The sequence below is a fragment of the Bos javanicus genome, chromosome 10 (assembly GCF_032452875.1).
Source record: "Bos javanicus breed banteng chromosome 10, ARS-OSU_banteng_1.0, whole genome shotgun sequence".
In the NCBI taxonomy this organism is placed as follows: Eukaryota; Metazoa; Chordata; class Mammalia; order Artiodactyla; family Bovidae; genus Bos; species Bos javanicus.
In genome coordinates this window covers 49,929,224-50,001,312 of record NC_083877.1, presented here as the reverse complement: position 1 = coordinate 50,001,312, position 72,089 = coordinate 49,929,224, and positions in this window count along the sequence as shown.

Sequence of the window (72,089 nt, the reverse complement as noted above, 5' to 3'; positions counted from 1 at the left end):
AAGAGAAATAATTATACATGCATTTCAACTCCTAAAATATAATTAAGAAATATGATGAATAATAATCCAATCCCAAAGAAGGGCAATGCAAAGAATGTTCAAACTAATGCACAATTGTGCTTATTTCACATGCTAGCAAGGTAATGCTAAAAATCCTTCAAGCTAGGCTTCGGCAGTACATGAAATGAGAATCTCCAGATGTACAAGCTGGATTTAGAAAAGGCAGAGGAACCAAAGATCAAATTGCCAACATCTGTTGGATCATATAAAAAGCAAGAGAATTCCAGAAGAAATCTACTGCTTCATCGACTACGCTAAAGCTTTTGACTTTGTGGATTACAACAAACTGGAAAATTCAAGAGATGGGCATACCAGATGACCTTACCTGCCTCCCAGGAAACCTGTATGCAGGTCAAGAAGAAATAGTTAGAACTGGAAATGGAACAACAGACGTTCAAAATTGAGAAAGGAGTACGTCAAGGCTGTATATTGTCACCTTGCTTATCTAACTTATATGCAGAGTACATCATGCAAAATGCTGGGCTGGATGAAGCACAAGCTGGAATCAAGATTGCTGGGAAAATTTCAGTAACCTCAGATATACAGATGACACCACCATTATGGCAGAAAGCAAAGAGGAACTAAAGACCCTTTTGATGAAGGTGAAAGACAAGCACAAAAGCTGGCTTAAAATTCAAGATTCAGAATACTAAGATCATAGCATCTGGTCCCATCACTTCATGGCAAATAGAAGGGGGAAAAAATGGAAACAGTGACAGACTTTATCTTTTTGGGCTCCAAAATCACCGCAGATGGGGACTGCAGCCATGAAATAAAAAGATTCTTGCTCCTTGGAAGAAAAGCTATGATAAACCTAGACAGCATATTAAAGAGCAGAGACATTACTTTGCCAACAAATGTCCGTATAGTCAAAGCTATGGTTTTTCCAGTAGTCATGTATGGATGTGAGAGTTGGACCATAAAGAAGGCGAAGCACTGAAGATGCTTTTGAACTGTGGTGCTGGACAAGATTTTTCAGAGTCCCTTGGACAGCAAGGAGATCAAACCAGTGAATCCTATAGGAAATCAGTCCTGAATATTCATTGGAAGGACTGATGCTGAAGCTCCAATACTTCGGCTCCCTGATGTGAAGAGCCAAGTTACTGGAAAAGACCCTAATGCTGGGAAAGACTGAGGGCCAGGGGAGAGGTGGGCAACAGAGGATGAGATGGTTGGATGGGATCACTGACTCAATGGACATGAGTCTGAGCAAACTCTGGGAGGCAGTGAAGGACAGGGAAGCTTGTGTGCTGCAGTCCATGGGGTTGCAAAGAGTTGGACATGACTGAGCAACTGAACAACAACAAATTAATAATTTTATGCCAACTGATTTAAACAATTAGATGTAATGGATAAATTCCTGGAAAAAATAACTTAGCAAAACTGACTCAGTATGAAATAGAAAGCTTGAATTGTTCCATAATTGTAAAAGAAATCAGAATGTTAGTTAATAATGTCCCTATAAAGAAAACACCAATTGAGTTCTACTACTACCACTAAGTCGCTTCAGTCGTGTCCAACTCTGTGTGACCCCATAGACGGCAGCCCACCAGGCTCCCCATCCCCAGGATTTTCCAGGCAAGAACACTGGAGTGAGTTGCCATTTCCTTCTCCAATGCATGAAAGTGAAAAGTGAAAGTGAAGTCACTCAGTCGTGTCCGACCCTCAGCGACCCCATGGACTGCAGCCTACCAGGCTCCTCCACCCATGGGATTTTCCAAGCAAGAGTACTGGAGTGGGGTGCCACTGCCTTCTCCGAGTTCTACTAGACCAACCCAATACTGAACAAACTTCTCTAGAAAATACAGGAAGAGGAAACACTTCTCAACTAATTTTGTAAAGCTTATATAACTTTAAACAAGACAGGACAGATTGAGAATGGAAGATTTCAAAATTTTTACAGAGTTTCCAGTCCAGACGTTTTTTTTCTTTCAAGAGATTTGATATACAGTTGATCTTTGAACAACACAGGTTTGAACTGTACAAGTCCACTTGTACTTGGATTGTTTTCAGCAGTAAATACTACAATTCTAATGGTTTGAAGTTGGTTGAATCTAAGGAAATGAAGGAAACTTGAACATGGAGGGGTGACTAGAAATGATACTCAGGTGTGTGACGTAGAAGGGGGCCAGCACCCCAATCCTAGAACTGTTCAAGCATCAACAGTATATTCAAGAAGATATTTTGGAAACTCTGTGTTCAATTAAAAATGTTTAACTAGATATCTATCCAGAATTTATTTATATATGCGATGTGAGATGAACATACATACACTTTTCAAACAGCTAAAGCACAGTTCTCTCACTATAGAGTAAATAATCTTTTCATTTAGTAAAAGTGAAGATTTTTATACCAAGAAATTTCATAACTCGGAACTTTAATTGATGCTGATTCAGGTTACTTTACTTTAGGTGTACTCCCAGTAAACACTGATTAAAAACAGCTCTTGATGCTGATACTTAAAAAAAAAGAGCGAGGCAGACTATTATTCAAGTTAAATTTACTTTTAAAATTAGCCCACTTTATTTGAAGAGCTTGTGTCAATAACTTATCTCCACCTATCTTTTTAATTACCACAGTGACAGTTTAATTACCATGAACAATTAAAACAGTTAGTATTATTTTGAGTTTTTTATGTTACAGTAGATTATTTCACATTAAATGTTAAATACCTATCACTTTTCATTTCCTGTTAATAAATTCTCACATTCATCAACCTCAAATACTATAATATTTTTTAAGACACACACACAGAGGGGAAGAGAACAGGGGTGGAGGGGGTTCAGGGAGAGAGCCCAAGTAAACTGTTTGAGGCCTTTGCAGAAAAATTATTCAGGCAGCTGCTTCTTACTGGCTTGGGGTTCTGACTGATGACAGACAACATAATAAATAATCTATTTACTAACTCCTAACAGCTAAATAATGCCCTTATTTTTCACCATAACTGAATTGCCAATACTGTATTGACAAAGTGTCATAGGGCTGGAGTTAAACTGACCTCATGTCGCCATTTTTCTTTCTATAGCATCAATGAAGACCCTGGAAAAGACCCCCTATTACTCTGATTAATGGAAGGCACTAAAGGTTACCAGTGAACTTGGTTGCATTTATTTATTTACATGTAATTCACTGGTAAGGGGTGGATGGATGGGACTCATTGGGTAATGGAAAACATAGTAATTTTTTTTCTTCTCTCCCACACTGTCTACATACATGACTGCTTTGCATAATGCAGGTTGCTTCTGGGTGCAAGCAGATTCCACTCCCCATTCCACAGAGCTGGAGCAGGGTGTGTATGGCACAGAAATGGAATCTTCTCAGGGTTGAGAACAGCCACAGTCCAGAAATATTTGTCCATTTGGCTTGGAGATCCCAGAACCCAGAAAGTAGATGGTGGCTGGGAGTAATTGTCCATGATTCTGAAGAAAGTAATCACTAATGTTCTCTCTCTGACTATGCCTCCAAAATTAACTGTTCGATACCAGTTAACAATGTATTTAGGTATTTCGTAATAAACTACAATGGAAAAGAATCTGAAAAACAATACACACACACACACACATATCAGAATCACTTTGCTGGACAGAAGAAACTAACACAACTTTGTAAATCAACTGTATTTCAATTAAAAAAGTGTTTAGCCTATGTCTACACAGTTCTAAGGTGATCTCCTAACCTTCTCCTCCACTGCATCTCCTTTACTTCAGGTCTTGCCAGGTGTGATGGCTTTGAAGTCATCTCCCTATTCGCTAATATAATCCTCATCTGGATTCCTGGAGCAGAAGGGTTTTCCAAAACTAGCTCTGACCATGACCTACTCTCATTTAAAGACTCTTTTGAGGCACCAATAACTTAAAGCCTAAACTTGGCATTTTTAATGCTTTGACTTGTATACCTTTTCCTCTTGACAAACTCTGCCCCCCACCCCCCCACCACACATTTTCTTTATCCCTTCTTTTCTTTGGCTGCAGCACGCAGGGCATGCAGGATCTTAGTTCACCAACCAGGGATTGAACCTGTGCCCCCTGCATTGGGAAAATGGAGTATTAACCACTGGACCACCTGGTAAGTCCCAACAAACTATTTTTTAAGCAGGTATCATATTCCTCATGAGGCTGTCCCATTTCCCAGCATGAGTTAGACACTGCCTGCTTTGTGTCACGATCCCTAGGGACCCAAGGCTACCGCAGCTCTCAGCACACCACGGGGTCACCACTCATGTGTCTGTCTGCTTCCTCTAATCTTCACAGCTCTGATTCTTCCTAGAAAGCCCTGGTATTTTGGTCCCCAATTCAGTTCTGTCTTATTTCTCTGGTTTGTATTTTCAAAGTCTTTTCTCGCAATTAGATCATGAACTCATGGAGTTTCTATTATATTTTTTTGCCTACCAGGTTCTTGGACTCAGAATAGTTGTTTATGAGTCTGAAATGGAGTAAAACTTAGATGAGAAGAAATCTAACTCTAAAATGTGTATGAGTGTGTTTGTGTGTATTAGGGAAATTCTTATTTACCAATGTGCGGTCCTTAGAAATGTACATTATTGTCTGCAGATTGTACTGCAGCAGAAAAACGATTCATAAGAATGACAAGCTCTTTGAAGCACTGGGGAATAATCCCTTATCAAAGTGGCTCAATTACATTTCTTGCTACTGATTAAGATTAATCTAAACCTTTGTATGACCAAAAATTTGTTTGCTGGGATAGGATTTTATAGCTTTATCACTATAAATTTATATCCATATAAAAATTGTCAATGTATATAATTAACTGCCAAAATATTCCCTGGGGTTAACTGTCAACTGAATTAACTAAGCAATACAGTTAGGTTTTAATTAGCCATTTTAGGGCCTGGAGAATTAGGTACAGAGAGCAGGGAGATAATTTCATATAAAAAAGCCTCTTCTCAACTTTTAATTTCACATGAAATTATTAATACATAAACATATACTTTCCAATGAAATCTTCCCTTCCTCCCTCCTTTCCTTCCTTTTTTGTAGTTTTTCAGCTCATATTTTAACAGTAAAAAGTGAACACTTTCTAAGCAAGAATGTTTGTCACAGGGAGATCACCAACTATTCCAAAGTCTGAAATTTATTTAGAAAATCGACCCTTTACAAATTTTCAAAATTATTTTTAAAAATATTCTTAGGAAAAATCTCATGGCTATCTGTGATTAAAAGCAATCTTGGGACTTGCCTAGTGGTCCAGTGGTTAAGACTGTGTTCCAGTGCAGGGGATGTGGGTTCGATCCCTGGTCAGGGGGCTAAGATTCCACATGCCTCGTGGACAAAAAACCAAAACATAAACTATATCATAACAAATTCAATAAAGACTTCTAAAATGGTCCACATTAAAAAAAAAAATCTTATGACTTCCCTGTGGCTCAGTGGTAAAGAATCTGCTTGGCAATGCAGGAGACACGAGTCTGATCCCTGATCCAGGAAGAGCCCACATGCCGAGGGGCAACTAAGCCCATGCACCACAGCTACTGAGCCTGTGCTTAAGCCCCGGAGCTGCAGCTCCTGAAGCCCTCATTCCTGAGAGCCTGTGCCCTCCAACAAGAGAAGCCCACCGCAGTGAGAAGCCCACGCACAGCAACCAGAGGAGCCCCACTCTCCACAACTGCAGAAAAGCCTGCATAGCAACAAAACCCAGCACAGAAATAAGTAAATAAATAAAATTAGTTTTTAAGATAGTAAACTAAAAAAACATGTTTAAAAAAGAAATCTTAAACAACTACTCATTCATAAATTTGTGAAAGAATTGGCAGTGCTTGTTAAATAATGCCTAACTGCCTAACTAAAATGCTATTTATACATCTTTTGAAATCTTTGAGCATGGCTATCTAGTCACAACTGTCTCGTGCTTTACCCTACACACACACACTTGGACTGTACTAATAAATCAATAAGATACTACACACTTGGCTGTGCCTAGGATACATTTATAAGTGATAGAAGTTTCAATTATTTGATTGCACAGCATCTGGCACAGAGCATCAGAATAAATTATGGAAGAGGCAGTTTATTTAAAAAGAATGAAGCTATTCTGACACTTTAAGTGATGGTTATTTGATGTACTCTCAAATACTAATTGACTTGATACCAAGCCACTGGCCATCTGAACACTGAATAAGTTGAAAATAAAATGTGTAAGATGACAAAGAACACTAGACCATTTTCCAGTTCTCATTTCAAAATTCAATTCTGTTACCTGCCTCGAACACATACATTGATAAATAAACTGAAGAATGGATATTTTAAATAGCTCTCTTTTTGTGTGCTATGGAGCCAGTCAAAGAGATTTTGAAAATATTATCTCAAGTATTTGAAAAAACTGACATTTCTGTCTGCTTTCATTCCATTAAAAATATATTCAAGACTTCTGTGTTTTGATTAGGAGAAGTTTTGTAACTAGGCAGTTCTTAAACTAGAGGACTTGCTTTTGTATGAGTCCATATCCCACCAAGGATTATTCTCTAAATTTTAGGCAGTAGCTGAGAACTTCAGGAACCAGGGTTTGACTTTCATCTATGTGGTCTTAAATAAGTCACAATCTCTGTGGGCTTCATGTTCCATGTTTATAAAAAGGATAGAATATGCTCATCAATGGGGGCATTTGGAGGATAAAATATGGTAATATATGAAAGTGCTTCACAAAATATTATACTATCCAATTGCAAAACTAGAAAAATTATATTATTATTGTGTTCCTACCAGATATTATTCCTCAAACCATTTTTATTCTCAGTGACACTGCTAACATAATGTGATATCTATCTAGGCTTATTAGAAGAGGGAGAGATTATTCTCTCTGGGCCAACAGCTTTAGGTATTTACCTTTATAATAGCATTTAATACACATGATTTCCTTAACTTCAGTACTCTCTAAACTTTTTGATCAGTTATAAATGAAAATTTGGGGGGAGCATTCAACCTAATATATTTATAGGTACAGTATGTTGATATAAATTTTATACATATTTTAATATATTGTAGAGATGCTAAAACATATCCAAACAATTGTAATTTTAAAAGGACTGAAGGGACTTTGGGTTTGTATACAGTGCCATAAAACCAGCACTTCTTTCTTCTCTTCCTGGAAACTACTCAAAGGCAAGGAGGAAAATGAGAAAGAAAAGACAAACTCCACTTCTGACAAAACCAAGTAGTAGCCAGAACCTCAAACTATAAGTGAAAGTATTGCCCAAAGTAGTGGAGATTATTTTACAATACATGGGGAGAGAGGACCCGCAACACAGATCCTGGGAAAAGACAGAATACACCTTTCAAAGGTGAAGGTTTACCCTAATGTGGAACACTGAAAACCTTGTATGAAGCAGTAGAAACAGGGTGCATAGGCTGGCAGTAGGAGCACCCTTGGACATAGTTTCAGTTAAAGACAGAAAAGAAGTGAGGCCAGGAGAAAAAAAACCATAGAGAAGTCATATTTGTAGGAAGTAGTCTATCCCTGTCAGAGGGGGAGAAAAGTAACCTTGCCTTAGAAAACCCTCATAGCTGCTAAATCCCATTGACTTAAGAAAAATAAACATACACACAACACTTTGCAACATAAGAAAAGTTCCAGTTTGCCTTAGTGTGAACTTTTTCAAATATCTCATCAGGGAAAAACTCATATTGCAAAGTTGAAAGATTAAAAAAAAAAACAATCAGAAGATCAACAGAAACACAGGAAAAAAATAAGTGGCAGACAAGCACCAAGAAAATATTGCCCCAAGGTAGATGAAATTTATGAGGAAATTTTCTGCCCCAAATTAAAAAACCTTGATGAAGCAATTGACTAGATGACAGAAGAGCACAAATTAGAAATGCAAGAACTCCAGAAAGACATCGTGAGGCAACAGAGGGAGAAGTGATATGTGATCTGGCAGAGCTTAGGAAAAACACGGAAGGAAAAAATAAAACCATTACAGGAATTAAAGTGAAATTGGAAAAAGCACCAGAGAGACTCACTGCTGCTAAAAATACAGCAGGGAACATAGCAGATACAAATGGGAGGTCGGGTTGGAGGATGAAATGGGGGAAGACAAATGAAATCCAACAGAAAAAAGAATTAAAAGGATAAAAAAGAAAGATGAGAGGCAGAGGATAGGCAAAAGAGATCAAACACATGCATACCTGGGGTTGCTAAAGAAGAAAATATTGAATCCTAGTAGCTCAGCTGGTAAAAAATCTGCCCACAATGCAAGAGACCCCAGTTCAATTCCTGGGTCAGGAAGATTCACTGGAGAAGGGATAGGCTACCCACTCCAGTGTTCTTGGGCTTCCCTGGTGGCTCAGCTGGTAAAGAATCCACCTGCAATGAGGGAGACCTGGGTTTGATCCCTGGGTTGGGAAGCCCCTGGAGAAGGGAATAGATACCACTCCAGTATTCTAGCCTGGAGAATTCCATCGACTGTATAGAGTCAGACACAACTGAGTGACTTTCACTTTCACTTTCAACCAAATATTTAAAGATATAATTCAAGAAAACTGCTCTGAAGTCAAAGAAAACTTGTATCTGTGTAAGAACAAACCACATTCCAGGAAAACAGATTCAGAAGAGCTAACACTGAGATATATCCTAGTAAAGTTATTGGACTTCATGACAACAACATTCTTTTGACAACAAGGTGGAGTAATTCACAAAAGGAAAAGGGTGTGCTGGCCTCAGGATTCTCCACAGCAGCAATCCATGGAGAAGTTAGAGGAATGACACCTACAATATCAGCAAGGAGAGAATGTGTAACCTAAAGAGGTTATTGGGTATAAGGGCAACAGGCAAATACTTCTGAAGACACAAGAATGCAGAGAATATTGTTCCCAAAGCCTTTCTTGGGGAACAGCCTAGAGTACTAACTTTCAGTATCTTAATCAAGATAAGACAGTAAGGAGACCAACATGAGCACTTAGTGTATTAGTGTTGTGTGTGTGTGTGTTCTAAGTCACTTCAGTCATGTCCAACCCTTTGCAACCCTATGGACTATAGCTTGCCAGGCTCCTCTGTCCATGGGATTCTCCAGGCTGTCATGCCCTCCTCCAGGGAATCTCACTGACCCAGGGATCAAAACCATGTCTCTTATATCTCCTGTACTGGCAGGAGAATTCTTTACCACTAGCACCACTTGGGAAGCCCATAAGACTAAATAAATATGCAGTTTGGATTATAGAGCAGAAAGTAAATGTTATGTGCCCTAAAAATGCAGACATGATGGGACTGCCTGGTCATTCAGTGGTTAAGAATCCACCTTGCAATGCCAGGGATGTGGGTTTGATCCCTGGTCAGGGAACTAAGATCCCAAGCACTGTGGGGCAACTAAGCCCATGCACCACAACTACCGAGCCCCTGATCCAGAGCTTGCATGCCCAACTGTAAAGCCCTTGCCACAACTACTGAGCCTGTGAGTCACAACGAAAGACTGCATGATTCAACAAAGATCCTGCATGCCGCAACTAGGACCCAAGGCAGACAATAAATACCTGTTTTAAAATGCAGACATGATATAAGAATATAAGTTGGGAAGATAAGAGTGAAAGCAGTGGAAAGTAAAGGCAAAGCAAATTCAAAAGAAAAATTTGCAATGTGGTTTCCTCATCTTTAAACAGCTGCTGATTAAAGAATACCATCTTAATAGTAACAAATAAATTAATACAGGTAAGCATATATATCTAACAGTTGAAAAAAAATGCTAAGAAAGATGAAATAATCCACAAAAATTGCAAGGTGGAAAAGAAAATAAAGAAGAAAAAGGAATACATAGAATTCTTTATGTTCTGAAAAAGTAATGCATATTGCCTGAAGAAACTGAGGATTCACTATCATTAAAAACTTACAATTTCAGGGTAATCACTGTATAAAACCTAAAACTTTCTATTTACATGAAAAAAATGCACAAATAGATAAAGCAATAGAATACATGTTGGAAAATGCTCATAAAACTATAAAATGCAAAACATAATACAAAATAACCTTACAGGAATAAGACAAAATTGATCTGTCAGACTAGTAAATAAAAGTGAACTCACCTCATCTGCTAGAAGAAAATAACTTTTGGAATGGCTCTTAAAGCAAATCTGAGCTACACATCATACATGAGAGCCACTTCTTGAGTAAAGTGGTTCAGAAAGGTTGAAAACAAAAGAATGAGTAAAATAGACCAGACAAATACAAAAACAGAAAGGGAACAAGTTAGTCATCTCGTCTGATGTCAGACAAGGCAGAATACAGGACAAAGATCATTAAATGAGTCAAAAGTGGGTTTCCAATTTTGTTGAAAAGTGCAATTAACAGCGGTGATGGAAATACGGAAAGACATAGCAAGGATGAAGCTTCCTTGAAGTGGATCCCCCAGACCCAATCAAGCTTTCTGATGACTGAGACCTGAGCTAATAGTTTGACTGCAATCTCAGAGATCCTAAGACAGAATCACCCAGCTAAGCTGCACCTGGATTCCTGACCATTAAATATCGTGTGAGATTTTTGAAAAGTTATTGTTATTTAAAGTCACTAAGTTTTGGGGAAGGGAATGGGAACTCACTCCAGTATTCTTGCCTGGAGAATACCATGGACAGAGAGGCTTGTCAGGCTACAGTCCATGGTGTTGCAAAGAGTCAGACATGACTGAGTGACTATCACTCACAAGTTTTGGAGTGATTTCTTACACAATAACCAATAACTAATAAAAAAGACATTAATGAATGAACATAAAAGTGAAAGAAATTATCACAGAGAAGTTAACTAGAAAATAGAAAGCAGTACACCTAAATAAATTCAAAAGTTAATTTATTTTAAGGAAAAACTTAAACTAGATAAACTATTACCTACACTAATTCAGACAAAAGAGAAAGAGCAGAAATTCACAAGAAATGATAAAGCTGAAATAACTACAGATGCCATGGAAATGAAAAGAATAATATGAGCCTACATTGCTCAATTCTATGTAAATAAATCTGAAAAATCAAATGAAATGAATAATTTAGGAAAATATAATTTACCAAAATAAATTCAAAAAAGAACATCTAAACAGCCAATTATCAATGAGAACATAGAGAAAGTGGTCAAAATATTATCCCTCCCGTGAAACATCAGGTTCAGGTGGTGTCACAAACGAGTTTCGCAAAATCTCCTAGAAACACATACTTTCATTGCTATTTAAATTCCAGGTTTAAAATTTGAGGTATCAGAAAAGAAGCAAAGTGTCCAAATTATTTAATGAAGAAAAAACTAACAAAGATTAGTCACAGAAAGAAAACTACAAATGAATCTCACAAATATGAACATCAATGTAAAAATTCTAATATTAGCAAACATAATCCAATACTACATTTAAAGGAAATTACAGGGCTTCCCTGGTGGTCCAATAGTTAAGAATTTGCCTGCCAATGCAAGAGATACAGGAATATCCCACATGCTGCGGGGCAACTAAGCCTGTGTGCCACAACTACTGAAGAGCCCTAGAGCCCATGGTCCGCAACGAGAAGCCCCTGCAGTAAGAAGCCCATGTGCTGCAACTAGAGTAGCCCCTGCTTGCTGCAACCAGAGAAAACCTGTGTGCAGCAATGAAGACCCACTGTAACCAAAAAAAATTGTTTTTAATTAAAGAAAATTATGGTATGACGAACCGTCATTACTGTAGAAATGTAAGGCTGATTCAGTATTAATAAATCTAGTTATATGAAAGTGGTGGTTGCTCAGTTGTGTCTGACTCCGTGACTTCATGGACTGTAGCCCGTCAGGCTCCTCTTTCCTTAGAATTCTTCAGGCAAGAATACTGGAGTGGGTAGCCATTCCCTTCTCCAGGGGATCTTTCTCACCCAGGGATCAAACCCAAGGCAGATTCTTTACCACTAACACCACCTAGGAAGCCAGCAGTCATATGAAGTGTGAGTCGTTCAGTTATGTCCAACTCTTTGTGGCCCCACGGCTCCTCGGTCCATGGGACTCTCCAGGCAAGAACATTGGAGTGGGTTCCCTGGATCAGAAAGTGGGGATGTTCCTGACTCAGAGATTTAACCCAGGTCTCCCACACTGCAGGCAGATTCTTTACCATTTGAGCCATCAGGGAAGTCCAGTCAATCATTTTAATATCTCCAAAGAGAACAACCATATGATCATATTTAAAGATGCTGAAAAAGTATTTGATAAAGCTCAACATTTATGCTAGATTTAAAAAAACCTTCAATAAAAAAGAAATTGGTGTATAGTTCCTTAACATGATAAGATGCTTCTACTTCAACCCAAAAGCTGACATTTTACTTAGTAGGCAAACCACTTCAGCCTTCTTGCTTTGAGAACTCCATGAATAGTATGAAAAGGCAAAAGGATTTGACACTGAAAGATGAACTCCCCAGGTTGGTAGGTGCCCAATATGCTACTACAGAAGAGAGAAGAAATACCTCCAGAAGCAATGAAGAGGCTGAGTCAAAGCAGACACAACCAACGCCCAGTTGTGGATGTGTCTGGTGGTGAAAATCAAGTCTGATGCTGTAAAGAACAATATTGCATAGAACCTGGAAGTTTAGGTCCACGAGTCAAGGTAAATTGGAAGTGGTCAAACAGGAGATGGCAAGAATGAACATCAACATTTTAGGAATCAGTGAACTAAAATGGACTGGAATGGGGGAATTTAATTCAGATGACAATTATATCTGCTACTGTGGGCAAGACTGCCTTAGAAATGGAGTAGCCCTCATAATCAACAAAAGAGGCTGAAATGTAGTGCTTGGATGCAATCTCAAAAACAAGAGAACAATTTCTGTTCTTTTCCAAGGCAAATCATACAGTATCACAGTAATCCAAGTCTATGCCCCAACTGCTAATACCAAAGAAGCTGAAGTTGAAAGGTTCTAAGAAGACCTACAAGACCTTCGAGAACTAACACCAAAAAAAGATGTCCTTTTCATCCTAGGGAACTGGAATACCCAAGTAGGAAGTCAAAAGATACAGGAAGTTTGGCTTTGGAGTACGAAATGAAGCAGGGTAAAGGCTAATCGAGTTTTGCCAAGAACAGCAGTGGTCATAGCAAACATCCTCTTCCAAAAACACAAGAGAAGACTCTACACATGGACATCATCAGATGGTCAATACTGAAATCAGATTAATTATATTCTTTGCAGCCAACAATGGAGAAGCTCTAAACAGTCAGCGAAAACAAGACCAGGAGCTGACTGTGGCTCAGATGATGAACTTCTTATTGTAAAATTCAGACGTAAATTGAAGAAAGTAGGGAAAACCATGAGGTCAATCTGGTATGACCTAAATCAAATCCCTTATGATTATACAGTAGAAGTGACAATAGATTCAAGGGATCAGATCTCATAGAGTGCCTGAAGAACTATGGACAGAGGTTGGTAACATTGTAGAGGAGGCAGTGATCAAAACCACCTCAAGAAAAAGAAATGCAAAAAGGCAAAATGATTGTCTGAAGAGGCCTTACAAATAGCTGAGAAAAGAAAAGAAGCAAAAGGCAAAGGAGAAAAGGAAAGATATACTCATCTGGATGCAGAGTTACAAAGAATAGCAAGGAGAGATAAGAAAGCTTTCCTAAGTGAACAATGCAGTGAAATAGAGGAATACAATAGAATGGGAAAGACTAGAGATCTCTTCAAGAAAATTAGAGATCCCAAGGGAACACTTCATGCAAAGATGGGCACAATAAAGGACAGAAATGGTATGGACCTAACAGAAGCAAAAGGTATTAAGAAGAGGTGGCAAGGATACACAGAAGAACTATACAAAAAATCTTCATGACCCAGATACCACAATGGTGTGATCACTCACCTAGAGCCAGACATCCTGGAATGTGAAGTCAAATGGGCCTTAGGAACCATCACTATGAACAAAGCTAGGGGAAGTGATGGAATTGCAGCTGAGCTATTTCAAGTCTAAAAGACGACGCTGTGAAAGTGCTGCACTCAATATGCCAGCAAATTTGGAAAACTCAGCAGTGGTCACAGGACTGGAAAAAGTCAGTTTTCATTCCAATCCCAAAGAAGGGCAATGCCAAAGAATGTTCAAACTACCACACAATTGCACTCATTTTACATGTGAGCAAAGAAATGCTCAAAATTCTTCAAGCCAGGCTTCAACAGTACACACACTGAGAACTTCCAGATGTTCAAGCTGGATTTAGAAAAGGCTGAGGAATCAGAGATCAAAATGCCAACACATGTTGGATCATAGAAAAAGAAAGAGAATTCCAGAAAAACATCTACTTCTCCTTCACTGACTACACTAAAGCCTTTGACTATGTGTATCACAACAAACTGGAAAATTTTTAAAGAGATGGGAATACCAGACCACCTTACCTACCTCCTGTGAAACCTATATGCTGGTCAAGAAGCAACATTTATAACTGGACATGGAACGACAGATTGGTTCAAAATTGGGAAAGGAGTACATCAAGGCTGTACATTGCCATCCTGCTTATTTAACTTATATGCAGAGTACATCACGTGAAATGCTGTGCTGGATAAAGCACAAGCTGGAATCAAGATTGTCTGGAGAAGTCTTAATAACCTCAGATATGCAGATGACACCACTCTTATGACCGAAAGCAAAGAGGAACTAAAGAGCTTCTTGATGAAAATGAAAGAGGAGAGTGAAAAAGCTGGCTTAAAATTCAACATTCAAAAAACTAAGATCATAGCGTTCAGTCCCATCATTTCTGGCAAATAGATGGGGAAACAATGGAAATAGTGACAGATTTTATTTTCTTACGTCCCAAATTACTGCAGATGGTGACTGCAGACATGAAATTAACAGATACTTGCTTTTGGAAGAAAAGGTATGACAAACTTAGCGTATGAAAAAGCAGATACATTACTTGGTTGACAAATGTCCGTATAGTCAAAGCTATAGTTTTTCCAGTAGTCATGTATGGATTTGAAAGTTGGATCACAAAGAAGGGCTGAGCACCAAAGAATTGATGCTTTTGCACTGTGGGGCTGGACAAGACTCTTGACAGTCCCTTGGACAGCAAAGAGAAATACCCAGTAATTCCTAAAGGAAATCAGTCTTGAATATTCATTCGAAGGACTAATGCTGAAGATGAAGCTCCAATACTTTGGCCTCCTGATGCAAAGAGCCAACTCACTGGAAAAGATCCTGATGCTGGGAAAGACTGAAGGCAGGAGGAGAAGGGGGTGACAGAGGATGAGATAATTGGATGGCATCACCAACTCAATGGACATGAGTTTGAGCAAGCTCCGGGAGATGGTGAAAGGACTTGGAAGCTTGGCATGCTACAGTCCATTGGGTCACAAAGAGATGGACACGACTGGGCGACTGAACAACAATAAGAACAACACTCAGTGGAAAAGCATTAGAGAAATTCTCCCTGAAGTCATGAATGAGTTAACCACTACACTATCACCATTACTGTTTAATTTTTCAGAATGTATTGTCAAAATAATTAGATAAGAGAAAGAAACTAGAGGCAGAAAACTGAAAAGGAAGAAATACAACCATGTTTGCAGTGGTATGATATTTGAAAAATCTAAAAAGTTAATCTGAAAAACTAATAAAATCAAAGAGAATCCAATATTGATAGACAAAAATTAGTTGCTTTTGTATATATAAAAATTCACTGGCCATCAGATAAAGGGAGAAAAAACTTTCATTTACAATAGCAACAAAAACATAAGATACTTGGAAATCAACTTTAAAAACGTGCAAAATACATATGAGGTAAACTAAAACATGCCTCAAGGATGCAAAAAGATTAAGCAAATCAAAAGCCATGTGATCCTCTTAGATTTACTATCATAAAGCTGTCAGTTCTCACTGTTGGGCTATATATCTAACCTGATCCTAATAAATGTACCAATTGATTTATTCTGAAGTGAGACAAACTAACACTGTTGTGGAAAAGAAATTAATTAGCAAGTTTAGCCAGGAAAAATCTGAACAAGTGGAGTAAGAAGAAGGAACCAGCCCAAAGAAATAATAAATACGTCTATTAAAATAGTACCATATGAATAGAGAGAAACTGCACAGATTTGAAGGTCCAGAAATTGACATATATTTCGGTTTGTATGTAGTATACAACCAAACCTAGTATATGATGAAAATGCTCTCTGGAATCAGTGTGGAAAAGAAAGCTTATTCAGTACATAGTTTGGTAATAAGAAAGCAATTTCCATTAGAATAAGTCCAAAATAGGTCAAATATCTAAATATAAAAAAAGAATTCTAGAACAAGAAAATTACTTTATAATCTAATAGCAGGGAAGATCTTTAAGATTATGACACTAAACTCAGAAGCCATAAAATATTAGATGGTAGTAAAAAAAAAAAAATCCGAAAGTTAAAAACTACCATAAGCAAAATCAAGACAAAAGTGGTAAAATAGCATTTGCAACTCATATGAATATGACAAAGGCTGCCTTTCCTAATATAAATTAGTTGCTACAAATCAGTAAGAAAAAGAATAACATCTCAACAGAAAAAAATGAATTCAAAACATGAATCAAGGAACAGATACAGCAGAAAGGAAAATATAAGTGGTCATAAATATATGGAAAGGTTTTCAACATTGCTCTTAAGAGAAACCTAAAAACAAAACTACATTGCTGTATCGAAAGGCCATTTTTTCCTATAATTTGGTAAAGACCAGAAAATGCAGTAATGTACTATATGTTGACAAAGCTAAAGGAAAAGAGATGTTTTCTTACACTGCTAGGAATACTGCAATCTCTCCTGTGAGAAATGTGGTAAATTTTATCAAAATGCATATACCTTTCACTGATTTTTCTTCTAATAACTTTAACAGCAAAGGATGGAAACAAAGGTCCATCAACAGTAGACTGGTTAAATAAGTTACAGTGTGTGCCCAGGAGAGGGACTTCTGGGTCATATGGTAGTTCCATTTTTAGTTTTTAAGGAACCTCCACACTGTACTCCAGAGCAGCTGCACCAGTTGACATTTCCCACCAACAGTATAGGAGAGTTTCCTTTTCTCCACATCCTCTCCAGCATTTACTGTTTGTAGATTTTTTGATGATGGCCATTCTGACCAGTGTAAAGTGGTACTTCATTGTAGTTCTGGTCTGCATTTCTCTAATAATTAGTGATGTTGAATATCTTTTCATGGGCCTTCTGGCCATCTATATGTCATACAAAATTAAAAAAAAAAAAAAGAAATTAGGAGGAGTGGAGAGGGAAAAAGGATAATTTCCAATCCCTCATTAGTTCTCATTCGTGTCCGATCAAGAAGAGATAGAGATCGGGCCATTCATAAGGTTGACACTGCACATAAAAAATATCTGAACAACAACAAAAAACACACTCTGACTTCATGTCTACCAGCATATAAGCAAATGAAGAAATTACTAAATCTGAACCCCTCAAATCAAATTAAATGAGTAGAGACTAAATCCAGCACTGGGACAACCCAGAGGGATGGTACAGAGAGGGAGGGAGGAGGGTTCAGGATGGGGAACACATGTATACCTGTGGCGGATTCATGTTGATATATGGCAAAACAAATACAATATTGTAAAGTTAAAAAATAAAACAAAATATATAAAAAAATAAAATAAAATAAATAAAATATTTGCTACAAGAAAAAAAAATCTAGCACTTGAATTATCTTTGAGTTCTCAGTTGGTATCATATATGCATTTTGAAATTTTAAATAAAATTTTGCACTTTAGACTTTAAAAGTGCATGCTTTGGGGGCTGGGTATGCACATATACATATGTGTGGGTATATAAGTACCCTGCGGCTTTATATGACGCTTCCCCAGTGGCTCAGCGGTAAAGAATCTGCTTGTAATGCAGGAGACCTGGGTTTGATTCCTGGGTCAGGAAGATCCCCTGGAGAAGGGAATGGCAATCCACTTAGTACTTTTGCCTGGAGAATCCCATGGACAGAGGAGCCTGGCAGGCTATAGTCTATAGAGTCGCATAGTCGAACACAACTGAAGTGACTTAGCATGTAGTAAGCATGTATATATGTTTATATATATATAAAGTACCCTGCAGCTTTATATGCTTCAGTGTGTCTCTTTTTCCCTCTTTGTCTTCAGTGATTTTAGTACATTTATTCTATTCATTCTCTAACCCAGCTGTCCTCAACTGGGGGCAATATGCCCTCCCCTTCCAAGAACGTGTGGTAATGTCTTGGGATATTTTGGGTTGGCACAGATGGGGTGAGGAATGCTACTGGCATTCAGTAGGGGGAGGCCATAAATACTTCTAAACATTACTTCTAAACATCCTACAGTGTATAGGATTATATAATTATTCTGACTCACAACAATTATTCTGACTCAAAATGTCAATATGTTTGAGATTAAGAAACTTTGCTCTGGGACTTCCCTGGTGGTCCAGTGGTGAAGAATCCATTTGCAATGGAGGGGACACAGGTTTGATCCCTGGTCAGGGAAGATTCCACATGCTACAGGGCACCTAAGCCCATGCACCACAACTACTGAGCCCAAGACTGCAACTACTGAAGCCGGCACTCTGGAGCCCGTGCTCTGCAACAGAGAAGCCACTGCAATGAGAAGCCTGTGCAGCACAACAAAGAGTAACCCCCAATCACCGCACCTAGAGAAAGCCTGCGCAGCAATGAACACTCAGCACAGCCATAAACAAACACACACTTTTTTTTAAAGGAAATAAACTTTGCTTTAATCTAAAAGAGATGTCATGTTTGGTTCAAGTCAATTTTCCCTTTGGCAGTATCCTTCTAGAGGTGAGCTGAGCCTGTAGGTTAAGAAGTGACCTTCATTCTCAAACAGTCTCCAATCACTACATATATTCATTCCCTCACACACTTACTCACTCATTCAATCCTTCATAGCTTTACTAGGAAAAAAAGCACAGCATAAGAAAAACATATTTACTGTCCAAATTGGGACACTATTGAGGGTTGTAAATAATTATGCTGGACAGCAGGAGTAAATCAAGAAGGTCCTGAGTAAATCAGATCATCTTGCCACCTTAATAAATTGGCAGCATGCAGTGTTCAAAATGATAGATAAGACATGGAGGCATTCCTAATGGCAACCAGTTGGGAGGACAGTGTCTGGGCAATAGGACCGAGTAGCAAAGGTGAAGCTAAAAATTATTCCTGGTTCCAGTGTTGATGAGATCACGACAAAAAAGTCCAGTGTGAAATCATAACCACTACAACAGAATTTGATTTTGGAAGGGAAAAAATAAACATAAAACTCAGAACATACAAAGAATATAAACCCTGCTAAAGGCATTACTCTTGCCTGGACAATTCCATGGACAGGGGAGCCTGGTAGGCTACAGTCCATGGGGTTGGGAAGAGTCGGACACGACTGAGCGACTTCACTTTTCATTTTCATGCATTGGAGAAGGAAATGGCAACCCACTCCAGTGTTCTTGCCTGGAGAATCCCAGGGACGGGGGAGCCTGGTGGGCTGCCATCTATGGGGTCGCACAGAGTCGGACACGACTGAAGCGACTTAGCAGCAGCAGCAGAGGCATTATCAGTTCAGTCGCTCAGTCGTGTCTGATTCTTTGCCACCCTATGGATTGCAGCATGCCAGGCCTTCCTGTCCATCACCAACTTCCAGAGTTTACTCAAACTCATGTCCATTGAGTCAGTGATGCCATCCAACTGTCCCATCCTCTGTCATCCCCTTTTCCTCCTGCCTTCAGTCTTTCCCAGCATCAGGGTCTTTTCAAATGAGTCTGCTCTTTGTATCAGGTGGCCAAAGTACTGGAGTTTCAGCTTCAGCATCAGTCCTTCCAATGAATAATCAGGACTGACTTCCTTTAGGATGGACTGGTTGGATCTCTTTGCAGTCCAAGGGACTCTCAAGAGTCTTCTCCAACAACACACTTCAAAAGCCTCAAATCTTCAGCACTCAACTTTCTTTATAGTCCAACTCTCACACCCGTACATGACTACTGGAAAAACCATAGCTTTGACTAGATGGACCTTTGTTGGCAAATTAATCTCTCTGCTTTTTAATATGCTGTCTAGGTTGGTCATAACTTTTCTTCCAAGGAGTAAGCGTCTTTTAATTTCATGGCTGCAGTCACCATCTGCAATGATTTTAGATCCCCCCAAAATAAAGTCTGTCACTGTTTCCATTGTTTCCATCTATTTGCCATGAAGTGATAGGACCAGATGCCATGATCTTAGTTTTCTGAATGTTGAGTTTTAAGCCAACGTTTTCACTCTCCTCTTTCACTTTCATCAAGAGGCTCTTTAGTTCTTCTTCACTTTCTGCCATAAGGGTGGTATCATTTGCATATCTGAGGTTATTGACATTTCTCCCAGCAATCTTGATTCCAGCTTGAGCTTCATCAGCCCAGCGTTTCTCATGATGTACTCTGCATATAAGTTAAATAAGTAGGGTGACAATACACAGCCTTGATGTATGCCTTTCCTGATTTGGAACAAGTCTGTGGTTCCGTGTCCAATTCTAACTGTTGCTTCCTGACCTGCATACAGATTTCTCAGGAGGCAAGTCAGGTGGTCTGGTATTCCCATCTCTTTAAGAATTTTCCACAGAGCCATTATAAAGGATACTAAAAACAAAAAAACAAAAAAACCCTGCATATCGCTCACACATAGTAGGTATTTCACAAACATCAACTGAAGAATAAGTCCACATGGTCTTGTCTGCCATGTGGAAATCTTTCTCCATTTCAATTGTTATTTTAAGCCATGTGATTTCCTAAACTTACATCTAAGATGCACAAAATAGGGCTACCACCCCTTCTGTGCTGTAATAAAAAATTACAAATTTTGGATTTGTCAAAACACAACAAAACCACTGAGATGAGATAAATAATTATAAATGTCAGTGAAGTCTCTTTCTTGTTTTCCTTTTGATCTGTGAGGTTACTAGTGGATGAGATAATCTTTTATTTATACTGCATGTGGTAAAATTTCGAAACAGGATTTTTGCGTCCATCACATTCTCCCTCCATAATTAAGCCTGTAGGGCTGGCTGGCTGATATTTTTTAATGCGGAGCTTGTCAATTTCTGTTAACACTAATTTAGAGTTCACTGCTCCATATAGCATGGAAAAATGAGGGCAAAACATTTTATATAAAAAACATTTTGAGAGGAGTTGAATAAATGGAAAATCCTTTATTCACCGACTTCTCAGCACTTCTGTTCTGCTGACAGCACTGGTTTATACAGTGCTGCACACAAGCTCACCTTCCACGTTTGATTTTCCCAGCTTCCTCGCTCTGCCCTCCTCTTCCTTTCATACCTCCCCTCCTGCTATAAATAAATGCTCCCTCCCACTTTGCCATGTGTTGTCTTTTTAATTAAACCCCAAACTCGAATCGAGTCAGTCCAGGCCTTGTTTTGCCATTATCTCGGGAAGAAAAGAGGCTGCCTCCTGCATTTCACAGGAAACATTACAAGGGCAGACCAAGGCTTTCATCCTGTCCCACCTTCAGCAGACGGAACAATAGGCAGCTATAATCGTGTGACACCCACAACTAATTTATCCACCCAGAAGACAGGTAGCACTCTGCACTGCCACTCCTGTCTGAAGAGATGCAGTAAATACTCAGCTTAATAGTAGCTTCTCCGGCAGGAGGGCAGCATATCACAGCATGGCGTTTTTATAATCTTCCTGGCATGCCGACAGCCAGGAGCACGGCCGTGCATCTCCCTCCTCAGTGGAGCTCAGGATGCATGTAACTGTTAGATGGTGACACATTGTGCCTTTAAGCAAGTTTAACTGTTCTATATCCCCTCTGATCTGCAGCTTTGTACATCTGTTAAGCTGCCTCTTAAACTTCTGTGGGCACATCTGGGGAGCCACTCCTTGAAGCTCAGCATACGTTGTAGGCCTGGTGCGGAGTTTCTTTGTGATTGCCTCTTGTTTATCTGTGAGGAGTTTCTCTGCTGCACTGCAGGGCCACAGCTAAATGCATCATCTTGGCCAAAGAGATCATAATAACCTTGTGACAGTCAAGAGCAATACACGTAGCCATGGCTGAACAAAAAGCTCGTCTGGAGAAGCTCTCATTTAAAAATAAATGCATAAAAGCTGCTCATTTTTAAACATTAAAATGGGAATGTGGGGACATTATTCCCCACATGACTGTGGATCATTTGGGCTTCAGCTGATCTGATTCCAAAAGCTTATATTAGTCAGGATTCTCCGGAGAAGATACATGGACATATGAGAGAAGGATTATTAGAGGAATAGGCCCATGTGATTACAGAGATCGAGAAATCTCATGATAGGACGTCGGCAAGCTGGAGAACTAGGAAAGCCCATGACACAACTCAGCCTGAATCCAAAGGCTTGAGAATCAAGAGCTTCAAAGACCAAGGGCAAGAGAAGACAGATGTCCCAGCTTAATAGGAGAGTAAATTCACCCTTCCTTCGCCTTTATGTTCTAATTTAGGTTCTCCACAGATTGGATGATGCTCGTTTACACTGGGGAGGGTAGCCAATTCAAACACTAATTTCCTCCAGAAATGTCCCCACATACACACCCAGAAATAACATTTTATCAGTTATCTGGGCATCCCTTTGCCTGGATGCTGCTGCTAAGTCACATCAGTCATGTCCGACTCTGTGCGACCCCATAGACGGCACCCAACAGGCTCCTCTGTCCCTGGGATTCTCTAGGCAAGAACACTGGAGTGGGTTGCCATTTCCTTCTCTTCTTATTTGCCTGGATAAGCTGACACATAAAATTAATCATCACAAAAATGTAAGTTGGGTCAAGGTCTGCTCCACGTGTCTCATCATTCTTAAACAAGAGGTACGCAAGGCATGTTCTTCCTATGATAGAATGCAACTTTGTTTTAAGTCTTGCATCTTTGGCTAACTTTGCATTGGCCAAAGCAAATTATGTGGATGGTCAGGCACAAATCAAGAGACAGGGTGGTGCACTCTGCTTATCATGAGACTAAAGCAAGTCACAGGGCCAAGGTCAGCATCAAAGAGGCAGGGAAATAAATTCCTCCCAGGAAACTGGGAGTAGGGGAGGAAGTGAGTATTCGCTGAATAACAATCTAAGCTACAACACTATCCCCATCTATAAAACAGAGCAACTACTGAGCACTGCTGTTTGCCAGATCCTGGGAAGCTGCATATACTGAGCCCATCAGTATGGGTTCCATTTCTTAAAGACGCCAAGGACACCATGAAAGGATGGACAGCAGAAAGGTCTTGAGGACCTGAGATCAAGATAAAGAGGTCACCTCTAGGACCTGTCAGTCTGATTCACTAGGAGATTTTGAGAGCCTGGTTCTGGTTCTTCAAGTCTTGGTGAGATATGCCATGGTTTGAAAATTTAACCTATAAGAAAAAAGGAAAAGAGGCACTGGCTGAGAAACTCAGGTTTTAAAATATTTACCGTTTTTCTTGATGTTGTAAACTTTGTTCATTCTGGTCTTTTAGCACGTTTGGTGTCTAAATACTTGAAGAAAATAAATGTGATGGCATCTGGTCCCCTCACTTCATGGCAAATAGATGGGGAAACAGTGGAAACAGTGTCAGACTTTATTTTTGGGGGCTCCAAAATCACTGCAGATGGTGATTGCAGCCATGAAATTAAAAGACACTGACTCCTTGGAAGGAAAGTTATGACCAACCTAGATAGCATATTCAAAAGCAGAGACATTACTTTGCCAACAAAGGTTCGTCTAGTCAAGGCTATGGTTTTTCCAGTGGTCATGTATGGATGTGAGAGTTGGACTGTGAAGAAAGCTGGGCGCTGAAGAATTGATGCTTTTGAAGTGTGTTGTTGGAGAAGACTCTTGAGAGTCCCTTGGACTCTCAACCAATCCATTCTAAAGGAGATCAGTCCTGGGTGTTCTTTGGAAGGAATAATGCTAAAGCTGAAACTCCAGTACTTTGGCCACCTCATGTGAAGAGTTGACTCATTGGAAAAGACTCTGATGCTGGGAGGGATTGGGGGCAGGAGGAGAAGGGGACGACAGTGGATGAGATGGCGAATGGCATCACTGACTCAATGGACGTGAGTCTGAGTGAATTCCAGGAGTTGGTGATGGACAGGGAGGCCTGGCATGCTGCAATTCATGGGGTCGCAAAGAGTTGGACATGACTGAGTGACTGAACTGAACTGAACTGAAGGTGCTTGGGGCTTCTATTGAGGATGATATTCATTTGCATACACCAGGATGGCAGAAAGCTGGCATCCATTCCAACTGGCTGAGGACCACTTGCAAAGGATAGTACTCTTATTGTACAATTACCTGTATTTTGAATATCACCACTGGCTAAAGTTATGACCAATCTAGATAGCATATTAAAATGCAGAGACATTACTTTGTCAACAAAGGTCCGTCTAGTCAAGGCTATGGTTTTTCCAGTGGTCATGTATGGATGTGAGAGTTGGACTGTCAAGAAAGCTGAGTGCAGAAGAATTGATGCTTTTGAACTGTGGTGTTGGAAAAGACTCTTGAGAGTCCCTTGGACTGCAAGGAGATCCAACCAGTCCATCCTAAAGGAGATCAGTCCTGGGTGTTCATTGGAAGGACTGATGCTGAAGCTGGAATGCCAATACTTGGGCCACCTCATTCGAAGAGTTGACTCATTGGGCAAGACCCTGATGCTGGGAGGGATTGGAGGCAGGAGGAGAAGGGGATGACAGAGGATGAGATGGCTGGATGGCATCACCAACTCAATGGACATGAGTTTGGGTAAGCTCTGGGAGTTGGTGATGGACAGGGAGGCCTGGTGTGCTGCGATTCATGGGGTCACAAAGAATCGGACATGACTGAGTGACTGAACTGAACTGGTTAAATATATTTACAGCTCTGTGATGCTGGGTCTTTGTTAGGCATGTAAATTATGATTCTGGATGGACTTGTCAGCTCTTCTAAGGGAAACCTTCTTGCCCACAGCCTTTGCAGAAAACATTCATTTTTGGCTGAATTACAAAACTCCACATCCCAACCACCTCCCCATTCTGGCCACAACTGACTGGACACAACTGGATGGGCACCTGACCCAAAGACAGCCAATGACTACGCTCAGGTCTGTAAGGTGGCTTGTCATTGTGTTCCTCTTTAGATGTGTTGGATCAATTCAGTTCTCTATCTTAGAAAAATGAATTGGGAAGTCTGGAGTAAATCAGATGTTATCAGTGATTAACTGGAAGAATGAGATTAGCACTGTGTTTTAAAATCAGTTTGTTGAGGAATGTATGGTTGCCAGTGTGGGGGTGGGGAGAGAATGGGAGGATGGGATAATTAGGGAGTTTGGGATGGACATGTACACTCTGCTATATTTTGAACAGATAACCAACAAGGATCTGTTGTACAGCACAGGGAACTCTGCTCAGTGTGGCCCCCTTAATGGGAGGGGAGTTTTGGGGAGAATATATACATATACATGTATGGCTGAATCCTTTTGCTATCCAACTGAAGCTATCACAACATTGTTAGTTGGCTATATTCCAATATAAAATAATACATTTTTGAAAAACTCAATTTGTTGGAGTCAATCTGTATTAGTTTTCTACTATAGAGTAACAAATCACCCCGAAACTTAGGAGCTTTAAACAGTGCTACTGCTGCTGCTAAGTTGCTTTGGTCGTGTCCGACTCTGTTTGATCCCAGAGATGGCAGCCCACCTGGCTCCCCCGTCCCTGGGATTCTCCAGGCAAGATCACTGGAGTGGCTTGCCATTTCCTTCTCCAATGCATGAAAGTGAAAAGTAAAAGTGAAGTTGCTCTGTCGTGTCCGACTCCTAGTGACCCCATGGGCTGCAGCCTACCAGGCTCCTCCATCCATGGGATTTTCCAGGCAAGAGTACTGGAGTGGGGTGCCACTGCCTTCTCCACTTTAAACAATAATGCACTTTAATTTATCTCATAGTTTCCAGGCATAACTTAGCTTAACCCTCTGCTTTAGGGTCTCTAATGAAGCTGCAATCAAGGTGCTGGCTGAGGCAGTAGTACTCTCAAAGGCTCAGCTGGGCAGGATCCACGTACATAGGGTTCAAATACCAGGAAACAGGGATCACTGGGAACCACTTCATGAAGCTACCTCCCAGAGTCACTTTTTAATTTTACTTGCAAAATAACTTTTGCAAGGGCAACTGTCTTTAAAAGTGTTCCCAATTCTAGAAAAATAATATGCACAACTATTTGTATATGTTGAATTAATTATAGTTAAATGAATGAGGTCTTGTTCAGTGGTTAATTACACAGGTTTGGTGAGCAAACATAGTTTGCCACTTTAAGTGAACAAATCCGGTTCTGTACAACAAACATTTAATAATAAATGTGAGCATTCACTAACAAATATTTATAGTCTTGAGGTTGTAAGTCAGTGTTTCTCAGAACTACTAAAGCAAACCTCTGAATATTACAAAGGAAAGACCTTTGGTCTTCCTAATTAAAAAAATACAGACTGAAACTTACTAGATTACAAAATACAGAAAGTGAGTATGGATTTACCTTAAATTTTATGAGTTAATACATAAATATTGATCAATAATCTTCCTTGTCTTTTCAAACAAAAGATAATGGCTAGCCTAGGATTTTGCATTCTCAAAATCTCTTGTGTCAACCCTATGTTCACTTAAAACCCATTATTAAAGATCATTGAAAGCTACAGCAAATGGATTTTACTCTAGCTTTAACTGAAGCAGAACTGAAGAAATTAGGGTTTATGATGCTCTGTTTCCACAGTCTGGGAGAGTTGAAGGCTAGAGGGCCCTTCTGGACCAGGAAGGGTGAAAGGTACAAGTCACTGGAAGGCATGGATGAGCAGAAGCTTTGAGATGAAACAAACACTAGTGGGAAAGGGGGTCCCACAATGTAAAGTGATACAGCCACTATGGAAAACAGCATGGAGATTCATTACAAAACTAGCAATAAAACCACCATATGACCCAGCAATCCCACTACCAGGCATATAACTGAAAAAGACGCATATATCCCAATGTTCACTGCAGCACTAGGACACGGAAGCCGCCTAGGTGTCCATCCACAGATGAATGGATAAAAAAGCTGCGGTACATATATACCATGGAATATTACTCAGCCATAAAAGGAACACATTTGAGTCAGTTTAATGAGGTGGATGAACTTAGGAGCCTATTATACAGAGTGAAGTAAGTCAGAAAGAGAGGAACAAATAATGTATACTAACACATATATACGGAATCTAGAAAGACGGTACTGATGAAATTAGTTGCAGGGCGGCAATGCAGACACAGACAGGAAACAGATTTATGGACATGAGGCGGGGGGAGGAAGGGGAAGGTGGAATGTATGGAGAGAGTAACATGGAACCATACATTACCGTATGTAAAATAGATAGCCAAAGGGAATTTTCTGTGTGACTCAGGGAACTCAAACTGGGGCTCTGTAACAACCTAGAGCGGTGGGATGGGGAGGGAGGTGGAGGGAGGTTCAAGAGGGAGGGGACATATGTGTATCTATGGCGGATTCATATCGATGTATGGCAGAAACCAACACAACACTGTAAAGCAATTATCCTTCAATTAAAAAGAAATAAGTTTTTAAAAGAGAGAGAAAAGGGGCTCCAACAAGCACACAAAGGGGAACTAGGAGGAGGATGGAGGGAAGGTACCAGCACCAGAGGGAAGATCCCCAACATCCTGCTGCTGAGGCTGCTGTGGGTTCATTTCCTGTCTCCACCAGCGTATGCTCAGATCGTTTCTATTCATGGATTCCTCTCCTTAGTTCCTCACTACATTACCCTCCTCCTTCTACCCCTCCCCTCATTCCATTGACATTACTTCCTTGAGTGAATACTCAGGAAAATTGATGTTTCACATGTATAAAATGGTACTCTTTTGGTTTAGTTCCAACTTAAATTACCTAAAGCCAAAGTTTTTACTGTGGTAAAATACATATAAAAATTTACCATTTTAACCATTTTTCAGTCAACAGCTGAGTGACATTAAGTACATTCACATTACATAAACATCACCACCGTGTATCTCCAGAACATTTTCTTCTTCTCCAAATGAAACTCAGTGCCAAGAAAACACTAACTGCCCCAACCCTGAGCAACCACTATTTTATTTTCTGTCTCTCTGAACTTTACTATTCTAGGTACCTCATATAAGGGCAGAAGGTAGGCCAGATCTCCTAAAAAGGTGTGTGTGTGTGTGTGTGTGTGTGTGTGTGTGAGAGAGAGAGAGAGAGAAGGCAATAGTTGGCCATACCGAGTGGTGTCTGAATCAGATTTTCCATGATCAATCCATTTATCAATCAGTACATATTTACTCTATAGAGGTGTTAGACCTCTTATATCCCATGGGCTTGAATGGGACAGGCAAGCGGCAGGCTGCTCCTGGGTTGCCCTCACCTCCACCCAGTACTCTTTAAGAAACTATGTAATGCTGCTATTTCTAGAGGTAGCTGGCTGGGGGCATAAGCTCTTGGCTCTGCCTAGGGAGACTACAACCCTGGTCAGACAAAGTGGAGAGAAATAGGCTGAAACACAGAGGGGACAAAGGGAGCTTCCAGATGGACAAAGGGTGCCTACTCTACTGTGCTACAGTCTTTCATGGAACAAACCTCATTTTTTGATTTGCTTACCATTCTCTGGTCAAGTAGCCACCCTACAGAAGACAAATGATAACAGGCACTCACTCTACAGACATTAGGTTTTCTGTTTGTTTTCAATTAATTTTTTTTAAACCATGAACTGTTGGTTTACTATAACAGTGCTGAAAAACAAATTGTTGCTTGATCTATACTCTAATATTGAACAAGCACGCTCATTTCTAATAACCCAAGTTTTAATTATTCCAGAGGGCTTAGGAAGTAACAGCAAGAACAACAACGCTTTAACTAAAGCCACATCATAATATCATCAACAAGTCCTCTGTTGTGAAGTCAAAGTCACTCAGTCATGTGCGACTTTTCACAACTCCATGGACTGTAGCCTGCCAGGATCCTCTGTCCATGGAATTCTCCAGGCCAGAATACTGGAGTGGGTAGCCATTCGCTTCTCCAGAGGATCTTCCCAGCCCAGGGACTGAACCCAGGTCTCCCGCACTGTAGGTGAATTCTTTACTGTCTGAGCCACTGGAGAAGCCCAAGTCCTTGGCTAGGAAGGGCTTGATGTTGCCTTCACATTTGATTACCTTCTTGCTCTCAATCCAGACATTCAGAACATTTAGAATATAAATTTCTGGCCTGTAAAAATGGGGGTTACTTAGTTCAAAAGCAAAACAGGTCCTTCTCTGGTACCAAGTCTCCGCTTTTTCTCTGGCAGGCCCTGGGGAGGTACTTCCCAGGGGACCCATGTCAGAGCAGCTTTCAGAGAAAGGAATTTGAACTTGATCCCAAATAAGCCAAGGGAATGGGAAGGACAACAAGGCAGATGTACTTATTTATGTCACTGCCTTTACATGGTGATGAGGTCCTTATCCCTGCTTTCCTCTCAAGCCCTGTAAATCCCTACAAGGGGGCAGTGGGATCAGACCATACATTTAAATGATTTTCAAAGATGTTAAGCAATTCCAACTTTCTGAATACAGGAGTGATAAATCTCCAAAACGAAGAGAAGCTTCCCCCCTTTCAAATTTGAGCTGTGAAATACTGATTATGTATTTACACTTTGGAGCTGTGTAAAGCTTTGTTAGGCAAATCAGCAACCCGCCTCTCCTAGCCCCAAATCTATAGCTCCTATTTATCCATGATGCATTTTCTGGGGCTCTAAGAACAGATGTCTTAATACGGTCATCATCGGTCCTTTGCAGAACATCTGAGGAGCCAGAGACTTGGTTGAGCTGACAGCAGACTTTTCACTTCAACAAGCCTCACCACTATAATGGAAATCCAAAGGCCTGGAAACAATGTACATAGCTTCCCTGACTAATTTTATTACGCAGACATACTTAATGGCTCCTGTTACAATCACATCCGGGGTGGGAAACAGTACTGGATTGTGATGATCCCACTAAATCGACAAGGATTATCAGTCATTAAAAAGGAACCAAATTAGCCTCAAGCAGTAATATTTTATACTTATCAAATCTTCTGCTGGTCAAGGTCCATTACTGAGCGACACCATAAAGGCAGGAGCCGTCAGCTCATTCTCCAGAACATTTAAATCTCTATTGTATTTGTGTAGGATATAATTTCTGGTAGCAATAAAGCCTAATAAAGGTTACACCCCGATGAATAAAGTGTTCATAAATTGACCCATGACATTTAAATGGATAATTATATTTGAGATAAAGGAAGAATCTCTCATTTCAGTGAAGAAGTGTTTCAAGTTGTGCCCAACCCAAGTGGCCTACCAGCTACAGGGTGGTTTTACATGGCTTTATAGTGGTATAAAATATTAATATTGCTGGTTACTATTGTATTAGATTAATTATTCATCAGGTCTTCCCAACAATTCCTGTCTATCAGAATCATCAAGACTAAATTTAAAATGTTCCCACGTGATAAGCAATTGAATGGAAAAGACCTATTGCTTGTATCTCTAAGCATGGCTGACATATGCTAGTATTTACTTTCCCCTCAACCCCCACCCTGCCACAGCGTGTCAGCCTGTCACTAGACTTTATCTTCACATGGCAGAGAAGTGTAAAATAGAATCAGTAAATGATTAGGAGGAAACCGAAAGAGTTGTTACCGCATGTGATGTATTGAATCCAACTGGAACATTTCAGCATATGTTACGTACTGATGCCTCTCAGTTCTCATTAGGACTGTACCACAGACAACCAACAAAACCCATCTAGGCGAAAACAAAGCACAAGTGCTGAGGGGTTATAAGCATGGTTTCCGTTCTGTCTCTGGGGTAAGTCATCTCCTATTTCTTGTAAGCATTAGACTTAGGAAAATAAGAAAGACTCAAGTGTAACACAACTAATGCTAACTTGTTTTATTAATCAATTAATATTTAATGTGTGCATGCAACAAACATTTATGCATTAATATTAGGAAGCTATTTGACTCTTTTGAGAGAATACTGGCCATATTATATTTTCTCAAATAAATTGAATAAATCAAATGTTACAAATTCTAAGACAAAATCTCAGAGAAGTCAGCCAGCTAGACTTTCATCACTTTTAAAGCAGGGACTGGGTTTTACTATTCTTTATATGCCAGGTGCTTAGCAATAAATCTTCAGTGGGTAAATATAATTTATTTTTAAAGGAATTTTCTCTCCAACAACAGGATAGAGTAGAAACCCTAAACAGATGTCCCTGGATAAATTACAAAATCTCCCTTAGGAAAGCAATATTGAGCTGGAAATAAAGTAAGGAGTCTTCTGATGCCAAAAATAGAGTGAAAGGTGGGACTCCATTGAGCAATGAAGTCCTTATATTCCAGAGAGCTTCTGATGAATTCTGGTGACTCTGAAGTTCCATTTTGACTACTGCATGGGAAAAGGGAGACAGAGGGCAAAACTTACAGCCCACCCAATATGGAGAGTCTAATAAGAAACCCCTGCATAATTCTGGGAACATAAAAAGTTATGTTATTAGAAACAATGAACCAGAAATAAACATACTTGGAGAAGAAGACTAAAAGAAAATTGTCTTTTCTGACCTTGGCAATGGGAAAAGGGGAAACAAAGCCTTTCCTAACTATAGCTAAGCCTACATACAGATTTGCAACCCAAAGTACACTTACAGAATATTTTGAGAAAGGTCAAGTCAAAACTTTAGTTTAATAGTTTAGGGCACCTGGATGAAGCCTTACTTTCTTTACAGAAGTTAAACTCTCTGTAAAGGAACATCCTTTAAACCAAGGCTTCCAAAATATTCATGAAATTTAAGTTCATTGTAAAAAAAAAAAATGGGTAGAATACACTGACATAAATCACAGCAAGATCCTCTATGACCCACCTCTCAGAGTAATGGAAATAAAAAAAAACAAATAAACAAATGGGACCTAACTAAACTTAAAAGCTTTTGCACAATGAAGGAAATTATAAGCAAGGTGAAAGGCAGCCTTCAGAATGGGAGAAAATAATAGCAAATGAAACAACTGACAAAGAAAGAATTTCCAAAATATACAAGCAGCTCCTGCAGCTCAATACCAGGAAAACAAACCACCCAATTAATAAGTGGGCCAAAGAACTAAACAGACATTTCTCCAAAAAAGCCATACAGATGACTAATAAACACATGAAAAGATGCTCAATATCACTCATTATTAGAGAAATGCAAATCAAAACCACAATGAGGTATCATCTCACAACGGTCAGAATGGCCACCATCAAAAAAGTTTACAAACAGTAAATGCTGGAGAGGGTGTGGAGAAAAGGGAACCCTCTTACACTGTTGATGGGAATGCAAACTAGTACAGCCATTATGGAGAACAATGTGGAGATTCCTAAAAAAACTGCAAATAGAACTGCATATGATCCAGCAATCCCACAGCTGGGCATACACACCAAGGAACCCAGAATTGAAAGAGACACATGTACCCCAATGTTCATGGCAGCACTGTTTACAATAGTTAGGACATGGAAGCAACCTAGATGTCCATCAGCAGATGAATGGATAAGGATATTAACACATATATATGGAATTTAGAAAGACGGTGATGCCGATCCTGTACGCAAGGCAGCAAAAGAGACACAGATGTAAAGAACAGACTTTTGGACTCTGTGGGAGAAGGCGAGGGTGGGATGATTTGAGAGAGTAGCATTGAAACATGTATATTACCATATGTAAAACAGATGACCAGTGAAAGTTTGATGCATGAAGCGGGGCACTCAAAGCTGGTGCTCTGGCAATCTATAGATTCAGTGGAATCCCTATCAAGCTACCAACGGTATTTTTCACAGAACTAGAACAAATAATTTCACAATTTGTATGGAAATACAAAAAACCTCGAATAGCCAAAGCAATCTTGAGAAAGAAGAATGGAACTGGAGGAATCAACCTGCCTGACTTCAGACTATACTACAAAGCTACAGTCATTAAGACAGTATGGTACTGGCCCAAAGACAGAAATATAGATCAATGGAACGAAATAGAAAGCCCAGAGATAAATCCATGCACCTATGGACACCTTATCTTTGACAAAGGAGGCAAGAATATACAATGGAGAAAAGACAATGTCTTTAACAAGTAGTGCTGGGAAAACTGGTCAACCACTTGTAAAAGAATGAAACTAGAACACTTTCTAACACCATACATAAAAATAAACTCAAAATGGATTAAAGATCTAAACATAAGACCAGAAACTATAAAACTCTTAGAGGAAAACATAGGCAAAACACTCTCTGACATAAATCACAGCAAGATCCTCTATGACCCACCTCCCAGAGTAATGGAAATAAAAGCAAAAATAAACAAATGGGATCTAATTAAACTTAAAAGCTTTTGCACAAAGAAGGAAACTATAAGCAAGGTGAAAGGACAGCCTTCAGAACGGGAGAAAATAATAGCAAACAAAGCAACTGACAAAGAATTAATGTCAAAAATATACAAGCAGCTTATGCAGCTCAATACCAGAAAAATAAATGACCCAATCAAAAAATGGCCCAAAGAACTAAACAGACATTTCTCCAAAGAAGACATACAGATGACTAACAAACACGTGAAAAGTTGCTCAACATCACTCATTATTAGAGAAATACAAATCAAAACCACAATGAGGTATCATCTCATGCCGGTCAAAATGGCTGCAATCCATAAGTCTACAAGCACTAAATGCTGGAGAGGGTGCAGAGGAAAGGGAACCCTCTTACACTGTTGGTGGGAATGCAAACTAGTACAGCCACTAAGGAGAACAGTGTGGAGATTTCTTAAAAAACTGGAAATAGAACTGCCTATAACCCACCAATCCCACTGCTGGGCATACACACCGAGGAAACCAGAATTGAAAGAGACATGTGTACCCCAATGTTCATTGCAGCACTGTTTTTAATAGCCAAGGACATGGAAGCAACCTAGATGTCCATCGGCAGATGAATGGATAAGAAAGCTGTGGTACATATACGCAATGGAATGTTACTTAGCTATTAAAAAGAATGCATTTGAATCAGTTCTAATGAGGTGGATGAAACTGGAGCCTATTATACAGAGTAAAGTAAGTCAGAAAGAAAAACACCAATACAGTATATTAGCACATATATATGGAATTTAGAAAGATGGTAATGATGACCCTATACGTGAGACAGCAAAAGAGACACAGATGTAAAGAATAGACTTTTGGACTCTATGGGACAAGGCGAGGGTGGGATGATTTGAGAGAATAGCATTGAAACATGCATATTACCATTTGTGAAACAGATTGCCAGTCCAGGTTCGATGCATGAGACAGGGTGCTCAGGGCTGGTGCACTGGGATGACCCAGAGGTCTGGGATGGGGGAGAGAGATGGGAGGGGTTCAGGATGGGGGACACACATGTACACCCATGGCTGATTCATGTCCATGTATGGCAAAAATCACTGTAATATTGTAAAGTAATTAGCCTCCAATTAAAATAAATATACGAATTTGAAGGAAAAAAACAGCTGTGGAAAAAAGACAGTTCCTCTGCAAAGGAATGTCACTTAGACTGACAGCCTGATAGCTAATTTCTCAACAGCCACAATATAATCCAGAAGACAATGTAATGATCTAACGTTTCAAGAGAAAAAAATAATTGTTAAATTAGAATTCTATGCCCAATAAAATTATCTTCCATGAACAGGGTAAAGAGACTTTTACATAAGCAAAAATGGAACTTAAAATTAGTTTTCTATTGCTGCCATGACAAATTACCACAAACTGAGCAACTTAAAACATAATTTTATTATCTCACAGTTTTATGGGTCTTATTCATTGAAAAAGCATAAGGCACTACAATTTCTAATGCTGATTGAACTTTGAGATCTGGGTTTCAAAGTGACTCTCTATGGAGCCTAAGTAGGTCCAGTCAATGCTAATGGATCCTAGACTCAATTTATAGGCAAGATTCTAACAGACACCCAACCTGTTTTATGATAAAAAATATACAAGCAACTCCTACAGCTCAACTCCAGAAAAATAAACGACCCAATCAAAAAATGGGCCAAAGAACTAAATAGACATTTCTCCAAAGAAGACATACAGATGGCTAACAAACACATGAAAAGATGCTCAACATCACTCATTATCAGAGAAATGCAAATCAAAACCACTATGACGTACCATTTCACACCAGTCAGAATGGCTGCGATCCAAAAGTCTACAAATAATAAATGCTGGAGAGGGTGTGGAGAAAAGGGAACCCTCTTACACCGTTGGTGGGAATGCAAACTAGTACAGCCACTATGGAGAACAGTGTGGAGATTCCTTAAAAAACTGTAAATAGAACTGCCTTATGATCCAGCAACCCCACTGCTGGGCATACACACTGAGGAAACCAGAAGGGAAAGAGACACGTGTACCCCAATGTTCATCACAGCACTGTTTATAATAGCCAGGACATGGAAGCAACCTAGATGCCCATCAGCAGATGAATGGATAAGAAAGCTGTGGTACATATACACAATGGAGTATTACTCAGCCATTAAAAAGAATACATTTGAATCAGTTCTAATGAGGTGGATGAAACTGGAGCCTATTATACAGAGTGAAGTAAGCCAGAAGGAAAAACATAAATACAGTATACTAACGCATATATATGGAATTTAGAAAGATGGTAACAATAACCTGGTGTATGAGACAGCAAAAGAGACACTGATGTATAGAACAGTCTTATGGACTCTGTGGGAGAGGGAGAGGGTGGGAAGATTTGGGAGAATGGCATTGAAACATGTAAAATATCATGTAAGAAACGAGTTGCCAGTCCAGGTTCGATGCACGATACTGGATGCTTGGGGCTAGCGCACTGGGATGACCCAGAGGGATGGTATGGGGAGGGAGGAGGGAGGAGAGTTCAGGATGGGGAACACATGTATACCTGTGGAGGATTCATTTTGATATTTGGCAAAACTAACACAAATATGTAAAGTTTAAAAATAAAATAAAATTAGAAAAAAAAAAAAAGATGAGGTCATCCCAGAGTAAGTGATGCCAACAAAAACATCACTTTTAAGCAACTCCTGTAGCCATTAAAAGTGCAAAAGATAAAATGTTGGAAGCTGACCCAAACTTGGAAAGAAGTATAACAATTCACCAAAGCACAGAAAAGACCCCAACTCCACGTCATAGGTTATATGATAACTAGAAGGGAAGCACTGTTCAAACTAATTTTGATTGTTTTTTTTTTAATTTCTACAATTAAAGACTTAAATTCTCAATATGTCTAATGTTTTAACTTATAAGGTACAAAGTATTAGTTTTACTATTTTTAAAATTTCTGCACACATTTATAAGCAACAGTTAAGATGAATTTTAAGATTTTGACAAAAATTTTTTTAAAGGTCATGAAACAACTGCAATTCTTCACCCCCCCCCCCATGGTTATTAAGTAAGATCTCTAGGGTTCCAGCTTGTTCAGTCATTTTTATACTTTTGCACTAACAGGGAAAGCCACAAATGCCAGTGTAGTATGTTGATTTCATGTAGGTGTTTGGCTAAATATGCATGAGGAAAAAAGCGTTTTTAATACCGCTATCCTTCATTTAGAGTTTCTATTCTTTAGGAGACAGTTTTGCCAATGAAAAGATGATTAACGCTAAATAAGCTAATGAATATCTAAAAGGGACTGTTAATAGTAGAAAAATAGTTCCTTTATTGAAGGGTTGTCCACAAGTCTAATTTATAAGCTTGTCAATTTCTGTGCATGGGAACATCAATTTTGTGTTAGTGATCAAGATGAAAAAGACTTGGGAGACCTGCTAGAGTAAAATTCTCTGAGTACTTTTCAAAGGTAAACACATATATCACCTTAGTCTTCTGAGTGGGAAAGTTTGATTACCTACATCCAAAAATATGAAACTCCATTATAGATGCCATATGAGTGAAAACTGTACTCCAGAACCTTAATTTATAATATTAAACAGCATTGTGATGCCAGAAATGGCTAAAAATTACAAATACTAACAAAACTGAACAAACAAAACAGTGCTTTTAAACATTTATAGTATAAATGAGACCAACCGTAACTCCCTGTGAAACTGTTTACCTCAGATTGGGACTTGAATCCATGCGCTGGGGCTCAAACCCAGCCAAGATCCAGTTTGGGACTTGAACCCACATGACCAGGACTCAAACCCAGACAAAACCCTGCTTGGGACTTGAACCCTTGTAGGTGGGACTCAAACCCAGCCAAAATCCTGCTTGGGACTTTGGGACTTGAACCCATGTGCTGGGACTCAAACCCTGCCAAAACCCTATTTGGTACTTGAACATCCATTGGCCTGGGACTCAACCGAGCCAAAACCCACAGTACCTGGCTTCAGGACCTAATGAAGCTCAGGTTCTTGATATCTCATTGCAGAAAGAATTCAGTGAGACACAAAGTGGTAGATAAGAAGTGGATTTATTTAGATTTAGAGAGGAGCACACTCCACAGTGTATGGGCCATCATAGAGGGTGAGTGCAGCCTCGAAATGTGGTTGCTTTAATATGCTGGGCAATTTCATATGTGAATGAGTGGGAGGATTATTCCATCTATTTTAGAGAAGGGGTGGAGATTTCCAGGAATTGGGCCACCGCTCAATCCTTGGTCTTTTGAAGGTGCCTTGGAACTGTCATGGCACCTCTGGGGGTGCCATTTTGCTTGCTGATTGAGGATTAAGCTTTAGTCTTATCTGCCATCTTGGTCCCTTTTGATTCTAATCAGTTTATGTTGTGTCCATGGGCTATGTCATTCTTATAAAAGTTGTGCCCTGCCCCTTTTCTTCCTGTTACACCTTGGGCACCCCCCACCCCCTTAAATAAACGGCCAGGAGGAGTTTATCTAAATAAATAACAGGATGGGTGAAGTCTCCGGAATGGACTTTAGGTCATGAGGCACTGAGTAATGCCTGATTTAAATTAGCCTAAGATAAGTGGGAATTTACTGGCTTTGGAGCCAGGGGTCTAACCTCAGACATGACTCAATTCAGGCTTACAAACATGGTCAGCAAATTGGCATCTCTCTGCTCTGTTTTCCTTCTCAGTGGCTCTCAAGAGGGCATGATGACCACTGGAAGTTCCAGGCCTACTTCTTCTGACTCAGCAACTCCAGTCAAAAAGAGGTTTTCTATTCCTAATGGAACCATCAAAGTTCCAAGGCTATTGTAATGACACTAAACTCGAGTTCTGCCCCCTCCCTGGAATTAGAGTCCTAGGCTATAGGACTCCGAAAGGTAATGACCCGATCTTTACTGTTCCTCTTCCCATGGTCAGGAAGCTAATTCTGTGGATGAACAGTTCTGGTTGTTAGAGTCCTTATACTGTTCCCCAAATCTACCTTGCTGTAGTTTCTACCTTGACACTGTGCAGAGCCCTGTGGGGCTCCTGGGCCCAAGGCCTTTCTGTGTCCCCCATTTCTTTGATTACAGGAAACAACCTTCATTCAGCCTCCGTGACCTTCCCTGAGTTCCAATGGGCAGACTCAAGCAGTTGTTAAGTAGGGAAGGGAGAGGATGTGAGATCAGGGAGAAACAAATTGTCAAGAGCAGGCGTGGGGCAAGATTCTGTTTTCCCATCAACAGATTCTCACAACAATATCTTTGAACTATTTCATATATACTGAAACCCATTCCAGGTGGGAGAAGTTAACAATTAATGATGGTATGCTGCCCACAAGCAAGTAGATCCCAGATGACTTGGAGTTTGATGATGTTGACTCCTACTTACTTCACCAGTAACTCATCAGAAGAATGTTCATGAGCTGATTATACCCTTTTTGAACTACTACTATAAAATTCTTCACTATCTTCCCCAAAAGGGTACACACGGTTTTGAAAGTATGAGCCCACTGTGTCACCCTTTGCCCAGCAAAGCAACAAAGCTCTCCTTTTCTGAAATAAAGTGTTAGTCACTCAGTCATGTCTGACTGTTTGTGAGCCTATGGACTGCAGTCCACCAGGCTCCTCTGTCCATGGGATTTCCCAAGTAAGAATACTGGAGTGGGTTGCCATTTCCTTCTCCAGGAGCTCTTCCCAATCCAGGTATTGAACCCGGGTTTCCTGCATTGCAGGCAGATTCTTTACCATCTGAAACACCAAGGAAGCCTAAAGAAAGTCAAAGTGTCACTCGCTCAGACATGCCACTCTTTATGACCCCACGGACGGAAACCTGCCAGGCTCCTCTGTCCGTGGAATTCTCCAGGCACAATACTAGAGTGGGTAGCCATTCCCTTCTGCAGGGGATCTTCCTGACCCAAGGACTGAACCTGGGTCTCCCACACTGCGGGCAGATTCTTTACAGTCAGAGCCAGTAGGAAAGCTCCTGTTCTACTTCACCCAAAACTGTCTCTGAGATTTGTACAGAGATTTGTACCTGTGTACAGAGATGTTGAGCTTTCAGCATTTCTTTGGGTCCAAATCATATCTCCATGAACACTAGAGAAGCAAAGCCATGGTTCCTGGACTGGTGAACACAGCTGATAGCATCCTTCCCACCTGTCTTTCAAGTTTTCCTCCCTACCCCACACATATATTCACAAGGAGAGGTGAACTCATGTGGATCTATTAAAGCTCAGGTATCAGGGACCCTCATTAGCACAAGCTCCACGAGTGCTGAGAGTACAGAGGGTCCTAGGAGGGAAGGGGAAGTCAGGTTACCAATAGGAAGTATTTGTACTTACACAGTTTTGGTTAACTGTCTAAGAGCTCTCAGAAAAAGGGACTGGAATCTCCAAGGCTCCAGTAGTTTGCTGTGATCCATTTATGCACTCAAAATAAATACTTAAATTCATATCTAACTTTGTGATGATAATTTTGTTTTGCTCTTTTCTTAAAGACCTTCTTCCCCACCCCTCCCTCAAAATGTACACACTTTAGGCCAGACAATATCTTTTTCTGCCATCACTGCTATCTAGTTAATATAAAGGTCCATATAGTCAAAGCTAGGGTTTTTCCAGTAGCCATGTATGGATATGAGAGTTGGACTATAAAGAAAGTTGAGCACCAAACAATTGATGCTTTCGGGTTTCAGTCCAGATTAAATGCAATTGCCCAGACTTTCTTGATCTACAATTTTAGTTTTTATATTCTGATAAAGTGATGCTCAGAATTTCAAGTTTTGGAATTTGGAAGGACTGACTGTTATCAATTTTTAAGATCACCAGACTAGAGTTATAAAGTCTGAAGGCTGACCCAAACATTTCAAACAATGACATTTTGTTAATTTTTATTAGTTAAAAGAGAAGGGCCCTTTGTTAGATAAACTCAGAAACAGTAAACTCTTTTGCTAGACTGTCAACTCCTGGAGAACAGAGATGATGTTTGATTCAGCTCACATTCTTGCCTCACCTGGCATAGTTCCTCACATATTGGGCTGCTTAGGAAATATTGGATATATAAATGAATGAGGGAATGAATGAATGAACTGATGAATAGATTCCTTTGGGGGTCAGCTTCCCCACTGTGTTTTGTCCTTTTGTTTTTAAAGATTCATCTGAGAATTTTGCTCCTTGACAAAATGGAGACCAGTGATGTGTAAGGTATCCCAGGTTTGGACCACGTACATATTTTTCAGAGCTAATCAGCAAAGCATTAGTAACTGAGTTAGGGCCTGGGCAGCACACTAGACTCAGAGTTTAGAGACCTGGGTTTGAAACTTAGGAACTGCTTTATCTTTGAATCTTAAGTTTGCTCATCTGCACAATGGGGATGGTAATATGTTCTCTGTCTTCTTTTCAAAGTTGTAGTGAGGATCAAATAAAACAGAGTACAAAAGTACTCTGAAAATGATGATATATCCATAAAAAAACAGGAGGTATTAGTTCTCCTAATTCTTCAACTAAGTGGCTATGAGTCCTAGATCATACCCCTTCATCCTTCTCAATCTTGATTTCTTCATCTTGAAACCAAGAGGGCTGGACTAGATGGTCTCTAGTGGGTGTTCAGCCCTCACGTTATGTACACACAGCTGGGTCGCTCAGCTCTGGTGAGAGGAAGGAGGAGGAGGGATGGATCAAATTCTTTGCTGAACAGACTTAGGTGATTTAAGACTTCCCTGATGGCTCAGTGGTAAAGAATCTGCCTGTGATGCAAGAGACCTGGGTTCTATCCCTGGGTCAGGAAGATCCTCTGGAGAAGGGAATGGCAATCCACTCTAGAATGCTGCCTGCAGAATTCCATGGACAGAGGAGCCTGGTGGGCTACAGTCCATGGGGTCACAGAGTCGGACACGGCTGAGTGATTAACACTACTACTTGCCCACCAAGACAAAGCAGTCATTCTAGGTGGTCAAATTCCATCTTAGAAAGCGAGCCAGAGACAAATGCATCTCGGCAGGCTAGAAGCCCTGCATTTGATCTGCAGAGAGCTTTATTTGGGAGCGAGAGATGTTTAGAAACAACACAAATCACTCACAGAAATGTAAGGAACAGTCATGTTTTCAGGTACCCGCTGACTCAGATATTGTGTTAAGCACTTGAAGTATATTATCTCATTTAGGCTCACGACAATTTTTCAGATTAACTATTATGCCCATTTTCCAGTTAAGAGCTCACTGAGATTCTGAGAGGTCATATAACTCAGAGAAGGATTTAAAATCAAAGCTGTTTGGCTCCCATGGTTTTCCTTATATGATTCTACCTCTACAATACGCAAATCACAGATAAAAATTTTGGAAACAAAGCTGCATTTTCCAGGAGGCAATGGCTGTGGCATCGCCTACAAACCTCTTTTGGCCCAAAATACAAGCAGTAAAAACCCCAAATCAAAACACCAGGGGCTTCCTGGAGACTCTGAAAAGTGACCTTCAGTTTAGTTCAGTTCAGTTGCTCAGTCATGTCTGACTCTTTGCGACCCCAAGAATCGCAGCACGCCAGGCCTCCCTGTCCATCACCAACTCCCGGAGTTCACTCAGACTCACGTGAGCACCAACTTCAGACATAAAATAAGGCTGCTAATGACATATTCCTAGCTTTTGACCCTTCAGATCAGATGGTGGGTCCATTTCAAAACACTTCTCAAGCTCAAAGATCCGTTTTTCTAAGCTGCAGCCTTCTAAGTTCGCAGTCTCAACTTACCAGATTCCTGGAGGGAATTTCTGAATTACTCAATTCCCTTTGCCCGTACTGATATCCTAATGATAGGACATTAAGATGCAAATGAAACAGAAACTTAGCAAGCAAATCATGGCACTTTCTAATGGATACATCAATAAATGCTTGCTGAGAGGCACCACACGGTTGCCAAACCTAAGCAATGATTTCAAAGGCCCACCTGCAAGCCTGAGGCACACAATATGTTAGAAATTCTCTCTCACCAAAGTCTGTAGGGTCAGGCTTCTCCTCACGGGGTGGCTGAACTTGCTGAACATTCTTCTTTGACTCCTCCCTTCCAGTGCCGACCGAACCCCATGCCTCGCAACTACTGAAACCCTAGAGCCCATGCTCTGCAAGGAGACAAGGCACTGCAGTGAGAAGCCTACACACAGCTAGGGGGCAGGCCCTACTCATCGCAACTAGAGAAAGCTTGTACAAAGCAACGAAGACCAGCGCAGCCAAAAATAATTTTAAAAAACAGTCATTGACTTCTATAATCAAATTTACTTTAGTTACAGTATCTTAGAAAGTCACAGTTTATCTTACATTTCACTATCTCTGGTTCTTGGCCAAAGACTGTACAGGAAATGGAAGAAGCTTAATCAATGCTCAAGAGTGAAATATGACCATCCCTTGATTTCAGTTAGTTTACGCAGGAGATAAGTACCGAGAGAGTCATTTCTCCCATTTCTTGGGGTTTCAAGACTCTGGGAAATGCCCACGTGAATCACACAACTCCTGGATCACACTTTTAGAGACAGCTGCAGTGTTTCTCACTTTCTCGGAAGTTCTTACTGCACTCACTGTCAGTTTCTACATAGTCACACATATACCATTCAATTCAGCTCCTGATCATAACACTATCTTATGCTGTTTCTCATTTGTCTTCTTCAAGTAGGAGATCTAGCTGGAACCAGGGTCCAGAGACAGGTTTCCAAAAGCAAGATCATGAGCTTTAAGAATTACATACAATATTTTATGTGTATGGACCTTTTTTTTCCCCCCTGAGACATAGTCTATAGCTTTCAATAGATTTCCAAAGGGATGCAAGAGCCAGGATCATATTTGCCATTACTTCCCTCTCCCCCAGCACCTAACCTTGTGCTGGGTTCCTTCATTCAAATACTGGGGGAAAAGAAAGACTCTGTGTGGGGAATAAAGCTAGAATGCCTGAACTTCTTACCTTTCTGGGACCCAGGTGGGTGAAAGACCCTGGATTAAAGACACGGGTGAGCCAGGTAAACAGCTGAGCTTGAACTAAATAATGGATGCAACTATCTGGGTTCAAAATTGGGCAGGGAAAGTGGAGGCTAGTGTGTCTGTGATAAGAGAATGAAGGCCAATAAGGTCTGCATCAGGGGGTCATGCACACTCAACCTACAAACACGTGCACACAAAGGACTCTAGACTCGAGGTTCCTCCATGTGTGCTGTGCTGCCCCAGCAGAGTTTAAGGGAGAATCAGTAGAATTATCCAAGTCATGACACACACTTCTTTTACCTTTTGCAGCATAATTTATACAGAGAAAGAAATTTCAGGTGATGTTTTGAGGAATAGCTGCAGACATTGATACTCTATAAACAGCAGTTTGATTTTCTCTTAAAGGCTGAGGGAGATCTGTGGAGGGACGTCTGGACCCCAAGATAAGGGGAGAGTTGGTGGGCAGAAGACATGAGCATTGTTAATTAAGGTCGATTATCTGGCTGACTTGAGCCCTTCATTCAGGGTCTTTAGCCCACAATGGTTGTCAAAACTGGTAGGAAGGAGTTCGAAGCATCTGGCTTCATTCTTCACCAAGTCCCAGGCCTCCTGCCTGGCTCTCTCCTTTGCTCCCCTCGCCCCTCACTCTTGGTTCCACCTGGCTCTGACTTCCCGGCTTTATTTCCCATCCCAGTCTGATCTCATCTCTCAGGGAAGATGACAAACCCTGGCCAGTCCAGTTTTTAACCAATGCCAAGTGTGTGCACTTTCTATAGGACGACAGTGCTGTGTTTTCCCCCTGACTACTCTGTTCTCATTACTTCACTCAGTGAACTTGGGGTGCTCAGTGGGGGCCCCATGGTTTGCATAAACCCCAGTGGTCAAAAGTGATTCAGTACAGCAGAAACCAACATTGTAAAGCAATTATTTTTCCATTAAAAAAAATGATTCAAAAGAACCTTTAGAATTTGAAGGTAAACAGATTCCACCTTTGTAATGGAAAAATAAAGCAGCCTGAAATTTTATGGCTAAATGCATGTCAATTTGCAAAGAATTGTTTGAATGCAGATCCTCTGGTGGTTCCACCTCATCTCGAGCCGCCCCTTCCACCACACACAAAACCATGGTGTTAAATGAATGGCACCTCTATCTTACAAAAGGGGTATCTGACTGGAGACAACAGAGTAAACAAAAAATTTCCATTCACCAGAATGCTCAGGAAATAAGGAATTCTGGTTATCTGAAACTTCCAGGAGAATTCTAGTTAAACATTCTCATCTTCTATACTTTGACATAGTACATATATTTAAAATGATTTGCTCTAAGAAAAAGTCAGAGGTGCACTGATGCTCCAACACTGGGGAGACGTATTTGCACAGGGAATAACTTACATGCATATCAGGCCCCTCATATACACCTGGAGTCGGCGGAGGGTATGGAGCACTTTATGCCATAACAGTAAGGGTTTCTCTCCTTCCCTTCTCCTGGCTTTAATCACCCTCTCCTTTCCTCCTGGTTCCTGTGATTGTACCCACTACGAAAGTATACACATAAGACTTGCCTCTGGTTTGCTTTCTGGAAAACTTGGGCTACAACACAGAGAATATATGAAACTAGTGATTCTCAGTGGCCTTTGGTTGGTTGGTTGGTTGGTGTGTGTGTGTGTGTGATACTTTTGGAGGGACAAGGGAGGGAATAATTCTTTTCTCTGAAATTACTTATGACATCTCTTCTCCTCAATCAGTCAGGGTCCAGTCAGGAAGTAGAAACAAAGGCAATAACTTGGATATGAAACATCTAGTATAAAGATGTATAACTATTGAAAAAGTAGCTGATTACCTAAAGGGGTAAAAGAGAATGTTAAGGAGTTCAGAAGCAGCATACACAGAAAGCAGTAAGAAAAAGGAATGAAGAACTTGCCCCCTTCAAGGATAAGAATCATCCTGACATTGTCAAGGACCCTTACTGAAGGGTGTGGGCCAAAAGTGGTCCATAGAGCCGCCTGCCAGGTGGTGAAGAACCTTTCAGAGGCTGTGGATGGGAGCTGGTGCATAGGAATGGTCCCTGAGTACTGGGAAAATATGAAGAAAGTGCAGGCTGGCAGAGTTGGTCCACCCGGGATACAGAGACGAGTACCACCAGCCTCCCTCCACACTGACCTGCCAGATCCAAGGCCAAGAAGAGGAAGGGAAATGCATTCCTCCTGTTTGGCCCTAAACTGGCCCTTCAGCACACTCCATACAAAGTCTATTACCAGCCGAAGGCAAAGGAGAAACCTCCACAGGGTTTTCAGCTCCACTGTTACCAAGCAGGGCAATGAAAGGTGGAGTCAAAGTGAGAGGTAATTGATAACTAGCATGCCCACCTTCTCTGTGTAGAAAACATTCATTTAAACATAGAAAATAAAAATCTATGCTATATATAAAATACTAATAATCATTAGCATTTGATAACATAACTAAATATTTCTAAAACTTGTCTATATAATCTAAACTTTCAAAGAATAATCATATATCTATTTTTGTCTGGAGAAAAATATTATCTTTAAAGATTCTCATTCATCACAGTTTTACTGGGTTCCATCAGTAAACACGAAATTTGTATTACACATTATTGACCAGAGGATTTTTGAACAAACTATGCCCGTGGGGCAACCCAAGACAGGCAGGTCATGGTGGAGAGATCTGACAGAATGTGGTCCACTGGAGAAGGGAATGGCAAACCACTTCAGTATTCTTGCCTTGAGAACCCCATGAACAGTATGAAAAGGCAAAATGATAGGATACTGAAAGAGAAACTCCCCAGGTCAGTAGGTGCCCAATATGCTACTGGAGATCAATGGAGAAATAACTCCAGAAAGAAGGAAGGGATGGAGCCAAAGCAAAAACAATACCCAGTTGTAAATGTGACTGGTGATAGAAGCAGGGTCCACTGCTATAAAGAGCAATATTGCATAGGAACCTGGAATGTCAGGTCCATGAATCAAGGCAAATTGGAAGTGGTCAAACAAGAGATGGCAAGAGTGAATGTCAACATTCTAGGAATCAGCGAACTGAAATGGACTGGAATGGGTGAATTTAACTCAGATGACCATTATATCTACTACTGTGGGCAGGAATCCCTTAGAAGAAATGGAGTGGCCATCATGGTCAACAAAAGAGTCCGAATGCAGTACTTGGATGCAATCTCAAAAATGACAGAATGATCTCTGTTCGTTTCCAAGGCAAACCATTCAATATCACAGTAATCCAAGTCTATGCCCCAACCAGTAACACTGAAGAAGCTGAAGTTGAACGGTTCTATGAAGACCTACAAGACCTTTTAGAACTAACACCCAAAAAAGATGTCCTTTTCATTATAGGGGACTGGAATGCAAAAGTAGGAAGTCAAGAAACACCTGGAGTAACAGGCAAATTTGGCCTTGGATTACGGAATGAAGCAGGGCAAAGACTAATAGAGTTTCGCCAAGAAAATGCACTGGTCATAACAAACACCCTCTTCCAACAACACAAGAGAACACTCTACACATGGACATCACCAGATGGTCAAGAGCGAAATCAGATTGATTATATTCTTTGCAGCCAAAGATGGAGAAGCTCTATACAGTCAGCAAAAACAAGACCAGGAGCTGACTGTGGCTCAGATCATGAACTCCTTCTTGCCAAATTCAGACTAAAATTGAAGAAAGTAGGGAAAACCACTAGACCATTCAGGTATGACCTAAATCAAATCCCTTATGATTATACAGTGGAAGTGAGAAATAGATTTAAGGGCCTAGATCTGATAGATAGAGTGCCTGATGAACTATGGAATGAGGTTCGTGACATTGTACAGGAGACAGGGATCAAGACCATTCCCATAGAAAAGAAATGCAAAAGCAAAATGGCTGTCTGGGGAGGCCTTACAAACAGCTGTGAAAAGAAGAGAAGTGAAAAGCAAAGGAGAAAAGGAAAAATAGCATCTGAATGCAGAGTTCCAAAGAATAGCAAGAAGAGATAAGAAAGCCTTCTTCAGCGATCAATGCAAAGAAATAGAGGAAAACAACAGAATGGGAAAGACTAGGGATCTCTTCAAGAAAATCAGAGATACCAAAGGAACATTTCATGGAAAGATGAGCTCGATAAAGGACAGAAATGGTATGGACCTAACAGAAGCAGAAGTTATTAAGAAGAGATGGCAAGAATACACAGAAGAACTGTACAAAAAAGATCTTCATGACCCAGATAATCATGATGGTGTGATCACTGACCTAGAGCCAGACATCCTGGAATGTGAAGTCAAGTGGGCCTTAGAAAGCATCACTACAAAGAAAGCTAGTGGAGGTGATGGAATTCCAGTTGAGCTATTCCAAATCCTGAAAGATGATGCTGTGAAAGTGCTGCACTCAATACGCCAGCAAATTTGGAAAACTCAGCAGTGGCCACAGGACTGCAAAAGGTCAGTTTTCATTCCAATCCCAAAGAAAGGCAATGCCAAAGAATGCTCAAACTACTGCACAATTGCACTCATCTCACACGCTAGGAAAGTAATGCTCAAAATTCTCCAAGCCAGGCTTCAGCAATATGTGAACCGTGAACTTCCTGATGTTCAAGCTGGTCTTAGAAAAGGTAGAGGAACCAAAGATCAAATTGCCAACATCCACTGGATCATGGAAAAAGCAAGAGGGTTCCAGAAAAACATCTATTTCTGCTTTATTGACTATGCCAAAGCCTTTGACTGTGTGGATCACAATCAACTGTGGAAAATTCTGAAAGAGATGGGAATACCAGACCACCTGACCTGCCTCTTGAGAAATGTGTATGCAGGTCAGGAAGCAACAGTTAGAACTGGACATGGAACAACAGAATGGTTCCAAATAGGAAAAGGAGTACATCAAGGCTGTATATTGTCACCCTGCTTATTTAACTTATATGCAGAGTACATCATGAGAAACGCTGGGCTGGAAGAAACACAAGCTGGAATCAAGATTGCGGGGAGAAATATCAATAACCTCAGCTATGCAGATGACACCACCCTTATGGCAGAAAGTGAAGAGGAACTAAAAAGCCTCTTGATGAAAGTGAAAGAGGAGAGTGAAAAAGTTGGTTTAAAGGTCAACATTCAGAAAATGAAGATCATGGCATCTGGCCCCATCACTTCATGGGAAATAGATGGGGAAACAGTGGAAACAGTGGCAGACTTTATTTTTCTGGGCTCCAAAATCACTACAGATGGTGACTGCAGCCATGAAATTAAAAGACGCTTACTCCTTGGAAGGAAAGTTATGACCAACCTAGATGGCATATTCAAAAGCAGAGACATTACTTTGCCAACAAAGGCTCGTCTAGTCAAGTCTATGGTTTTTCCTATGGTCATGTATGGATGTGAGAGTTGGACTGTGAAGAAAGCTGAGCGCCGAAGAATTGATGCTTTTGAACTGTGGTGTTGGAGAAGACTCTTGAGAGTCCCTTGGACTGCAAGGAGATCCAACCAGTCCATTCTGAAGGAGATCAGCCCTGGGATTTCTTTGGAAGGAATGATGCTAAAGCTGAAACTCCAGTACTTTGGCTACCTCATGCAAAGAGTTGACTCATTGGAAATGACTCTGATGCTGGGAGGGATTGGGGGCAGGAGGAGAAGGGGATGACAGAGGATGAGATGGCTGGATGGCATCACTGACTCGATGGACGTGAGTCTGAGTGAACTCCGGGAGTTGGTGATGGACAGGGAGGCCTGGCGTGCTGCGATTCATGGGGTTGCAAAGAGTCGGACACGACTGAACGACTGACCTGATCTCTGATATACATATATATAGAGATATCTCCAGTCAATAATGATTGGGTAACAAAAGATGTATTAATACATCTCCCATCAAGTTGTTACACCTGCAAGGTTGAAAGGGGCTTAGACACATTCAAGGACTGTTTCTGAGCACACATCAAGCAGTTGGCAATTTGGTTAGCCCAATCTCTGGCCCTGCAGTAACCTGGAACAGCATACACCCTTTGGCTTCTTGTCTTTATCCCACTATACACCTAACATAATAAGGACACCATGGTTGGGACTCTGAGCTTCAACTGCTGGTGGCTTGGGTTTGATCCCTGGTTGGGGAACTAGAATCCTGCAAGCCATATGGCATGACCAAATAAATAAATAAAACAATAGGAAGAGAAAAATAAAACAATGGGAAGAGGATACTGAGAAAAAAGCAGTAGCTCTTGCTCCAGAACCAACATTACCGATGCTAATACCCATATAAACTTCCTGCTCTCTTGGAGTCTAGAGCCTGCTTCTCTAGATATTCACAACCTGGTGGTCCTTGCTTTGGCTGAAAGTCCCTGGACTTGGCATCTTCCCTCCTACCATTTCTACCAGGCATCTACCCCTCCTACCAGGCAGCTCACGTTATCTCTCACCAAACTCCCCAGGCTTTGAACTTAAGTAGCAGAAATATCGAACTCCAGGTAGGGGGTTCCTCTGGCTGCCTCCTCCATGTTTCCTTCCTCAGTGTCTTTGTTCACCTCAGGCCTCCAACTAAACTGACCTTCTACTCCTTTCAGCCAGCACGCCCCCAGCCTCCTTAATCTTTCAAGACTCAGTTCAGGTGTCACCCTTCTAGGAAAGTACCTCTCAAGAAAGATCTTGTGTACACATGCTTGCACAGTGCATTCTGTACTGTTCTGTATTGTTTTGAAATGATCAGATTAGGTGCCTTGTCTCCTCACATCTGGCCTCAAAGTTTCCTCTTGTCATCTTCAGCAATAAGCACAACGGATGGGGTGGAGTGGGTACTCAATACCTTTTGGTGGAGCTAACACGTCTCCAAATTAGCTATATCAAACCCTAAAAAAGGATGCTGTGAAAGTGCTGCACTCAATATGCCAGCAAATTTGGAAAACTCAGCAGTGGCCACAGGACTGCAAAAGGTCAGTTTTCATTCCAATCTCAAAGAAAGGCAATGCCAAAGAATGCTCAAACTACCACACAATTGCACTCATCTCACACGCTAGCAAAGTAATGCTCAAAATTCTCCAAGCCAGGCTTCAACAGTACCTGAACCGGGACCTTCCAGATGTTCAAGCTGGATTTAGAAAAGGCAGAGGAACCGGAGACCAAATTGCCAACATCTATTGGATCATCGAAAAAGCAAGAGAGTTTCAGAAAAACATCTACTTTGACTATGCCAAAGTCTTTGACTGTATGGATCACCACAAACTGTGGAAAATTCTTAAACAGGTGGAATACCAGACCACCTGACCTGCCTCCTGAGAAATCTGTATGCAGGTCAGGAAACAACAGTTAGAACTGGACATGGAACAACAGACTGGTTCCAAATCAGGAAAGGAGTGCAACAAGGCTGTATATTGTCACCCTGCTTATTTAACTTCTATGCAGAGTACATCATGAGAAATGCTGGACTGGACGAAGCACAAACTAGAATCAAGATTGCCAGCAGAAATATCAATAACCTCAGATATGCAGATGACACCACCCTTATGGCAGAAAGTGAAGAACTAAAGAACCTTTTGATGAAAGTGAAAGAGGAGAGTGAAAAAGTTGGCTTAAAGCTCAACATTCAGAAAACTAAGATCATGGCATCTGGTCCCATCACTTCATGGGAAATAGATGGGGAAACAGTGATAGATTTTATTTTGGGGGGCTTCAAAATCACTGCAGATGGTGATTGCAGCCATGAAATTAAAAGACACTTACTCCTTGGAAGGAAAGTTATGACCAACCTAGATAGCATATTCAAAAGCAGAGACATCACTTTGCCAACAAAGGTCCATCTAGTCAAAGCTGTGGTTTTTCCAGGAGTCATGTACGGATGTGAGAGTTGGACTATAAAGAAAGCTGAGCACTGAAGAATTGAGGCTTTTGAACTGTGGTGTTGGAGAAGACTCTTGAGAGTCCCTTGGACTGCAAGGAGATCCAACTAGTCCATCCTAAAGGATATCAGTCCTGAATATTCATTGGAAGAACTGATGCTGAAGCTGAAACTACAATACTTTGGCCACCTGATGGGAAGAACTGGTTCATTTGAAAAGACCCTGATGCTGGGAAAGATTGAAGATGGGAAGAGAAGGTGACGACAGACAATGAGATGGTTAGATGGCATCACAGACTTGATGGACATGAGTTTGAGTAAACTCCAGGAGTTGCTGATGGACAGGGAAGCCTGGTGTTCTGCACTCCGTGGGGTCACAAAGAGTCGGACACAACTGAGCGATTGAACTGAACTGAACACATCTCTAAGCCCTGACCCCACTGGTCCTTTTGTTAGGGGAAACACTGACTGAAACTGCCCACCCTGGTCAGGCAAGATAGTGACCGCTTGCATGAGTTATCATACAACAGGAGGTTCTGGTAAGAAACTTGGAACTAACAAGCTACCACCAACCAAAAGAATTTGGGAAAGGTCAAAAGGAAAGAGGAGATGCCAATCCATATGTCCCACCAGCCTTCCAGAATCCTTCTAGTTGGAATCCATCTTGGCTGAGTGATGCACATGTCACCAAGGAGGACCCTGATTCAGAATAATTGGCCAGAGACAGCCCAGAAACTAATTTATTTAATTGCCATTAAACCAAAGACTGTGAGCCAAGTGGCAGAGCAGTTCACCTTACCCTCACCCTCCTGCTTTCTGCCCGGGTGTCCCTTCCCAATAAAGTCTCATGTTTTGTTAGCTTGTTGTCTCCCCGCTAAATTCATTTTCAAGTATTAGACAAGAGCCCACTCTCAAGCCCTAGAGGGGGTCCCCCTTCCTGTAACACTCTCCTGCCATGCATCCTTGGCATGAGGTGCCCATGTAGAAGGAGACCTTGGGCCAGAGGCATCAGGGCAGAAGTCTCGTGTTTTGGTGCCAGCCTTCTCTTCACCAAGCTGTTCTCAATAAGTGATAGGAAGAACTGCAGATATAAACACACGTCTTTCTAGGAAGAACTGCAGACATAGACATGTTTTTCTAAAAACTCAGATTTCCATTTGAAATATACAAGAATAGAAAGAAGCAAATGCCACTCCTTACAAGCACTGTAGCTGATTTTTACGGGTTTGACCTAATGTGATTGAGGGGCCAGGAGACTGGGCACATTTTATTTTCCACATCCAAACCTCCCCTTTCTGGCACTTGCACAAACTCTGCCCACACACTCAAATAGCTATCCATCTATCACTTTCACCTAAAATATATGAACAGGTGAAGCTGAAATGAGCTCGGATGTGTTGCATTGTCAGGATCATAACCTCCGTTTCCCACAGTGAAGACACCATCACTCACGCAGTGGAGCACACTACCCTGCACACAGGCCTCCTCCCAAGTCACAAAACACTTTTCACCTCATAGGTTAGCTTATTCTATCATCAGAACACTATACGGGTAAGTGAAGCTCAGGAAGATGGATCAGGTTGTTAGGAGCAAGCATCAGGGCTGGGTGGGTGTCCTTGTGAAGTCACAGGTAAGGAATGTGGTCACATACACACGGGCATAAGCAGGGTTGGGTCAGACAAGCAGATGGGGTTGCAGCCTTCTCTTTCCTTGTGTTTACCTCTCAGGAAAATCTCCTTTTTAGGGCCATAGGCTGCTCCCAACACCTGTTGGCCCATGGTACTCAAAAGATGTTGAAGGAAGGAAGGTCTCCCTTTAAATACTTTCTTATTAAACTATTTTATCAAGTCACCCCGCTAGATATAAATGCTGGAGAAAAGAATTTCTAAATCCAGGCAGAGCTGGAGTCCTGTGTAATCTCACAGTAGAGTGAAGGAAGTCAGAGAGACACGCTTGACTCAGGCACAACCTGTTCTACCACCATCCGTCGCCAGAACTTTCCTCATGTTCTTAATTTCAAACTAATTTCTCCTGCCCTTAATTTCAGACAATAACTTTCCTAGTTGTGCAAAGGGCACCCCATGAGAGACCCATGCCAGGGGAACTTCTGCCACTTTGTAAAGGACAGCAGAGTGCAAATGTCTCCACTGGTCCAGGACCTCAAAGTTTTCTTGTCACTCTTTTAGGGAAATCTTGTTTTCCAGATTGTCCTGGCTAGTCTTGCTTGACAAAATGTATTCTCCTGTTTCTAAGGTGATTCTTATTATTTGAGGTCCTTATTCATTAAATGGGACTCTTGATCATAGGAAGAAAGAACGAGAGTGAGTGAGAAAAAGAAGGAAAAAGGGAGAGAGGAAAGGAAGTTTATTTAGAGCAGAAAGCTGTCTCCTGACAGCCTCAGGGAATGGGTGTGGATCTTGAGAAATGAAATGGATGGCACGGGAGGAGCAGTGCTGGATGTATGGAGAGACCCCACAAGGATTACTGCTGGGATGAGCGGGCTGGTGGAATGCTACCAGTCTGTGCAATCCCCTTTAAACAACAGTACATGAATACAGGGTGAATTGCATAAATACTCAACGTATGTTTAAACAATTTAAAATATTTCGTATTAAAAATAAATTTTAAAAAGTTTGTATCAGGAGTCACTACTATTGACTTTAACCGGTGAAATTACAAAACTGCTTAGATAACTTGAAAATTACCTTTACACCCCAGCTGGCTGTCACACCTGTGACATATATGGATCATGTTTCCCCTTTGCATAGAGAAGAAGCTCTTGCTGGGTTTTCCCACTGTTTCTTCATGTCTTTTCCACTTTTGTAACCTCAGCCAGTGTCTCAGACTTGGCTGTTGAAGCTGAGCTATGAAACATAGCTCGAAAATAGAGTGGTTGACACTATACTGGAGTGGGTAGTCATTCCCTTCTTCAGGGGGATCTTCCTGACCCAGGGATCAAACCTGGGTCTCCTGCATTGCAGACGGATTCTTTACCGTCTGAGCCATCAGAGAAGCTCTTTTTTCAACTTTGACTCATCACTTCTTATGTGCTGGGCACTGTTCTTATCCATGACTGTATTAGCTCATCTAATCTTTACATTGAGCCCATGAGTTACCCAGTGATTCTCTTTCAGATGACTTCTTGTACACATTTGGTAAAAGCACCAAACAGGTGCCCCAGTGGTGTGTAAAAAAGTTTCTAGGAGTCAAGTATCTCTGGCTAGAATGTGTGTCTATTGCAGTAAGGTCCCTTTAAGGGCATGGAAACATGAGACCGATATTGCTGCTTGCTGTTTAGTTACTAACTTGTATCCAGTGCTTTGTGACCCCATGGACTCTAGCCTACCAGGCTCCTACGTCCATAGGATTTCCAAGGCAAGAACACTAGAAATTTCAAATTTAGTTTATCTCATCTAATAAAAAATATGAGCAATGAAAGTGTGTAGAGCAGGCAATAGGGGGAACTTGGAAAGAGTGAGAGAGAAGGGATATAGCCGGCCTCTCTTTCCTTCTGCTAGAATGAAGGGAGGCAGAAATCTAGGAACCCATCTGAAGGAGAATCCACTTGGCTCCCCTGATTCAAGTGCATAATTAACCATGATAACTGCCAGCCCTTAGATAAATTAATTCACCCACTGTTTTGCTCACGATGCCCTCCAGGATAACAGGTGTGGGACATAGCCAGAAGGGACACAGATTAACAAAGATGTCATTACCCAGCTGCCTCCAGGGAACCCAGCCCACCTGCCCTTGGACTTGGCAATGCTGAAGCCAAGCTATAAACCAAGAATAACTTTTGCCTAATTTGAGAGGAGTCGGCACCCTTGAGAGTCCTAGAAACCTGTTTTTTTCTCAGTCTCATGCAGTTTCCTCAATGGGCCACCCTCTTGGCCAACACACTGGGAGCTGCCAGCAGAGACAGTGGGAGCAAAGAGGCTTCCTTTCAACAGAGCTTTCAATTAATTTGGAGAAAAAGATATTTGTACAGTGACTTCATTGGGAGGTTTGCTGTTGGAATACTGAGCAAATTTCACACTCTTTGTTTCAATATTTGCCATGAAATTCTTGGCAGAATTCTGACGAGAGATCATCTTCTATTCTTGGGTCCCATCCTGTACATGGGGAATAAATACATTTCTTCTTCTCTCCTATTTACCAGAAACTGTTGAGATAGCCGAGTTTAGTGGTGGCTGTCCAGACTCAATTCAGACAGACCCAGATATTGATAAATTCTGATATGTACTGCCCTGTACTAACTATGGGATTTCCCTGGTGGCTCAGCTAGTAAAGAATCCACCTGCAATGCAGAAGACCTGGGTTTGATCCCTGGGTTCGGAAGACCCCCTGGAGAAGGGAACTGGCTACCCACTCCAGTATTCTGGCCTAGAGAATTCCATGGACTATAATAGTCCATGACACTATGGACAAATTCTTTAAATTCCACTTTCCTCACCTATAAACTCACTTCAATATCTTTCATAATTCTTTTTTAAAAGAAGGATAAAGAAAACAAAATACCACATAAGGTTGCTCTGAAGATTAAAAGAGATATGCATGGAAAACTCTAGTATAGAAACTAGCAGAAAATAGTCAACACATCACAGCCGTTTCTTATTTAAGATTTTCAATATCATCCAGTATTTCACTCCGCCTGGAGTGAACCTGGTGGCTTGGATGAGAGTGTTCAAAATCTCAAAATCAGACTAAAATGAATTGCTTCTCATGTTAAATTCTATCATCCCAAATGGAATTACACCTGTACGATGTATTTAGAAGGCTGGATAGTACACAGAACTCTTTTTTTTTTTTTTTCATATATTGAATCACATTTGACAGATGTGGCCCATAATTGCTGGATAGTCACCGGACATTTGATTTCAAATATCCTGTCCCATAAGAAGGAGCCCTAATTACTGGCACAGAAAACACGGTCTGCCTATGTCCAACACCATCTTGCATCTATAATCAGCTTTCTTCAAAACAGGACAGTTCTGAAAATTTGGAGAACTGAGGTCACTGCTTTGGAGTCCTTGCCATTCTCTAACTTGGAAATCAGAGATAAGTAAGTTAGGGTAATGACAACCCACTCCAGTACTCTGGCCTGGAAAATCCCATGGGCGGAGGAGCCTGGTAGGCTGCAGTCCATGGGGTCACTAAGAGTCGGACACGACTAAGTGACTTCACTTTCACTTTTCACTTTCATGCATTGGAGAAGGAAATGGCAACCCACTCCAGTGTTCTTGCCTGGAGAATCCCAGGGACGGGGGAGCCTGGTGGGCTGCCGTCTATGGGGTTGCACAGGGTCAGACATGACTGAAGCGACTTAGCAGCAAAGCAATTACAGCTCGGGGGAGGAGGGTCTTGTATCTCTACAATCATGCTGCATGTTCCTAGAGTGTCTGCAACTGCTTATACAAAGGGACTTCCTCCTTCCCTCCCTTCCTGATGGAAGTAAACTCTAGAGATAAGAATTTCTAAGTCCATCCCAGTAAAGCACAGCTAGGGCTCTGTGCAAGTTCATGGCAGAGAAAGAAGCCAGAAGTATAGTAGTCAAGTCTTTGACTAGTCAAGTCCTGGTGATTTCGTCAACTAAACTCACCCAGATAAGTAGGGGTGCAAGCGACACAAGAGGCCAGAAACACTCTACTTTGCAGTGTGAAGTGTGGCAGGCAATTTCCCAGAGCATCTCACCTTTTACTGTGGAACCACTTGCCTCTGGCACACACTACTGTGGACTTAAGTTTCTCTGTTCTGAAACTGCAAGTGTCACAAGATATTACGAGATTGGTCAGTGAATTCTCTCCTCCTCCATCCCCGCAAATCAAAAGAAAATTGAAAAATATAAAATATATAACTCCATATATGGAATAAATAGGCAACAAAACCATTGTATTCCTAGGCTTTAATCATAAAGCCAGGAATTCTGGTTGCCTCCACCTTAGGGCAGCAACCCACAAAGGAACAGGGTAGAACTCAGACCCCAATTTAAATTTCATTTAAACTGTTTCCTTACTACCTCTCTCCCAGCACAAGAAAAAGGAACTTCCCTGAAAGTTCCTGTTCTTATACTCTGTGACCACAGTGTTCCGATCAAGTCCTTGGCCTCTAAGTAGCCCACATATTTGTCAAACACAAATTGGAAAGAGGTTGCCACCTCTGGCTTACACAGCCCAAACACTCTGAAAGTCACCCTTGGAGACCACTCAGCATGCAGTACCTATTCAGGCCCGCTCACCTGTGCTTCTGGCCCTGCTGAAGGCAGCCCAGCTGAAGTGTGTTGGCCACACACAGGCAAGCCACCAGGAGATCACTGAGTGGAAATCCAAAGGAGCCCAGGCCTCGTCCTGCCACAGGTCCCATCCTTCCCCCAGGTCTCAGAGGTGGGACTGGGCTCTCACAGCTCCAAGCCTGGAGATGTGCCAGGGTGTTGGCTCCTGGACTCTCAGTCCCAAGAACTGCCAACTGGAATCTTTCCAGAAAGCTTCTGTTCACTCTTTTTCACTGTCTTCCTCCTCCCTTTATGGTGCTTAGGATCCTCACAGGTTGTCCTAGGTCTCTCTTGGATACAGCTGAATGAATCAATAACACTTTAAATCAAGTGAAATCAATGCATCACCTTGCCCAGGGACATGTGCATTTTAAAAGAATGAGAGACTTTCAAGCGATGGCTTCAGATGGGGGATAGTTTTGAACAGAAGGCTTCTTTTGATGTGTAAAACCTTTCATTTAGGCGACTGTCTCTTCCACCATGTTAAGGTCAGTCAATTCTAGAAAGAATTGAAAAATCAAGGCTGCCCAAGATAAGGTGGTACTGAGTAAAGAAAGTATCAAAATATGCTATTTTTATTTCATAGCTTCTATGTCTTCATACAAGGAACAACAAAATAAACATATTGATGTACCAGGGAGCAAAAGCAAAATGTAATACCCAGGTGTGGGGGACGGGCAATCTGGGTCCTTATCCCAGCTCTGCCACTTCCTCGTGGCCCCAGGGCAATTCACCTAACTTATCATACCCACCTTCTCAGTTTCCTTGTTTACACAATGGAATGACAAGACAAGTAACCTCGTAAAGGTGCCATGAGAGTCAAAAGTGAAAATCTGTCTGAGATTGCCTTGTAAATGAAAAAGCACTCTAGACACAATAGGTGGGGCTCTGATCAAATTCATGAGGGGTTAAACAGCGTGGGCTCTTGGAGTGTTCAGCTGTGGGCGTGAATCAGTCAAAAGCATAGAGTGGCAGAGATGTGGGAAGGAGGGGAGAAGTTGTTTCAAGCATGGGAAAACAATAGGAACCAATGAGGCAGGACCCCCAAACACATTTGAATGTATTTCAGCCCTAGTGTAGATTTAAGTTGTATCGTATTTTGAGAGGAAAAGAAAACTTGCATTTTTGTTAAATCATGTTTTGTTTGCTCTCAAGTCAACACTTAAGTGCTTGTTGAGCACATATGCTGTGCCCTTATTTCATCAGAAGTGAACAGACATTGCTCCCCATGCATAGCAAGAGATGTTGTTGAGTACCAACAGCTGGCTCTGCAGATGTCAACAACAGCTGCATTTTGTCATTCGGAGATGCGTTAGTCCCAATTAATCTCCTTCTATCCTTGTTTTTAGAAACTCTGATGTCTATGTATAAATTTATTTTATCTTCCTGGTTAAACTCCTTTGGCCAACACACCCAGTAGCCTTGACAAAATTAGGTCTGGTTTGCTCAGGAACTGGAAATAAAAATGAACTTGTCTCAATTATTAGGGAGAGAAATCTCAAATGAAGGCATGATCTAGTCCACTAATCACCTCTAGTAAAGGCTCTGAGTCATACGTCAGCGAGTTAAATCACCTGGCCCCCACAGAGATACTTCAGTAGGAAGCCTGTAAATAAAATGGATATTTAATATTTCATAGTGCATTTTTCTTCTAACAGGTGTGTAGAGCAGGGCCATCACTCAATAGATGGGAGGAAGATGCTCAGTTGAATGAAAACAAAGGGAGATGCCTGAGAGAGTTAAACCACGTTTGTAAAGATGAGGATTGTTATTTCAACCTAGATGCGTGTTTCATCCATCAGAAAGTACCTAACACAGCGATACTCATAGGCACCATTCAAAATGAAATTCAAATACTAAACAGACTACAGCAGACATGGATTTAGACAAAACATGTTCCTGGGCAGAATTTGTTTGAGTCAATGGCTGCGGGGCAAAGTCTTGGCCGTGTATGTGCTGGGGCCCAATTTGGGGCATTTGTTAAATGAATGAATGGTTGTAAGGTATAGCTTTTCCTCCATGGACCCCCAGGATGGGTGGAAACAATCCAGAGGAGTGGATCATGAAGACAAGAATGAAGTAGGGACAGCCAGGGAGTTTATCACCAAGGTGGGGCCTGTCTATTCCATTAATATGATGAACTACTTTTACAGGCCTAATTTCTGCCAGTACCTTCTGCTCACTCCACCCATCAGAGAGAGAAGGGAAGAGGCACACGTGAAAAGTTCCACTAAGAATAATCATACTGGGGCCTCTTCACTTAAACAAAGAAGGGTGTTTTGGACTTTCCTGGTAGTCCAGTGGATAAGAAGGGACCTGCCAATGCAAGGGACATTGGTTCAACCCCTAATTTGGGAAGATTCCGCTTGCTGCAGAACAACTAAGCCTGTATGCCACAGCTATAGAAGCCCACATTCTAGAGCTTGCATGTAGACTCTAGATGCTGCACTGAGCCTGTATGCTGCAACTTACGATGTCTGTGGTCCTGGAGCCCGTGGTCCGCAACAAGAGAAGCCACTGCAGTGAGAAGCCTGTGCACCACGACAAAGAACAGCCCCTGTCCCCCACAACTAGAGAAGGCCTGTGTGCAGCAACAAAGACCCAGCGCAACCAAAAATAAAATAAATTATTAAAAAAGGAAGGTGTTTTCATTTATACAGAATCATCTGTTACTTTATATAGTCAAGTCTTTGTTCCCATGGATGATATCCACAGTGACCTTTCTTTGTGCAGGATCAACATGCTAGAGCTGTCTGTTAATAGGATCCTCACCTCCGCTCAAAGACCTCACATGTTCCCCTGCAGAGGATGAAAGAAGTACTTGGATGCAAACATGTTCTACTCCTCTACCTGCTGCAGTGGTTTCAGCAGTGGAAAGTCTTGAATCCAAACATTCAAGAAGTTGAATTAAAATCATTATGCTGTACATCTTCAACTTATACAGTGCTATATATGAGTAAAACCAGAAGGAAAAAAAATGCTCCCAAGGAATTTTAACAGGCCCCTTCAGCTAATGTATATCTGGGAACCATTTCTCCAAAATTCCAATAGTTCTCAAACATGGCAGCGCATTATGTGAGTGATCAAAACAACAACAGCAAAACCAAACTATTAAGCAGAAGTCCATGGCAGTAGAAGATGTTGGTGGCTCTGATCAGAATGTCTCAGATTCCTTTTTGCTAGGAGTGAGTGAGTGAATGAGCGAGAGAAAGAAAGAAATGAAAAGAGAGAGAGATTCTGGGAAGACTTAGAGGTTTTCACTTGCAGCTACTCTGGGGAGACTGGCCTCAGGCTGCTTTGCTCCACATTCAAGAATAAGCACTGCCCAAGTATTGAGGCCCTTCTGGATAGCTCTTAGCCAAGGACTGACAGAGGGCTTGAAAGCTTCAGCTCCTGTACCTCAGACTAGGACAACTCTTACTCCAGACATCCCCAGAGGTATCAGGCAGAAGCTCCCTTCTGTGGGTATCTACCTTGTTTGGCTTCTTCTACTTCCCTGTAAGAGGAGAAAGCCTTTACATCGGCAGAAGTGGTCTTGTCTGTCCCCAGCACAGAGCTGGGGACAAGAAGGAGCTGCTGCTGCTGCTGCTGCTAAGTAGCTTCAGTCGTGTCCGACTCTGCGCGACCCCATAGACAGCAGCCCACCAGGCCCTCTCGACCCTGGGATTCTCTAGGCAAAAATACTGGAGTGGGTTGCCATTTCCTTCTCCAATACATGAAAGTGAAAAGTGAAAGTGAAGTTGCTCAGTCGTGTCCGACTCAGTGACCCCATGGACTGCAGCCTACCAGGCTCCTCCGCTAAATAGAGGCAAAAAAGACTTCAGGAGACTCAACAGTCCCTGAGTCAGGATTTTAAACGGTGGCGTCTTCATCCTGCTGGGCTTCCATGGATGCTCTGTGGCAGTAGACTCACTGTATGTTCACAAGCAAATCAAAGATGTATTTTAAAATCATTTCTGTGGTATTCTCCCATGTGAAGAAAGAGGCAAGTGAGGTCATAAGATGAAATGTGTCATGAGGAGGACTTCTAGAAAGTGTCCTAGTCAAGGATCCAGAAGCGGGTATTGGTCATTGATTTTGCCAGGCCTGCCTGAGTTCTTGAGCTCAGCAGGGGTGCCCTGTAGTTTATACCGTGGAGCTTAAGTTTTCACACTCTTCCTCCCTGAACCTGGCTCTGACCCACTCTCATAGACCAGTTCCTTACACTTGACTCAGTCCTGCCTCCCAGCCCCCAACCTGGCCTTTCCTTTCCTGTTCTTATTCTCATTTTACTCTTTGGATCTGACACATAGCATATCAACTCCTCCCAGCAATGATTCTAGGTCTCCTCAGCTCTATAACTTGAGGTCCCTTGGAGAAACACCCCCTCTTCGTTTGGCTATCAGAACCCTCCTACCCTAGAATTGATCCTTCAAGCAGGATCTGGCCTGATTAGTGAAGGAATATACTCTCTGCTTTTCACAGTACCTACATTCATTTGACATACTAGATATTTTACTTATTCCTTTGTCTTTTTTGTATCCTATTAAAATATGTCCCATGAGAGTAGGATTTTTTTAATATGCTTTGTTACTTACTATATGCTCAGTTGCCCGCACAAAGTAGATACTTAATAAATGTTTTGAAAATTTCTAAGAGGCCAGAAGTAAAAAAAGAAAAAAATGTCCCATGTTAACATTCTCTTTTCATCATATGACCATTTTGTGCAAAAATTTTTTAAACTCAAATGTAATAAATCACCCAACTTCTCCCCCTTCCAATATTTCAGGAGAAAAGAGAGGAGAGCAAGAGGAGAGAAAAGACATTTACACAAAGTGTACTGTGTTTTGGATGTAGTCTTTAAGATCAGTGGAAAGAAAACAAACTCTGGGTGAAAATACTTGGATCTGTAACAGTATTTTTTTTTTTTAAATAGTGTAGTCCAAGAGGAAATGTGTGTAAACAAATTACGTTTACTTTGATATACAATGTTTTTTCTTATGCAAAGTGCTGGGTATAAACCATGTCAGTTCTGTACAGAAAATGTAGAAAAGGAAGTAGTAGTCTACTTGTTGCCATTATACCCTCTATTTCCACACATTTAAGGGTCAGCAGAACACTGGGCTGACCTTCATCAATATTCCTTTGGGGGTATGCTGTTAAATTCTTGTCTTCCATTTCTATCTTGTCTCCAGTATTCACTGTTGACAATTCTATATGGAATGGCCAATCCAGGCTGCTGACCGGAGAGTCCCAAGTAAACTGAATTATGTAACAGAAAAAGCCAACTGAAAATGGGTAGAGGGCCTGCTCTTACGACTCTGTCATATGTGTAGACCAACCCCTATACTTTACAAAAGCTGGATAAAATTAGACAAAAGCAAACAAAATCAGTTATTTTAAGGTATTAAGAACAAAAAGGCAGCCAGTAATAGAAGGAAATAGAAATAGTAACAGGGAATTTGCAAGTGATACAGTGAAGGTACTAAAGTCAGTGAGGGTGTCTTATTGACTGGTGATCTTACCAGTCACCACAGTAACTGCTGCGGAACTCTGAGACACTGTATAGAACAAGCCTAGAATTATCCCAAATAAAGAGCAAGGAATTTGGATTGCTTTTTTATGTAAGTTTCAGGCGTGTAGAATTCCAATTCAACATTCCTGTACACTACAGAGTGATCACCACAAGTCCAGTTTCCATCCGTCACTATATGATTGACCCTCTTCACCCACTCCAACCCCTCTGGTAATCACAAATCTGATTCCTGTTTCTGTGAGTTTGTTTTCTTTCTTGCTTTACTCTTTCATCTATAAGATTCGATATTTGAGTGAAATCATACAGTATTTGTCTTTCTGTGTCTGACTTACTTCACTTAGCATAATACCACCAGGCTCCATCCATACTATCACAGGATCATGGATTTTCATTCCCATCTGTCTACTAAGTATGCTTTCTGGGAATCTTAGTTCAGGCTTCTATAACAAGATACCATAGACTGGGTGGCTTAAACAACAAACGTTTATTTTTCACAGTTTTGGAGGCTGGAAGCCTGAGATCAGGGGGGCAACTGTGGCCAGATTCTTGTGAGGACCCTTCTCCTGGCTTGTAACAGCTCCCTTCTCACTATAATCTCACATGGCCAAGAGAGAGAAATCATCTCTTTTGTGTCTTATAAAGGCATTAATCTTATTTATGAAGGCTCCACCCCTACAGTGTAATTACCTCCCAAAGATCTCCCCTCCTAATACTATCACACTGCAGGCTAGAGTTTCTCCATATGACTTTTGGGGAAACACATCTAGGCCACAGCAGGGCATTACTTTTCTGACACTTTAGGCTCATGTGGGTCAAATATGCAACCACAGCCACACAAACGCCCTGCGGTAGAGAGACACATGTGTTTTCAGTAAGTGAGTTCTGGTGTGTCAAGGTAACAGGTTATACAATTAATATTAGTGCTATGCTAATGCTAAGTCACTTCAGTTGTGTCCGACTCTGTGCGACCCCATAGACGGCAGCCCACCAGGCTCCCCCATCCCTGGGATTCTCCAGGCAAGAACACTGGAGTGGGTTGCCATTTCCTTCTCCAATGCATGAAAGTGAAAAGTGAAAGTGAAAAGTGAAAGTGAAGTCGCTCAGTCATGTCCAACTCTTAGCGACCCCATGGACTGTAGCCTACCAGGCTCCTCCATCCATGGGATTTTCCAAGCAAGAGTACTGGAGTGGAGTGCCATTGCCTTCTCCGAATATTAGTGCTAGTGTCTGCTATACTCTTTGATATAGTAATTTCACTTTTAGATATATACTCAATGCATATACCCGTGCCCTAAATGACAGGTCTAAGGATATGCACAGGAACACTACTGGCAATAGCCCCCAACTGGAAATTACCCAGATGGCCATCAGCGGTTCAACAGAGAAATATATTGTGGTGAACGTGTGCAATTCACACTGCTCCAATGCTAGTCCACACTACCGTTATCACTCAGAGCCCTTCTGCAGCCTCCCAACTTGTCTCGTGCCTCATTTTTGCTCCTTGTGGTTCTTCTTCCAAAAGCAGTTAGACTGATCTTTCTAAAGCATAAATCAATTACATGCCATTCCCCTGCTTAACACCCTCTAATAGGGTTTTCACTTCACTTAAAATACACACTCTCTTTCATGGACCCTGCCCACCTCTTTGCCCTCTTCTGTCTGTCTTCTTTTACTACACTAAGCTACGCTGGCCTTTGCCTGCCCTTCACATGTTCCCACTTGGAATCTTAAAGCTCCTGCCACTTGGATCATTTCCAGACCTTCTCAACATGGCTACTTTCTTCCTGTCTTCTTTTGGCCACACTAGCTCTTCACTGTGGCACACAGACTTCTCTCTAATTGTGGATGAGGCTTAGTTGCCCCGCAGCATACATGATCTTAGTTCCCTAAGCAGGGATTGAATCCCTGTCCCCTGCATTGGAAGGCAGATTCTTCACCACTGAACCATCAGGAAGTTCCCTTTCTGTTATTTTCTATTGTGGTATAACATAAGTCTAGAAAAGTGAACAAATTGTAAGCAATAAAAAGACATGGAAGAATTTTAGGTAGAGGTAACAGGGCTTGATTTGAGTTTTAGAAAGGTAGTCCTTACAGAAAAGAAGAAAGGGAAATAGTCTGAGGAAGCGACGATGGGGAGCCTAGTGTTAAGGAGTTAGAAGTGAGTTGAGAAAAAATTAAGATGTGAACAAAGGCGTTGGCAGTGGGAAGGGAAAGGAGGGAACAGAGAGACTCAAGAGAGTCTGCCAGCGCCCCAGGCCTGCAGCGGCTTATAGAAACTTACACCATCTTATTGTAATCAGTTTAAGGATTAACCCTGATTTAGAAGTAGGAAACTCTCTAACTACAACTTGGATTATCCCTTGGCTTTTTTTTTTTAACTAATTAGACCTGTAATTGCTTTTTTTGAAGGAAACCTATCGTCTTGGCCACTGACTTTTTTTTAATTTCCCTTGTTCATTTAGAAATATGATTATTTTGATACAATATGTTCCTAATAATTCCTTCCTCATCTTGGATCCCAGTCTTTCTCCTGCTTTCTTCCAGCCATTATATGAATAAAATATTGAGCTGCTGATTAACGGTCTTATACATGCCACACTGTGATGTCTGAAGGAATTATCCAAATGCCCAGAGAGTTCTATAATGTCACATTTAAATTAAAGGCTGAATTTGTAAAAGGCTGTCCTCTGTTGTGAATACTGTTATAAAGATGGTAATCAGACCTAATTTCCTTTTAAGAGAAACAATAGAAAGGGTATCTCTTAATGTCAAGAAAAGAACACGAAATACAGTACTTATTATAGACAAACATGTAAGCTAATGCTTTGACTTCAGCAACATTTAGTCCCAGAATGTATGCTTTCTCATGAGAGTCTAAGAATGGATGGGGGATTGTGATTTTTCTTTTAATTGCTTTTGTCTTAGAATTCTGAAGTGCTATCACTTTTCCATTTTTTGGCTTCTGGGGCCCTGTACTACATCCCAGGCTGAGACGGACCATGCAGAAGCTGCAACCAAGACTGCCAGGCTGTGTCAGCACAGGAGCAGCCGAGAGGAGCTACCCCACGTCCAAGGAGTGGTGGCTGCATGGGCGCAGGAGGGCTGAGAGGAGCTACTCCACGTTCAAGTTCAGGAGGGGCGGCCGTGAGGAGATACCCCTCGTCCAAGGTAAGGAGCAGAGGCTGCACTTTTCTGGAGCAGCTGTGAAGAAATACCCCACGTCCAAGGTAAGAGAAACCCAAGTAAGATGGTAGGTGTTGCAAGAGGGCATCAGAGGGCAGACACACTGAAACCATAATCACAAAAAACTAGTCAATCTAATCACACTAGGACCACAGCCTTGTCTAACTCAGTGAAACTAAGCCATGCCATGTGGGGCCACCGAAGATGGGCGGGTCATGGTGGAGAGCGCTGACAAAATGTGGTCCACTGGAGAAGGGAATGGCAAACCACTTCAGTTTTCTTGCCTTGAGAACCCCATGAACAGTATGAAAAGGCAAAATGATAGGATACTGAAAGGGGGACTCCCCAGGTTGGTAGGTGCCCAGTATGCTACTGGAGATCAATGGAGAAATAACTCCAGAAAGAATGAAGGGATGGAGCCAAAGCAAAAACAATACCCAGCTGTGGATGGGACTGGTGATAGAAGCAAGGTCCGATGCTGTAAAGAGCAATATTGTATAGGAGCCTGGAATGTCAGGTCCATGAATCAAGGCAAATTGGAAGTGGTCAAACAGGAGATGGCAAGAGTGAACGTTGACATTCTAGGAATCAGTGAACTAAAATGGACTGGAATGGGTGAATTTAACTCAGATGACCATTATATCTACTACTGTGGGCAGGAATCCCTCAGAAGAAATGGAGTGGCCATCATGGTCAACAAAAGAGTCCTAAATGCAGTACTTGGATGCAATCTCAAAAACAGAATGATCTCTGTTCGTTTCCAAGGCAAACCATTCAATATCACCGTAATCCAAGCCTATGCCCCAACCAGTAATGCTGAAGAAGCTGAAGTTGAACAGTTCTATGAAGACCTACAAGACCTTTTAGAACTAACACACAAAAATGATGTCCTTTTCATTATAGGGGACTGGAATGCAAAAGCAGGAAGTCAAGAAACACCTGGAGTAACAGGCAAATTTGGCCTTGGGGTATGGAATGAAGTAGGGCAAAGGCTAATAGAGTTTTGCCAAGAGAATGCACTGGTAATAGCAAACACCCTCTTCCAACAACACAAGAGAAGACTCTACGCTTGGACGTCACCAGATGGTCAACACCAAAATCAGATTGATTATATTCTTTGCAGCCAAAGATGGAGAAGCTCTATACAGTCAGTAAAAACAAGACCAGGAGCTGACAGTGTACCACTAGACCATTCAGGTATGACCTAAATCAAATCCCTTATGATTATACAGTGGAAGTGAGAAATAGATTTAAGGGACTACATCTGATAGAGTGCCTGATGAATTATGGACGGAGGTTCACGACATTGTACAGGAGACAGGGATCAAGACCATCCCCATGGAAAAGAAATGCAAAAAGGCAAAATAGCTGTCTGGGGAGGCCTTATAAATAGCTGTGAAAAGAAGAGAAGTGAAAAGCCAAGGAGAAAAGGCAAGATATAAGCATCTGAATGCAGAGTTCCAAAGAACAGCAAGAAGAGATAAGAAAGCCTTCTTCAGCGATCAATGCAAAGAAATAGAGGAAAACAACACAATGGGAAAGACTAGAAATCACTTCAAGAAAATTAGAGATACCAAGGGAACATTTCATGCAAAGATGGGCTCGATAAAGGACAGAAATGGTATGGACCTAACACAAGCACAAGATGTTAAGAAGAGGTGGCAAGAATACACAGAAGAATTGTACAAAAAAGAGCTTGACCCAGATAATCACAATGGTGTGATCACTCACCTAGAGCCAGATATCCTGGAATGTGAAGTCAAATGGGCCTTAGAAAGCATCACTATGAACAAAGCTAGTGGAGGTGATGGAATTCCAGTTGAGCTATTTCAAATCCTGAAAGATGATGCTGTGAAAGTGCTACACTCAATGTGCCAGCAAATTTGGAAAACTCAGCAGTGGCCACAAGACTGGAAAAGGTCAGTTTTCATTCCAATCCCAAGGAAAGGCAATGCCAAAGAATGCTCAAACTACTACACAATTGCACTCATCTCACACACTAGTAAAGTAATGCACAAAATTCTCCAAGCCAGGCTTCAGCAGTACGTGAACCGTGAACTTCCAGATGTTCAAGCTGGTTTTAGAAAAGGCAGAGGAACCAGAAATCAAATTACCATCATCTGCTGGATCATGGAAAAGGCAAGAGAGTTCCAGAAAAACATCTATTTATGCTTTATTGACTATTCCAAAGCCTTTGACTGTGTGACTACAGTCAAAGTTTCCACAGTTTCCACAATAAACTGTAGAAAATTCTGAAAGAGATGGGAATACCAGACCACCTCACCTGCCTATTAAGAAACCTGTATGCAGGTCAGGAAGCAACATTTAGAACTGGACATGGAACAACTGGTTCCAAATAGGAAAAGGAGTACGTCAAGGCTGTATATTGTCACCCTGCTTATTTTACTTACATGCAGAGTACATCATGAGAAACGCTGGGCTGGAAGAAGCACAAGCTGGAGTTAAGATTGCCGGGAGAAACATCAATAACCTCAGATATGCAGATGACACCACCCTTATGGCAGAAAGTGAAGAGGAACTAAAAAGCCTCTTGAAGAAAGTGAAAGAGGAGAGTGAAAAAGTTGGCTTAAAGCTCAACATTCAGAAAACGAAGATCATGGCATCTTGTCCCATCACTTCATGGCAAATGGATGGGGAAACAGTGGAAACAGTGTCAAACTTTATTTTTTGGGCTCCAAAATCACTGCAGATGCTGACTGCAGCCATGAAATTAAAAGACGCTTACTCCTTGGAAGGAAAGTTATGACCAACCAAGACAGCATATTGAAAAGCAGAGACATTACTTTGCCAACAAAGGTCCATCTAGTCAAGGCTATGGTTTTTCCAGTGGTCATGTATGGATGTGAGAGTTGGACTGTGAAGAAAGCTGAGTGCTGAAGAACTGATGGTTTTGAACTGTGGTGTTGGAGAAGACTCTTGAGAGTCCCTTGGATTGCAAGGAGATCCAACCAGTCCATCCTAAAGGAGATCAGTCCTGGGTGTTCATTGGAGCGACCGATGCTGAAGCTGAAACTCCAATACTTTGGCCACCTCATGCAAAGAGTTGACTCACTGAAAAAGACCCTGATGCTGGGAGGGATTGGTGGCAGGAGGAGAAGGGGATGACAGAGGATGAGATGGCTGGATGGCATCACCGACTTGATGGACATGAATCTGAGTGAACTCCGAGAGTTGGTGATGGACAGGGAGGCCTGGCATGCTGCGATTCATGGGGTTGCAAAGAGTCGGACACGACTGAGTGACTGAACTGAACTGAACTACTTCCCATCAAGGCACTGGTAGTTGGCAGTGACTCCTTGTTACAGAAAAACATACCACTTCTCAGGACTAGAAAGTAGAATCTTTGAGCTCACTATAACTGAGATTAGTGGAAACACAACAGAGCTGGAGTCCATGAGGAGGTCTCAGTCATCTTGATTTTGACCAATAACAAAAACAACTACAAAGATAATAGCAATAGGACTAATTGCAGGCATCATACAGCTGATATGATTAAGTTTTTATTGTATGCCAGACTCTGCTGAGTACTTTACGTACTGCATTTAATATTTTTTTGAATTACTTCATTTCTTAAACTGAAGTATAATTGATTTACACTATTATGTTAGTTTCTCATGTACAGCAAAGTGATTCACACATATATATATATAGAAAACTTGTGGGTGAAAGAAAGTCACTCAGTTGTGTCTGACTCTATGACCCCCATGAACTGTAGCCTACCAGGCTCCTTTGTCCAAGGAATTCTTCAGGTAAGAATACTGGAATGGGTAGCCCATTCCCTTCTCCAGGAGATCTCCCCTACCCAGGGATCAAATCCAGGTCTTCTGCATTGCAGGCAGATTCTGAACCATCTGAGTCATCAGGAAAGCCCAAAAGTGGTGTGAGTATATATACATTTTGTTGTTGTTCAGTCGTTCAGTCACATCCGACTCTTTGCCATCCCATGGACTGCTGCATGCCAGGCTTCCTTGTCCTTCACCATCTCCCGGAGCTTGCTCAAATTCATGTCCACTGAGTCAGTGATACCATCCAACCATCTTGACTACTGTCATCCCCTTCTCCTCCTCCTCCTTATATATTCCTCTCTATATATTTTACATTACTTTTTGTACATATATATATATATGTAAACTGGTGTGTATATGTACGTATAGATTCCTTTCTATTACAGTTTATTATGACACTGAATATAGTTCGCTGTGCTACAGAGTAGGACCTGTTTATCTGTTTCATGCATAGTAGTTTGTATTTGCAAATCCCAAACTCCTCATTTATCCCTCCTGCTTCTACACAGGTATACTGCTGGGAAGAGACAGAGTAAAAATCCAAACCAATGTCTGTCTGATGCCAAAGAGCATACTTTTCACCACTGTATAGTACTGTAGGATCTGAGCTACTGCATAGCTTGATATTCAGAGACTTAGCCCATGATGGCTTTCTCCATGTAAAGTATATTTTGGATAGCTTAACCTATATTAAAAGGAAAGCAAACACTACTTGGATTGGAACATACAATCCCCAAAGTAACATCTGAATCTAGTGATTGAATGACCAATGGTTATACAGATCTCAAAGTTTCCAGACAGCTCAAATTTATAATATTTCCCTTTATTCTCATAACTATCATGCCATTTATCAGATCACATGTATCAATTTTTGGATTAGAAACTATGACTAGGACAACCATTCTGATCTTTTTAAGCCACAAAAAGGGGATATCTGTCTTCACCATGAGAGTCTTTTAAGACCTAAATGCTACCAAGCCCACCCAACACTGATTGCTTCATCTCAGAGAGCCATCCCAACTTCAAATACTTTCACATTATTGTTGCTACCTTATTCCAAAGCAATTTTTAGTGTTATCACAAAATCACAAAGTTTCATCTGGAAAGTGAGAAACTGTTTAAGTGTAATGAGCTGTTTCCTGAAAATGACAAAATTATTCCAAGGTTCATCTTGAAGGAAAAAAAAAGGTAAAAGAATAGTTAAGAAAGAAGGGCCTTGTGTTTTAGCACATATTTAAAAACTTCAGTAATTTAAAAAGTGTAATAGTAGTGTAAAAATTGACATTGATATCTCTATCTACCTACAACGACAAACTACATATATGATGAGTACATTTACACACCACTGAGAAAGCGATAAATTATCCTTTATGTAGCATGAGGAAAATTGGCTTTTGGGGAAAAGATTAAGTTAGACTCTCACCTCAAGCTATAGCACTAAATATATTCCACTGGTTTGAAAACTAAGTCTAAATATTAAAAACTTGGTTTTGCTTACATTTTTTAAATGGGAGGAAAATATAGAAATATTCAACTTTTCTTACTTTGTCCAAGGAATGCCTAAGCACTAGAGAAATGGATGAAATCAAGCCATATGTAAATAAATTTGACCATTTAAACATGAAAAAAAAGTCTGACAGTCAAAACACACACACACACACACACACACACACACACACACACACTACTCTACAAAAATGATTTACAACAAGCACAGTAGTCAGAGGATTAGAGTCCTTGATACATTTTTTTGAATAGAAAACTAAAAAACTTATAAACAACCATAAAACTGAGCCATTCAATCTTACTTGTAATAAAGAGAGCTACTCATCATACAAAAAAGTTAATGTCAGTATGAATGCAGTGAGACATATTCTAAATGAGAAACAATCTAAATCATTAGAGGAAGTGTTGATTATTACTAACTGCTGTATAGTAATTTGGTAAGTAAAAGTACTAAAAAGTCCATAATCTTTGTCAAAATAATTTCAAATTCATCAATTTCAGTAAAAATCTTACCTACAAAGGTATTCAGCAAAAGATTATTTATATCATTCATGACTAAAAGGAATCAAGGCTTCTTGGGGAAATGGCTGATTTCAGAGCTGAGGCAGAAAATATAAAAGTAAGCTTGGAATACAATGAGTCAAAACCAAGGAAACCCCAAAACTACCAAATGACATGGATGCCCAAAGACACAGAAGATACCTTGGAGGGATTCCTGATAG